The 72089-nt window shown below is 39.2% G+C and overlaps 2 non-coding genes across 2 annotated transcripts; both read right to left on the reverse strand.

The window, feature by feature from the left end:
* Nucleotides 1-16212: 16212 nt before the first annotated feature.
* LOC112726121 (small nucleolar RNA R71) lies at nucleotides 16213-16320 on the reverse strand. The gene has a single exon (XR_003165187.1). It is a non-coding gene; the product is annotated as a small nucleolar RNA R71 (small nucleolar RNA).
* A 19235-nt stretch (nucleotides 16321-35555) lies between these two features.
* Nucleotides 35556-35663, reverse strand: LOC112726015 (small nucleolar RNA R71). The gene has a single exon (XR_003165088.1). It is a non-coding gene; the product is annotated as a small nucleolar RNA R71 (small nucleolar RNA).
* Nucleotides 35664-72089: the final 36426 nt, after the last annotated feature.

A 72089-nucleotide genomic window follows, 5' to 3' on the forward strand; every position in this document is an offset into this window, starting at 1 on the left:
GGCCGACTTCATCATGTCCGTCCCTTCTAAGTTATTTCTAGTAATCCACTTTTTTAGGGCTGGCCAGGCCTCTTTCCAGGGTTTACTTGTTGTAACTTTGGTTATTGTGGTCGACTGGTCTGACTTCTTTACGTTGGCCTGTCTTTAAGTTAATTTTAGCAACCCATTTTTATTGAGACCTCGTCAGGTCCTTTCTATGGATCACTTTTGATAACTTCTTGCATTATTCTGTTTTTGTCACCTTTTCATCTTTGTCGATTTTGTAGAAATTGGGTTTGATCCCCATTTGGTCGACCTTTTTATGAATTTGGTTTTCATCTTCGTTGGTCTTTATCGTGATCGAGCAGTGAATTTGATTTTCACTTTCTGCCAATCTGTAGCTTTATAATCGGGCGATGAATTTTTTGCATTTCAGATTAATGCATCTTGATAAGAGGATTTGTAGAAAATCTAAGAACTTTATTCAGAATAAAGAAAATGCAAATATCTACATGTGGGCATTTTATCCCTCTAAGTCAGGTAGTTCATGGATCTTGGCTCGGTACATCGTTAAAAAACATTTTTCAGGAAAAAGAGTGCACCTCATCCTAAGATCTTTATTACCTTCGAACTGTAATACCTTCTTAATTTGCAGGCATGCCATGACCCTGGAAGCTCTCTCCCTTCTAGTTTGGTCAGCCTGTAGTATCCCTTTTTAAGTACTTCTACGACTCGGTAGGGTCCTTTCCAGTTTGTTGCCAGCTTTCCTTCTCCAGGTCGACTTGGTCTGATATCATTTCGGATTAAGATGAGATCGTTCTCGGCAAAACTTCACTGTACTACTTTTCGGTTGTATCTTGAGGCCATTCGAGGTTTTAACACCTCTTCCTTAATCCAAGCTCTTTCTTGAATTTCTAGAAGTAGGTCGAGTTCCTCCTTTTGAAGTAGGGAATTGGCCTCTGCATTGTAGTGGATTACTCTGGGTGATCCTTCTTCGATCTCCACTGGGATCATTGCCTCCATTCCGTAAGCTAATTGCAAAGGTGATTCCTTTGTGGTGGAGTGTGGAGTTGTCCGATATGCCCATAGGACTTGTGGGAGCTCTTCAGCCCAGGCTCCCTTTGTATCATGTAATCTCCGTTTTAGCCCAGCTAATATAAATTTATTGGCGGCTTCTGAGTGTCCATTGGCCTGGGGATGTTCTACGGACGTAAGTTGGTGCTTTATTTTCAAGTCGGCCACAAATTTTCTAAAGCCTGCTGATGAGCGGATAATTTATACGCTTTTTGGCATTGTTTTTAGGTAGTTTTTAGTATGTTTAGTTAGTTTTCATTATATTTTTATTAGTTTTTAAGCAAAATTCACATTTCTGGACTTTACTATGAGATTGTGTGTTTTTCTATGATTTCAGGTATTTTCTGGCTGAAATTGAGGGACCTAAGCAAAAACCTGATTCAGATGCTGAAAAAGGACTGCAGATGCTGTTGGATTCTGACCTCCCTGCACTCGAAATAGATTTTCTGGAGCTACCGAAATCCAATTGGCGCGCTCTCAATTGCGTTGGAAAGTAGACATCCAGGGCTTTCCAGAAATATATAATAGTCCATACTTTCCCTGAGTTTTGAGGACGCAAACTGGCGTTCAAATGCCAACTTCCTGCCCTATTATGAAGTTAAACGCTAGAAATAGGTTACAAACCATAGTTAAACGCCACAAACAGGCTGAAAGCAGGCGTTTAACTCCAAGAGGAGTCTCTACACATGAAAGCTTCAATGCTCAGCCCAAGCACACACCAAGTGGGCCCTAGAAGTGGATTTCTGTACTATTTGCACTTAGTTACTTCTTGGTAGCACGAATTGCGAATCACACTTTTCACAACGTGTACCACTAACCAGCAAGTGCACTGGGTCGTCCAAGTAATACCTTACGTGAGTAAGGGTCGAATCCCACGGAGATTGTTGGTTTGAAGCAATCTATGGTTATCTTGTAAATCTTCGTCAGGAAGTCAATTATGTTTATCAATTAAATTGTGAGTAACCAGTAGAGCATAAATTAAAAGTTACTTGTTGTGCAGTAATGGGGAATATGTTGGAGTTTTGGAGATGCTTTGTCTTCTGAATCTCTACTTTCCTCTGTCTTCTTGTTCACACACGCACGTCCCCCTATGGCAAGCTGTGTGTTGGTGGATCACCGTTGTCAATGGCTACCTTCCATCCTTCCAGTGAATACTACGCTCACGCGCTCTGTCACAGCACGGCTAATCACCGGTTGGTTCTCGATCCGGTAGGAATAGGATTTACGATCCTTTTGCGTCTGTCACTAACGCCCAGCCTTCAGGAGTTTGAAGCTCGTCACAGTCATTCAATCCTTGAATCCTACTCGGAATACCACAGACAAGGTTTAGACTTTCCGGATTCTCATGAATGCCGCCATCAGTTCTAGCTTATACCACGGAAATTCTGATTAAGGAATCTCAGAGATACTCATTCAATCGGATATAGAACGGAGGTGGTTGTCAGGCACACGTTCATGGGTTGAGGAAGGTGATGAATGTCACGGATCATCACCTTCATCACAGTTAAGCGCGAATGAACATCTTAGATAAGAACAAGCGTGTTTGAATGGAAAACAGAAATACTTGCATTAATTCATCGAGACACAGCAGAGCTCCTCACCCCCAACAATGGGGTTTAGAGACTCATGCCGTCAGAGAATACAAAGTTTAGATCTGAAATGTCATGAGATACAAAATAAGTCTCTAAAAGTTGTTTAAATACTAAACTAGTAGCCTAGGGTTACAAAATATGAGTGGACTATGATGGATGATGCAGAGATCCACTTCTGGGGCCCACTTGGTGTGCTGGGGCCCACTTGGTGAGTGTTGGGGCTGAGACTTTAAGCAATTCACGTGCAGAGGCCATTTGTGGAGTTGAACGCCAGTTTTTGTGCCAGTTTGGGCGTTCAACTCCAGTTTTTTATCCTTTTCTGGCGCTGGACGCCAGAATTGGGCAAAGGACTGGCGTTGAACGCCAGTTTACGTCCTCTATTCTTGTGCAAAGTATGGACTATTATACATTGCTGGAAATCCCTGGATGTCTACTTTCCAACGCAATTGGAAGCGCGCCATTTTGAGTTCTGTAGCTCCAGAAAATCCACTTTGAGTGCAGGGAGGTCAGAATCCAACAGCATCAGCAGTCCTTTTTCAGCCTGAATCAGATTTTTGCTCAGCTCCTTCAATTTCAGCCAGAAAAATACCGGAAATTACAGAAAAACACACAACTCATAGTAAAGTCCAGAAATATGAATTTTTCCTAAAAACTACTAGGAATAGACTAAAAACTAACTAAAACATCCTAAAAACTATATGAAATTAACCCCAAAAAGCGTATAAAATATCCGCTCATCACAACACCAAACTTAAACTGTTGCTTGTCCTCAAGCAACTAGACAAATAAAATAGAAGACTAGTAGGTTGAGAAGCAATAATATCTCAGAGTTTTTGATTGAAGCTCAGATTCTAATTAGATGAGCGGGACTAGTAGCTTTTTGCTTCTGAACAGTTTTGGCATCTCACTTTATCCATTGAAGCTCAGAGTGATTGGCATCTATAGGAACTCAGAATTCAGATAGTGTTATTGATTCTCTTAGTTCAGTGTGATGATTCTTGAACACAGCTTCTTTATGAGTCTTGGCCGTGGCCCTAAGCACTTTGTTTTCCAGTATTACTACCGGATACATAAATGCCACAGACACATAACTGGGTGAACCTTTTCAGATTGTGACTCAGCTTTGCTAAAGTCCCCAATTAGAGGTGTCCAGGGTTCTTAAGCACACTCTTCTTTTTGCTTTGGACCTTGACTTTAACCGCTCAGTCTCAAGTTTTCACTTGACACCTGCACGCCACAAGCACATGGTTAGGGACAGCTTGATTTAGCCGCTTAGGCCAGGATTTTATTCCTTTTTGGCCCTCCTATCCACTGATGCTCAAAGCCTTGGGATCCTTTTTATTACCCTTGCCTTTTGGTTTTAAGGGCTTTGGCTTTTTGCTCTTGCCTTTTGGTTTTAAGAGCTTTGGCTTTTTCTGCTTGCTTTCTCTTTTTTCTTTCTCTTTTTTTTTTTTTTCTGCAAGCTTTGTTCTTTGCTGCTTTTTCTTTCTTCAAGAATCATTTTTATGATTTTTCAGATTCTCAATAACATGTCTCATGTTCATCATTCTTTTAAGAGCCAACACATTTAACAGTCTTAAACAACAAATTCAAAAGATATATGCACTGTTCAAGCATTCATTCAGAAGACAGAAAGCATTGCCACCACCTTTAACTAATTAGAATTTCTCTTATTAAAACTCGAAATTTTATTGCTTCTTATTCAAAAGATCTACTACTTTATTCATATTTGCTGATGATGAGAAAAATAAACTATAGCTTAATTGGAGATAAAATCAAAATAGATACTAATTACTACTATATGACTCCTAAGGTAAAGTTAAAATAAGAACAGTTATCACAGAGTTAAGGCTAAGATTAGAACTCAACAACCTTGAGGTTTGGGAAGTGGATGTTCCTCTAGTCTGTGAGGTGCTTGGTCCTTCAAGAGAGAATTTCTGGCGCTTCAGTTCCTTTAAATCACGGATAAGCACACCAAACTTAGAGCTTTGCTTGTCCTCAAGCAAAAGAAAAAGAAGGAGATGGGTAGAAGGAGAGCTCCTCCCCACCATCCTGGCGTTTGAACGCCCAAACACTGCCTGTTTTGGGCGTTCAACACCCAAATGCTGCTCTCCTGGGCGTTCAACGCCCAGTTGTTGCCCTTTTCTGGCGTTGAACGCCAGATAGCTATCCTTACTGGCGTTCAGCGCCCACTGGATGCCCATTTTGGGCGCTGAACGCCCAAAATGGCCTTCACTGGCGTTTTCTTGCCAGTAAGCTCCCTATCTCTGTTTTATGTGTAGATTCCTTCTGTAACCCTGTAAACTTATGCAAATGATTCTTTACCTTAGTGTCAGTGAACTTTATATAAACAACTAAAAATAAAAATAGGGCAAAATGCTCAGAGGATTATTGCCCCATGGCTGGGTTGCCTCCCAGCAAGCGCTTCTTTATTGTCTTTAGCTGGACCTTGCTGAGCTTTTAATCTAGCTTCAGCCTTGAGCATTCTTGCTCAATGTTGCCTTCAAGATAATGCTTGATTCTTTGTCCATTGACAATGAACTTCTTATCAGAATCAATATCTTGAAGCTCTACGTAACCATATGGTGACACACTTGTAATCACGTATGGTCCCCTCCACCGGGATTTCAGTTTCCCGGGGAATAGCCTGAGTCTAGAGTTAAACAACAGGACCTTCTGTCCTGGTTCAAAGATTCTAGATGACAGCTTTCTGTCATGCCATTTTTTTTATTTTTCTTTATAAAGCTTGGCATTTTCGAAAGCTGTGAATCTGAATTCCTCTAGCTCATTTAGCTGGAGCAATCGTTTTTCTCCTGCTAATTTGGCATCTAAGTTTAGGAATCTGGTTGCCCAGTAGGCCTTATGTTCCAGTTCCACGGGCAAGTGGCATGCCTTACCATACACGAGTTGGTATGGAGAGGTTCCTATAGGGGTCTTGAATGCTGTTCTGTAAGCCCACAGAGCATCATCCAAGCTCCTTGCCCAATCCTTTCTACGGGTATTTACTGTCTGTTCCAGGATTCTCTTTAATTCTCTGTTAGAGACTTCAGCTTGCCCGTTGGTTTGTGGATGATATGGAGTGGCCACTTTGTGGGGAATTCCATACCGAACCATGGCAGAGTAAAGCTGTTTATTGCAGAAGTGAGTGCCCCCATCACTGATTAGTACTCTAGGGACACCAAACATGCTAAAAATATGTTTCTGGAGGAACTTCAGCACCGTTTTAGTATCATTGTTGGGTGTGGCAATAGCCTCAACCCATTTTGATACATAATCCACTGCCACCAGAATATAAGTGTTTGAGTATGATGGTGGGAAAGGTCCCATGAAGTCAATTCCCCATACATCAAACAACTCTATTTCCAAGATTCCTTGTTGAGGCATGGCGTAACCATGAGGCAGATTACCAGCTCTTTGGCAACTGTCACAATTACGTACAAACTCTCGGGAATCTTTATAGAGTGTGGGCCAATAGAAGCCACATTGGAGGACCTTGGTGGCTGTTCGCTCACCTCCGAAATGGCCTCCATATTGAGATCCATGGCAATGCCATAGGATTCTCTGTGCTTCCTCTCTGGGGACACACCTACGGATAATTCCGTCTGCACATCTCTTAAAGAGATAGGGCTCATCCCACAAGTAGTACTTTGCATCAGTAATTAGTTTCTTTTTTTGTATTCTATTGTACTCCTTGGGTATGAACCTTGCAGCTTTATAGTTTGCAATATCGGCAAACCATGGTGCTTCCTGAATGGCAAATAGATGCTCATCAGGGAATGTCTCAGAGATCTCAAGGAAGGGGAGGGACGTCCCTTCCACTGGCTCTATTCGGGACAGATGATCAGCTACTTGGTTCTCTGTCCCTTTTCTGTCTCTTATTTCTATATCAAACTCTTGCAGAAGCAATACCCATCTGATGAGCCTGGGTTTTGAATCCTGCTTTGTGAGTAGATATTTAAGAGCAGCATGGTCAGTATACACAATCACTTTTGATCCTACTAAGTATGATCTGAATTTGTCAATGGCGTAAACCACTGCAAGTAGTTCTTTTTCTGTGGTTGTGTAATTTTTCTGGGCATCATTTAGAACGCGACTGGCATAATAAATGACATGCAGAAGCTTGTCATGCCTCTGTCCCAATACTGCACCAATGGCATGATCACTGGCATCACACATTAACTCAAATGGCAATGTCCAGTCTGGTGCAGAAATAACTGGTGCTGTGACCAGCTTAGCTTTCAGCGTTTCAAACGCCTTCAGGCATGCTGTGTCAAACACAAATGGCGTGTCAGCAGCTAGCAGATTGCTTAGAGGTTTTGCGATTTTTGAAAAATCCTTTATAAACCTCCTATAGAATCCTGCATGCCCCAGAAAGCTTCTGATTGCCTTAACATTGGCAGGTGGTGGTAATTTTTCAATTACCTCTATTTTTGCTTGATCCACCTCTATTCCCTTGTTTGAGATTTTATGCCCAAGAACAATTCCTTCAGTCACCATGAAGTGACACTTTTCCCAGTTTAAAACTAGGTTGGTTTCTTGGCATCTTTTCAGAACAAGTTTCAGGTGATCAAGACAGGAGCTGAATGAGTCTCCATATACTGAGAAGTCATCCATGAAGACTTCCAGAAATTTTTCCACCATATCAGAGAAAATAGAGAGCATGCATCTCTGGAAGGTTGCAGGTGCATTGCATAGCCCAAAGGGCATCCTTCTATAAGCAAACACTCCGGATGGACATGTGAATGCTGTTTTCTCTTGATCCTGGGGATCTACTGCAATCTGGTTATAGCCTGAGTAGCCATCCAAAAAGCAGTAATAATCATGACCTGCTAGTCTCTCTAGCATCTGGTCTATGAATGGTAAAGGAAAATGATCCTTTCTGGTGGCTGTATTGAGCCTTCTGTAGTCAATACACATGCGCCACCCTGTAACTGTTCTTGTAGGAACCAGTTCATTTTTGTCATTATGAATCACTGTCATGCCTCCCTTTTTTGGGACGACTTGAACAGGGCTCACCCAGGGGCTATCAGAAATGGGATAAATAATCCCAGCCTCTAGTAATTTGGTAACCTCTTTCTGCACCACTTCCTTCATGGCTGGATTTAGCCGCCTCTGTGGTTGAACCACTGGTTTGGCATTATCCTCCAGTAGGATTTTGTGCATGCATCTAGCTGGGCTTATGCCCTTAAGGTCACCTATGGACCACCCAAGAGCTGTCTTGTGTGTCCTTAGCACTTGAATAAGTGCTTCCTCTTCCTGTGAATTTAAAGCAGAGCTTATGATCACTGGAAAGGTGTCACCTTCTCCTAGAAATGCATATTTCAAGGATGGTGGCAGTGGCTTGAGCTCTGGTTTAGGAGGTTTTTCCTCTTTTAGAAGAAAGTTCAGAGGCTCTTTCATGTCCCCTGAATCCTCCAAATCAGGCTGAACATCTTTAAAGATGTCTTCCAACTCTGATTCGAGACTCTCAGCCATGTTGATCTCTTCTACCAAAGAGTCAATAAGGTCAACTTTCATGCAGTCTGTTGATGTGTCTGGATGCTGCATGGCTTTGACAGCGTTCAACTTGAACTCGTCATCGTTGACTCTCAGGGTTATTTCCCCCTGTTGGACGTCAATGAGGGATCGTCCAGTTTCTAGGAAGGGTCTTCCTAGAATGAGAGTGGCACTCTTGTGCTCCTCCATTTCTAGCACAACAAAGTCAGTGGGAAAGGCGAATGGCCCAACTCTGACAATCATGTCCTCAATCACGCCTGATGGGTATTTAGTGGAACCATCAGCAAGTTGGAGACATATCCGGGTTGGTTTAACTTCTTCAGTTAAGCCAAGCTTCCTGATAGTGGATGCAGGTATTAGGTTGATGCTTGCCCCAAGATCGCATAAGGCTGTCTTGGTGCAATCACCTTCCAATATGCATGGTATCAGAAAACTCCCAGGGTCTTTAAGCTTTTCAGGAAAGCTTTTCAGAATGACTGCACTGCATTCTTCAGTGAGGAGAACTCTTTCTGTTTCTCTCCACTCCTTTTTATGACTCAAGATCTCTTTCATGAACTTGGCATAAGAAGGTATTTGCTCAAGTGCCTCTGCAAAAGGAATCTTTATTTCAAGAGTCCTTAGATAATCTGCAAAGCGAGCAAATTGCTTATCCTACTCCTCTTTCCGGAGTTTTTGAGGATAAGGTATCTTGGCTTTATATTCCTCATCCTTAGTGGTTAAAGAAGCCTTTTTAGAGGGGTTGTTATCAGCACTTGTGTGTGTCTGATCCCTCACTGGCAATTGAGTACCAGAGTCAGAAGCTGGAGTGACGTTAGACGCCAACTCACTGTCTGTTCCTGGCGCCCGAACGCCAGAAATGTGCCCATTTTGGGCGTTCAACGCTGGATTATGCCCCCTTTGGGCGTTCAACGCCAGATTCTTGCCCAATTCTGGCGTTGAACGCCAATCCTGCCTTGTTTCTGGCGCTGAACGCCAGTTTTGGGCATGGTCTGGGCGTTCAGCGCCAGCCTTCCACCCATTTTCTGGCGTTTTAGTGCCAGAATTATTTTTCCCTGGGCTCTTACTGTCCTCAGGGGAATCTTTGGTGGGTCGCTCATTTCTTGAATTTTTGATGCCTTGAGGTGGGGTATTTAATGTTTTCCCACTTCTTAATTGAACTGCTTGGCATTCTTCTGCTATTTGCTTTGATAGCTGCTGCTTTGTTTGCTTAAACTGTTCGTCCATATGTATATTAGTTATCCTTGTCTCCTGTAACCTGTCTTTGAATTCAGCTAGCTGTTTTGTTAGAAAATCTAATTGCTGATTGAATTCAGCAGCTTGTTTTACAGTACTGAATTCAGCAGTTACTGTTTTAACCTCTTCATTCATGGAAGGGTTGCTGCTTAGATACAGATGCTGATTCCTGGCAACTGTATCGATGAGTTCTTGAGCTTCTTCAATTGTCTTTCTCATATGGATAGATCCACCAGCTGAGTAATCTAAAGACATCTGAGCTCCTTCTGCAAGCCCATAGTAGAAGATGTCTAACTGAACCCACTCTGAAAACATTTCAGAGGGGCATTTTCGTAGCATCTCTCTGTATCTCTCCCAGGCATCATAAAGAGATTCATTATCTCCTTGTTTAAAGCCTTGGATGTCCAGCCTTAGCTGTGTCATCCTTTTTGGAGGGAAATATTGATTCAGGAATTTTTCTGTCAGCTGTTTCCATGTTCTTATGCTGGCCTTAGGTTGGTTATTTAACCACCTCTTAGCTTGATCTTTTACAGCAAATGGAAACAGTAATAGTCTGTAGACATCCTGATCTATTTCCTTATCATGTACTGTGTCAGCAATTTGTAAAAATTGTGCCAGAAACTCTGTAGGTTCTTCCTGTGGAAGACCGGAATACTGGCAACTTTGCTGCACCATGATAATGAGCTGAGGATTCAACTCAAAGCTACTAACTCCAATGGAGGGTATGCATATGCTACTCCCATACGAAGCAGTAGAGGGGTTAGAATATGACCCCAAAGTCCTCCTGGACTGTCCATCTCCACTTATGTCCATGATGGATATATGGATATAACTTGGACTGATTTATCTTTTTATTTATTTTATTTTATAAGAAGTAAATACTTAAATAAAATAAAATAACTAAAAAGAATTTGAATTTTGAAATAATAAATTTTTTTTTTCGTAAAAAAAAATTAAAAATAATTAGTTAAAAAAAAGGAAATTTTTGAAAAAGAGGGAAGATATTTTCGAAAATTAGAGAGAGAGAGTTAGTTAGGTAGTTTTGAAAAAGTTAAGAAACAAACAAAAAGTTAGTTAGTTAGTTGAAACAAATTTTGAAAAGATAAGAAGTTAGGAAGTTAGAAGAGATATTTTGAAAAGATATTTTTGAATTTAGTGAGGAGAGAGAAAAACAATAAGATAGTACAAGATTTAAAATTTTTAGATCTAATGCTCCTTGTTTTTGAAAATTTTGGAGGGAAAACACCAAGGAACACCAAACTTAAAAATTTTAAGATCAAGACACAAGGAAACTCAAGAACACTTTGAAGACTCACAAGAACACAAGAACATGAAGGATGAACACCAAACTTAAAATTTTTAGAAAACCAAACCAAAATTTTCGAAAATCAAAGGGGAATCAACAAGAAAACACCAAACTTAAAGTTTGGCACAAGATTTAATAGAAAAAATATTTTTGAAAAAGAAGGTTTTGAAAAGAGTATAAAAGATTCTAACCCAATCAAATTAATGCTCTAGCCAAATGAGTTATGGGACCTTCAAAAATTTTAAGAAAGATTATTTTTGAAAACACCAAACTTAAAGTTTGGCACAGGATTTAATAGAAAAATTATTTTTGAAAAAGGTTTTTAAAAAAAATATGATAGCCAATTATCATAAACATAAACACCACGTTCTAAATAACTGAGCTATAAGTTTAAAGTATTTTAACAAGGGGTAATTAATAAAAGACTCTAAACCAAAAAAAAAGAAAGATTTTTCCTAATCTAAGCAACAAAATAATCCGTCAGTTGTTCAAACACGAACAATCCCCGGCAACGGCGCCAAAAACTTGGTAGCACGAATTGCGAATCACACTTTTCACAACGCGTACCACTAACCAGCAAGTGCACTGGGTCGTCCAAGTAATACCTTACGTGAGTAAGGGTCGAATCCCACGGAGATTGTTGGTTTGAAGCAATCTATGGTTATCTTGTAAATCTTCGTCAGGAAGTGAATTATGTTTATCAATTGAATTGTGAGTAACCAGTAGAGCATAAATTAAAAGTTACTTGTTGTGCAGTAATGGAGAATATGTTGGAGTTTTGGAGATGCTTTGTCTTCTGAATCTCTGCTTTCCTCTGTCTTCTTGTTCACACACGCACGTCCCCCTATGGCAAGCTGTGTGTTGGTGGATCACCGTTGTCAATGGCTACCTTCCATCCTTCCAGTGAATACTACGCTCACGCGCTCTGTCACAGCACGGCTAATCACCGGTTGGTTCTCGATCCGGTAGGAATAGGATTTACTATCCTTTTGCGTCTGTCACTAACGCCTAGCCTTCAGGAGTTTGAAGCTCGTCACAGTCATTCAATCCTTGAATCCTACTCGGAATACCACAGACAAGGTTTAGACTTTCCGGATTCTCATGAATGCCGCCATCAGTTCTAGCTTATACCACGGAAATTCTGATTAAGGAATCTCAGAGATACTCATTCAATCGGATATAGAACGGAGGTGGTTGTCAGGCACACGTTCATGGGTTGAGGAAGGTGATGAATGTCACGGATCATCACCTTCATCACAGTTAAGCGCGAATGAACATCTTAGATAAGAACAAGCGTGTTTGAATGGAAAACAGAAATACTTGCATTAATTCATCGAGACACAGCAGAGCTCCTCACCCCCAACAATGGGGTTTAGAGACTCATGCCGTCAGAGAATACAAAGTTTAGATCTGAAATGTCATGAGATACAAAATAAGTCTCTAAAAGTTGTTTAAATACTAAACCAGTAGCCTAGGGTTACAAAATATGAGTGGACTATGATGGATGATGCAGAGATCCACTTCTGGGGCCCACTTGGTGTGCTGGGGCCCACTTGGTGTGTGCTAGGGCTGAGACTTTAAGCAATTCACGTGCAGAGGCCATTTGTGGAGTTGAACACCAGTTTTTGTGCCAGTTTGGGCGTTCAACTCCAGTTTTTTATCCTTTTCTGGCGCTGGACGCCAGAATTGGGCAGAGGACTGGCGTTGAACGCCAGTTTACGTCGTCTATTCTTGTGCAAAGTATGGACTATTATACATTTCTGGAAAGCCCTGGATGTCTACTTTCCAAAGCAATTGGAAGCGCGCCATTTCGAGTTCTGTAGCTCCGGAAAATCCACTTTGAGTGCAGGGAGGTCAGAATCCAACAGCATCAGCAGTCCTTTTTCAGCCTAAATCAGATTTTTGCTCAGCTCCTTCAATTTCAGCCAGAAAAATACCTGAAATTACAGAAAAACACACAACTCATAGTAAAGTCCAGAAATATGAATTTTTCCTAAAAACTACTAGGAATAGACTAAAAACTAACTAAAACATCCTAAAAACTATATGAAATTAACCCCAAAAAGCGTATAAAATATCCGCTCATCACTTCTTTTCTGTAACCCTAGCTACTAGTTTAGTATAAAAACTACTTTTAGTGATTTATTTTACATCTCTGGAACACATTATGTAACTTTTATGTTCTGAGACCTCCATGGGAGGCTGGCCACTCAGCCATGTCTACCCTATTTTCACTTATGTATTTTCAACGGTAGAGTTTCTACACCTCATAGATTAAGGTGTGGAGCTCTGCTGTTCCTCATGAATTAATACAAAGTACTATTGTTTTTCTATTCAATTCAAGCTTATTCTTGTTCTAATATATTCATTCGCACCCAAGAACATGATGAATGTGATGATTATGTGACATTCATCACCATTCTCACCTATGAACGCGTGCCTGACAACCACTTCCGTTCCACATGAAAACAAGCTTGAATGGATATCTTTTAGCCTCCATTCCGAAATATCAAAGTCTTCGTGGTATAAGCTAGAATCAATTGGCATCATTCTTGAAATCTGAAAAGTCTAAACCTTGTCTGTGGTGTTCTGAGTAGGAATTGAGATGGGATAACTGTGACGAGCTTCAAACTCGCGAGTGTTGGGCATAGTGACAGACGCAAAAGGATCGTTGGATCCTATTCTAACATGAGTGATAACCGACAGATGATTAGCCTGCGGTGACAGCGCATTTGGACCATTTTTACTGAAAGGACGGACGGTAGCCATTTACAACGGTGATCCCCCAACATACAGCTTGCCATGGAAAGGAGTATGAATGATTGAATGAGGACAGTAGGAAAGCAGAGATTCAGAAGGAGCAAAGCATCTCCATACGCTTATCTGAAATTCTCACCAATGAATTACATAAGTATCTCTATCTTATTTTATATTTTATTTATATTTTAATTATCAAAACCTTATAACCATTTGAATCTTCTTGACTGAGATTTACAAGATGACCACAGCTTGCTTCAAGCCGACAATCTCCGTGGGATCGCCCCTTACTCACGTAAAGTTTATTACTTGGACAACCCAATGCACTTGCTGGTTAGTTGTGCGGAGTTGTGAAAAAGAATTGAGATTATGAGCGTGCGTACCAAGTTTTTGGTGCCGTTGAGATCACAATTTCGTGCACCAAGGTTTTGGCGCCTTTGCCGGGGATTGTTCGAGTTTGGACAACTGACGGTTCATCTTGTTGCTCAGATTAGGTAATTTTATTTTAATTTTAAACTTTTTGTTTTTATTCTTTTTATTTTCGAAAAAAAATTTCAAAAAAAAATATTAATATATAATTTATATTTGTTCTTCAGAATTTTTAAGAATGAATTCTAGAGTTTCAGATGATGCTTTTATCATCACAGAAGCTAATTGATTCCCATCAATTTGGCTGTTGTATGTAATGTCCTGCTGAAGCTTGGCAAGCCGTGTCTAATCTTTTTAGACTGAAGCTTTAGACTAACGTTGCATGATTCCTGGAATTCTTATTAAAAATTTTGAAATCCTTATTTTTCTTTTTCCAAATAATTTTTGAAAAATACAAAAAAATTAATAAAATCATAAAAACCAAAAATTTTATGTTTCTTGTTTGAGTCTAGTGTCAAATTGTAAGTTTGGTGTCAATTGCATCTTTTTAACTTTTCTTAAAACTTTTGAAAACTCATGCATGGTGTTCTTGATGATCTTCAAGTTGTTCTTGATGATCTTCTTTGTTTGATCTTTGCATTTTTATGTTTTGTGTCTTTTCTTGTTTTCCATATGCATTTTTGAATTATTAGTGTTCTTGCATTTTTGGTGTCTTGCACTTTTTTTTTTCTTAAAAATTTTCAAAAATAAGTTCTTGGTGTTCATCTTGACATTCAAAGTGATCTTGGTGTTCATCTTGACATTCAAAGTGTTCTTACATGCATCATGTGTTTTGATCTTGCATTTTCATGTTTTGCATCATTTTTATGTTTTTCTCTCTCCTCATTAAAAATTCAAAAATCAAAAAATATCTTTCCCTTATTTTACTCATAATTTTCGAAAATTTGAATTGATTTAGTCATAAAGTTTTAAAATCTAATTGTTTCTTATTAATCAAGTCAAATTTTCAATTTAAAAATTCTATCTTTTCCAAATCTTTTTCAAAAATCAAAACTTTTTAATTTTTTCTTTCGTATTTTCAAAAATTTCGAATTGATTTTCAAAAATCTTTTTCTTATTTTGTTTCATATTTTCGAATTCTTTGCTAGCATTTAATATTTTGATTTAAAAAATTTCAAGTTGTTACTTGCCTATTAAGAAAGGTTCAATCTTTGAATTTTAAAGTCATATCTTTTTGTTTCTTGTTAGTCAAGTAATCAACTTTAATTTCAAAAATCAAATCTTTTTTATTTCCTTTTCAAATCTTTTTCAAAATAAATTTCAAATCATATCCTTTCAAAATTAATTTCAAAATCTTTTCTAACTTCCTATCTTTTCAAATTTGGTTTTCAAATCTTTTTCAATTAACCACTTAACTTTTTGTTTGATTTTAAAAAGTTTTCTATTTCAATCATATCTTTTTCAAAACTACCTAACTAATTTTCTCTCTCTAATTTTCGAAAACTCCTCCCCACTTTTTCAAAATTCCTTTCAAATTAACTAATTGGTTTAAATTTTAATTTAATTTAATTTTATTTCTCTTTTAAATTTCGAATGATAACTAATATTAAAAATAAAAACAAAAATATTCTTATTTTATTTTGTTTAATTTTCGAATTCTCTTCCCCTCTCATCTCTTTCTATTTATTTATTTATCTACTAACACTCCTCTTCCACTCAAAAAAAAAATTTTGAACCCCTTCTTCTTCTCTGTGTTCGAATTTTTCCTTTTCCTTCTTCTATTCTTCTCTTCTTCTACTCACATAAAGGAATCTCTATACTATGACATAGAGGATTCCTCTTCTTTTCTGTTCTCTTCTTTTTCATATGAGCAGGAATAGGGATAAAAATATTCTTATTGAAGCTGATCCTGAACCTGAAAGAACTCTTAAGAGGAAACTAAGAGAAGCTAAAGCACAACCTACTGGAGAGGACCTGACAGAAATTTTCGAAAAAGAAGGACACATGGCCGAACCCAATAACAATGGTGGAGATGCAAGGAAGATGCTTGGTGACTTTATCGCACCCTCTTCTAACTTCTATGGAAGAAGCATCTCAATTCCTGCCATTGGAGCAAACAACTTTGAGCTTAAGCCTCAATTACTTTCTCTAATACAACAGAATTGCAAGTGTCATGGACTTCCATTGGAAGATTTCCATCAGTTCTTAGCTGAATTCTTACAAATCTGTGACACTGTCAAGACCAATGGAGTTGATCCCGAGGTCTACAGGCTTACACTTTTCCTTTTTACTGTAAGAGACAGAGCTAGAACATGGTTGGATTCACAACCTAAGGAAAGCCTGAACTCTTGGGAAAAGTTGGTCAGTGCTTTCCTGGCCAAATTCTTTCCACCTCAAAAGATGAGCAAGCTTAGAGTGGAAATCCAAACCTTCATACAGAAGGAAGGTGAGTCCCTCTATGAAGCTTGGGAAAGATATAAGCAATTGATCAAAAAGTGTCCTACTGACATGCTTCCAGAATGGAGCATCATATGTATATTCTATGATGGTCTGTCTGAGTTGTCAACGATGTCATTGGACCATTCTGCAGGAGGACCTCTTCATCTGAAAACCCCTGCAGAAGCTCAGGAACTCATTAAAATGGTTGCAAATAACCAGTTCATGTACACCTCTGAGAGGAATCTGGTGAACAATAGGACGCCTCAGAAAAAGGGAGTTCTTGAAATTGATACTCTGAACGCCATATTGGCTCAGAACAAAATATTGACTCAGCAAGTCAATATGATTTCTTAGAGTTTGAATGGATTGCAAGTTGCATCCAACAGTACTAAAGAAGCATCTTCTGAAGAAGAAGCTTATAATCCTGAGAAATCTGTAATGGCCGAGGTGAATTACATGGGAGAACCCTATGGAAACTGATGTGCGGAAAACGATCCGACACAAAACTTACCGGAAAGTGCACCGGGTCGCATCAAGTAATAATAACTCACGGGAGTGAGGTCGATCCCACAGGGATTGAAGGATTGAGCAACTTTAGTTTAGTGGTTGAATTAGTCAAGCAAACAAGTGTTGATTGTGTGAAATTGTGTTGAAAGGAATTAAATTGCATAGAATGTAAAGGGGAGTGGGTGATTTGCATGAAATTAAAGGGAACAAAAAGAAAAAGAGCTGAATCTTAAAGAACAAGAAATTAAATGGCAGAAACTTAGAACGCAAGAAATGTAAATTGAAGAATCTTAAAGTGCAAGAAATGTAAATTGCTTGAATTATAAAGGGAGTTGGGAATTGGGATTGCAGAAATTAAACAAGGAAAAGTAAAATTCAACAAACAGAAATATAAAAGATGGATTCAATTAGACCGGATCCCAAATGACAATAGCAATAAGCTTGGTGTAGCAACGAAACAAGGAAATTGAAATGGAAACCAATAGATCTCACGACCCAAGAGACTAGATAACCAAGTCTAGATCTCAATGCCTTCCTAGATCCAAATTTAGAATTCAATTGCAAGAAAAGTAAAGATTAAGCAGTAGAAGAAAAGAAGTGAAATCGTAAATTCTCAATGATGCAGTAAATCAAAACAGAGAGATCTTAAGGTGAGATTGAAACAGAATTCCTTCAATTTTCAACACTCAAGACTCAGACAAAGTGTGTAGAAAAGAAAACAAAAACAACCCAGAGGAAGAGAATTCAATTCTCCTTCCCAGGAACTCTCAAATTCTAAAAGAAACTACTAAGGTGAGCTCTCTACTGCAAGTATTAAAAATTCTAAAAAGGAAGCTCTCTAAAACTTCAAATCCTAAGCTATTTATACACTTTCTTCAAATAATCATTAAGCCTTGAATTGGGCCTTTAGTCTTGATGGAATTGGGTTGATAGTAGCCTCCGTTGATTGCTCTTGGTGTTGGGAAGAAATCCATTTGTGAACCGGGCCATGAACCATTCACATTTGAGTCAACGTTTGAGGTAAACGTTGACTCAAACGTCCCTTGTGTGACATTATGCAGCTCGGCCAAGTTGCTGTCTTCCACGTTTGAGCCAACGTTTGAGGTCAAACATGAGCTCAAACGTGGTTCCCCCATGCTACTCCTTTGGCCAACGTTTGGCCCAACGTTTGAGGCAAACGTTGGCGCAAACGTGGCTCACTCAATGCATCAAACAGAGGTGCTCTTCTTTGCTTTTATGGCGCCAACGTTTGACCTCACGTTTGAGGCAAACGTTGGCGCAAATGTTGGTTTGCTCCAGGGGTGCTTCTCCTTGCTAATATGTGCCCAACGTTTGACCTCACGTTTGAGGCAAACGTTGGCGCAAACGTTGCCTTCCTTTGCTCCTTCTTCAGCCAACGTTTGCCTCAACGTTTGAGGCAAACGTTGGTGCAAACGTTGGCTCTTCTCCAGGGTGTTCTTCATCTGCTTCTCACGTTTGAGTTAACGTTTGAGGCAAACGTTAGCTCAAATGTGAATCCCTCTTTTCAAGCCCATTCTTGCAACCTTCTTCCAAGCTTTATTCCACCTATCATCAACCAACAATTGCATCAAAGCTATGCTCTAATCATGAGAGTTATTCTTTTTCTTGTCATATAAGCAATTATGGCATAAAACTCATGAAAATGCATCAATTCATCCATAGTTGATTGAATCTAGGGAAACATGATATTCCACCCAATTGGCTTACTTATGGCCCAAGAAAGTTCATAAAACTAAATGAAAACAAAGGAAAAAGACTAGTGAAACTAGGCTAAGATGACTTGTCATCACAACACCAAACTTAAAACTTGCTTGTCCCTAAGCAAGAACAGAATTATTAAGAAGAAAGAATGAAAACAAAAGAGAATGCTCATGTTAGCAGAGTATTATTGGTAGCTCATGGGGTTTTATGCAGATATATAACTACTCACTTCTTATTGACAAGTAAGCCTAGAAAGTTCTCTCTAAGCATCAAGCAAAACACTGCTATGACCTCTCATTATTCCTTTGTCCTTGTTTACTGAATTCTTTTCTTTATAAGTTTTAGTTCAGTGTCATGTGTAACAAGCTCTTTTCTTTATTTATGCTTGACACATTATTCACTTTAGACACTTGGCTCACATCCCTTCTTAGAACATTGATGCCCAGCACCTCTTTGGGTTACTAAATGTCTTGTAGCTAGGTTGCTCTTGAAAGTGGACCTTCAGTTGATAATCCCGGGTTAGTTAACCCAAGTTACCAAGTGTTAATGCACTCCAAAGAACTTAATAATCCAAGCAGATCCTAGTACAAAGACACCACAGGCATATATTCTAAAGTTCAAACTATTGGTGTCTAGCTTTGTTTCTTTTTATTTTTCTTTTGTTCTGTTGCCACTTTTGGCTTTTTCTCTTCTCTTTTTGTTTTTCTTTTCACCCAAGGACTTTTATTTTGTTGAGATTCATAAACAGTGAACTACTTTCTTCTTAAAAAGAGAACAATCTATTCCTTTTATTCACTAATAGTGAGTTGCCACACAATCACAGATACATGCCACCACTTACTATTATTTGACTTCTAGCTAACAATGAACCATCTTACTTCATGCTTCAAACATTTCTTTTATTGAATTGAAAAGATGCAGGGGACAAAGCATGCATTAGTTAAGTGAAAGTAAACACATAAGTACACTTAGACTACCATTCTTATTGATAATAATATTCAAGATGCATAACTACTGAACTAACTGTTACTGCTAAGATAGGCATATTCAAACTTCAAATTTATAAAATTTGCATGTTGATGGAGTTAAGTGTCAATACAACCTTTTGGTGGCTTCTTCTTCTTACTCTCAACTGATGGTGTGAAGTCCTCCCGAGAAAGTGTTTGAATCCCTGCAGAATTAAAGGGAAGTTGCTTGTTTCTCAAGCCCTTAGATAACTAGTTAGTGTGCAGGACCTTCTTATGGGCTTTTGAACTTACTTTGGTGTGTGTGAACACCAAACTTAGTCCCTTGCCACTACCTTTGATGCATCGAGTTGATCATATGTGAATTCCCAGTGTCTTAGCTAAAAATAATAAAACTACAAAGTAGAAACAAACAATGATTAAATGATTCATCTGATTGCTTGGAACTAGCAACCCTTTATGCAGAAGGTGAGAATGTGTTTTTAAACTAGATTTTTGGTGGAACACCAAACTTAAAATCTTTCATTCTCCTTTAAATTATTTTGATGTGTGACACCAAACTTAGCTCGTTGCACTGCAGGTGAATCCACTTAATCTTTTTATTGAACTACCATTGAAAGAAAATGATTACCTCAGGTTGGGTTGCCTCCCAACAAGCGCTCTTTTAATGTCACTAGCTTGACATTCTTCAATTTTTGCTTCAAGGATGTTGTAAGCTCTGGACCTCTTTTTCCTTGACCCAATGTCCTCCTAAGTACAGCTTTGCTCTGTGACCATTTGCTGTGAATTGACTCTTTGTTGCTTCATCTAGCAATTCAATACTTCCATAAGGAAAAACCTTGGTTACCAAATATGGACCAGTCCACTTAGATTTAAGCTTGCCAGGGAATATCTTGAGCCGTGAGTTGTACAAAAGTACTTGCTGCCCTAGTTTGAATTCTTTCTTCATGACCTTCTTGTCATGCCACCTCTTGGCTTTTTCCTTGTATATCTTGGCACTTTCATAGGCTTCTAGCCTAAATTCATCCAGTTCATTTAGCTGCAATAACCTTTTCTCTCCTGCTGCTTCAGAGTCAAGGTTTAGGAGTTTAGTAGCCCAAAAAGCTTTGTGTTCAAGCTCCACAGGGAGGTGACATGATTTGCCATATAATAGCTGAAAGGGTGACTTCCCAATGGGAGTTTTAAAAGCTGTCCTGTATGCCCAGAGTGCATCCTCCAGCTTCCGAGCCCAATCTTTTCTTGAACTTCCTACTATCTTTTCCAGAATCTTCTTCAGTTCCCGATTTGCCAATTCAGCCTGTCCATTGGTCTGGGGGTGATATGGCGTGGCTACTTTATAAATCACTCCATATTTATGGAGGAGCTTCTCTATCTGTTTGTTGCAAAAATGGCTACCACCGTCACTCACAAGACCCTTGGGAACCCCATATCTAGTGAAAATATGCTTCTTAAGGAATTGAAGGACAATTTGTGCATCACAGGTGGTTGTGGCTATGGCTTCCACCCACTTTAAGACGTATTCTACTGCCACCAAAATATATCTAAAAGAATAGGAAGGGGGGAAAGGTCCCATGAAGTCAATACCCCATAAGTCAAATAATTCCACTTCCAGAATGAAGTTTTGAGGCATCTCATTCCTTCTTGTCAGGCCTCCTGTTCTCTGGCATTCGTTGCATTGGTGAACAAATTCTCTAGCATCTTTGAAGATAGTTGGCCAATAGAACCCGCTCTGTAGTATCTTTGCAACTGTTCTTTCTGGCCCAAAATGTCCACCATAGGCTGAGCCATGACAATGCCACAGTATATTTCTTATTTCACTCTCAGGAACACATCTCCTAATTACTCCATCAGAGCATGTCTTGAACAGGAAAGGTTCATCCCACAAGAACTTTCTTGCTTCATTGATTAACTTCTTCACTTGTTGCTTAGATAATTCTTGAGGTATCTTCCTCCCTACTTTGTAGTTTGCTATGTCAGCAAACCAAGGTGCTTGTTGAATCTGCAGGAAATGTTCATCTGGGAAGCTTTCATTCACAGGTTGTGAGGCTTCTTGGATTGTTTCTTGTGGTAGTCTTGATAAATGATCAGCAACTTGGTTTTCAGTGCCCTTCTTGTCCTTTATTTCAATATCAAATTCTTGTAAGAGTAATATCCACCTGATAAGTCTTGGCTTAGCATCCTGTTTTGACATTAAATACTTAATGGCAGCATGATCAGTATAAACCACAATTTTGGATCCTATCAAGTATGATCTGAACTTATCAAATGCATAAACCACAGCTAACAATTCCTTCTCCGTTGTGGTGTAATTTTTTTGAGCTTCATTCAATACTTTACTTGCATAATATATGACGTGATGCAAGTTTCCCTTCTTTTGTCCAAGCACAGCACCAATTGCAATGTCACTTGCATTACACATGAGTTCAAAAGGTAGTTCCCAATTTGCGGAAAACGATCCGACACATAACTTACCGGCAAGTGCACCGGGTCGCATCAAGTAATAATAACTCACGGGAGTGAGGTTGATCCCACAGGGATTGAAGGATTGAGCAACTTTAGTTTAGTGGTTGAATTATTCAAGCAAACAAGTGTTGATTGTGTGAAATTATGTTGACAGGAATTAAATTATATAGAATGTAAAGGGGAGTGGGTGATATGCATGAAATTAAAGGGAACAAAAAGAAAAAGAGCTGAATCTTAAAGAACAAGAAATTAAATGGCAGAAACTTAGAACGCAAGAAATGTAAATTGCAGAATCTTAAAGTGCAACAAATGTAAAATGCTTGAATTATAAAGGGAGTTGGGAATTGGGATTGCAGAAATTAAACAAGGAAAAGTAAAATTCAACAAACAGAAATATAAAAGATGGATTCAATTAGACCGGATCCCAAATGACAATAGCAATAAGCTTTGTGTAGCAACGAAACAAGGAAATTGAAATGGAAACCAATAGATCTCAGGACCCAAGAGACTAGATAACCAAGTCTAGATCTTAATGCCTTCCTAGATCCAAATTTAGAATTCAATTGCAAGAAAAGTAAAGATTAAGCAGTAGAAGAAAAGAAGTGAAATTGCAAATTCTCAATGATGCAGTAAATCAAAATAGAGAGATCTCAAGGGGAGATGAAACAGAATTCCTTCAATTCTCAACACTCAAGACTCAGACAAAGTGTGTAGAAAAGAAAACAAAAACAACCCAGAGGAAGAGAATTCAATTCTCCTTCCCAGGAACTCTCAAATTCTAAAAGCAACTACTAAGGTGAGCTCTCTACTGCAAGTATTAAAAATTCTAAAAAGGAAGCTCTCTAAAACTTCAAATCCTAAGCTATTTATACACTTTCTTCAAATGATCATTAAGCCTTGAATTGGGCCTTTAGTCTTGATGGAATTGGGTTGATAGTAGCCTCCGTTGATTGCTCTTGGTATTGGGAAGAAATTCATTTGTGAACCGGGCCATGAACCATTCATGTTTGAGTCAACGTTTGAGGCAAATGTTGACTCAAACGTCCCTTGTGTGACATTATGCAGCTCGGCCAAGTTGCTGTCTTCCACGTTTGAGCCAACGTTTGAGGTCAAACATGAGCTCAAACGTGGTTCCCCCATGCTACTCCTTTGGCCAACGTTTGGCCCAACGTTTGAGGCAAACATTGGCGCAAACGTGGCTCACTCAATGCATCAAACAGAGGTGCTCTTCTTTGCTTTTATGGCGCCAACGGTTGACCTCATGTTTGAGGCAAACGTTGGCGCAAACGTTGGTTTGCTCCAGGGGTGCTTCTCCTTGCTAATATGTGGCCAACATTTGACCTCACGTTTGAGGCAAACGTTGGCTCAAACGTTGCCATGCCCAGGAGTGCTCTTTCTCTTCTCTTTGGCGTCAATGTTTGACCTCACGTTTGAGGCAAACGTTGGCACAAACGTTGCCTTCCCTTGCTCCTTCTTCAGCCAACGTTTGCCTCAACGTTTGAGGCAAACGTTGGCGCAAATGTTGGCTCTTCTCCAGGGTGTTCTTCATCTGCTTCTCACGTTTGAGTTAACGTTTGAGGCAAACGTTAGCACAAACGTGAATCCCTCTTTTCAAGCCCATTCTTGCAACCTTCTTCCAAGCTTTATTCCAACTATCATCAACCAACAATTGCATCAAAGCTATGCTCTAATCATGAGAGTTATTCTTTTTCTTGTCATATAAGCAATTATGGCATAAAACTCATGAAAATGCATCAATTCATCCATAGTTGATTGAATCTAGGGAAACATGATATTCCACCCAATTGGCTTACTTATGGCCCAAGAAAGTGCATAAAACTAAATGAAAACAAAGGAAAAAGACTAGTGAAACTAGGCTAAGATGACTTGTCATTAGAAACACCTATAATCCTTCATGGAGAAATCATCCAAAGTTCTCATGGAAGGACCAACAGAAGCCTCAACAAGGCTTCAACAATAATGGTGGAAGAAATAGGTTTAGCAATAGCAAACCTTTTCCATCATCTTCTCAGCAACAGACAGAAAATTTTGAACAGAGCCATTCTGGCCTGGCAATCATAGTCTCTGATCTATCCAAGATCACACTAAGTTTCATGAATGAAACAAGGTCCTCCATTAGAAATTTGGAGGCACAGGTGGGTCAGCTGAGTAAGAAGATTACTGAAACTCCTCCCAGTACTCTCCCAAGCAATACAGAAGAAAATCCCAGGAGAGAGTGCAAGGCCATAACATGACCAACATGGCTAAACCTGGAAAGAGTGAGGAGGACGTGAGTCCCAGTGAGAAAGGCCTCATAGGACATCCTCTGGACAGAAAAGAGTTTCCCTTTGAGGAACCAAAGGAATCTGAGGCTCATATAGAGACCATAGAGATTTTATTGAATTTCCTTCTGCCATTCATGAGCTCTGATGAATATTCTTCCTCTGAAGAGGATGAAGACATCATTAAAGAGCAAGTTGCTAAATATCTAGGAGCAATCATGAAGCTGAATGCCAAGTTATTTGGTACTGAGACTTGGGAGGATGAACCCCCTTGTTCACCAATGAACTGAATGCATTAATGAGGTAGACATTACCTCAGAAGAAACTGGATCCCAGAAAATTCTTCATACCTTGTACCATAGGCACCATGACTTTTGAGAAGGCTCTGTGTGATATGGGGTTTGGGATAAACCTCATGCCACTCTCTGTAATGGAGAAACTGAGAATCTTTGAGGTACAAGCTGCAAGAATCTCACTAGAGATGGCAGACAAATCAATGAAACAGGCTTATGGACTAGTAGAGGACGTGCTAGTGAAGGTTGAAGGCCTTTACATCCCTGCTGATTTCATAATCCTAGACACTGGGAAGGATGAGGATGAATCCATCATCCTTGGCAGACCTTTCCTAGCCACAGCAAAAGCTATGATTGATGTTGACAGAGGAGACTTGGTCCTTCAGTTGAATGAGGACTACCTTGTATTTAAGACTCAATGTTCTCCTTCTTTAACCATGGAGAGAAAGCATGAAAAGCTTCTCTCAATACAGAGTCAAACAAAATCTCCACATTCAAACTCTAAGTTTGGTGTTGGAAGGCCACAACCAAACTCTAAGTTTGGTGTTGAGAGGCCCCAACCATGCTCTGATTATCTGTGAGGCTCCATAAGAGCTCACTGTCAAGCTATTGACATTAAAGAAGCGCTTATTAGGAGGCAACCCAATGTTATTTAATTATATCTATTTATTTTCCATTGTTATTTTATGTTTTCTGTAGGTTGATGATCATGTGAAGTCACAAAAATAACTAAAAAATCAAAAATAAAATAAAAAATAGCATTAAAAATAGCACACCCTTGAGGATAAGCTTGCTGGCGTTTAAACGCCAGTAAGAAGCATCAGACTGGCGTTTAACGCTAGAAAGAAGCATCAAGCTGGCGTTAAACGCCAGAAACAGGTTACAGCTTGGCGTTTAACGCCAGAAATAAGCAGTAGTCTGGCGTTAAATGCCAGGATTACACTCTAAGGGCGTTTACATGCCTAAATGGAACAGGGATGCTAAGTCATTGACCCCTCAGGATCTGTGGACCCCATAGGATCCCCACCTACCCCACCTCTTCTTCTCTCCTCTTCACACCTTTCCATAACACTCTTCCCCAAATACCCTTCACCTATCAAATCTTACCCTCTTCCCCAAATACCTTTCACCAATCACCTCCATCACCATTACGCATCACCTCTTCACCAATCACATCCATCCACTCTTTCCCAAAAACCCCACCTACCTCCAAATTCAAAATCCATTCCCTCCAAAACCTAACCCTAATACACGAAACCTAACCCTCCCCCCACCCCTATATAAACCCCTCACCACTCCTTTATTTTCACACATTACAACCACTACTTCTACCCCTTGGCCGAACTATATATCTCCCTCCATCTATTCTATTTTCTTCTTCTTCTACTACTTTCTTTCTTCTCTTGCTCGAGAACGCGCAAACCTTTTAAGTTTGGTGTGGTAAAAGTATTGCTTTTTATTTTTCCATAACCATTAATGGCACCTAAGGCCAGAAAAACCTCAAGAAAGAGGAAAGGGAAGGCAGTTGCTTCCACCTCTGAGTCATGGGAGATGGAAAGATTCATCTCAAAGGTCCATCAAGACCACTTCTATGAAGTTGTGGCCAAGAAAAAGGTGATCCCTGAGGTCCTTTTCAAGCTCAAAAGGAGTGAGTATCCGGAGATCCGACATGAGATTAGAAGAAGAGAATGGGAAGTTCTCTCCAATCCTATAAAACAAGTCGGAATATTAATGGTTCAAGAGTTCTATGCAAATGCATGGATCACTAAGAACCATGATCAAAGTATGAACCCGAATCCAGAGAATTGGCTTACAATGGTTCGGGGGAAATACTTAGATTTCAGTCCGGAAAATGTAAGGTTAGCGCTCAACTTGCCAATGATGCAAGAAAATGCACGCCCCTACACTATAAGGGTCAACTTTGATCAAAGGTTGGACCAAGTTCTCATGGACATATGTGTGGAAGGAGCTCAATGGAAAATTGACTCAAGAGGTAAGCCGGTTCAATTGAGAAGGTATGACCTTAAGCTTGTGGCTAGAGGATGGTTAGAGTTCATCCAACGCTCAATCATTCCCACTAGCAACCGGTCTAAAGTTACTATAGACTAGGCTATCATGACCCATAGTATCATGATTGGGGAGGAAGTGGAAGTTCATGAGATTATACCTCAAGAACTCTACAAGGGGGCTGACAAGTCCTCCACTTAGGCAAGGTTAGCCTTTCCTCACCTCATTTGTCACCTCTTAAATTCGGCTGGGATTATCATAGAGGGAGACATCCTTATTGAAGAGGACAAGCCCATCACTAAAAAGAGGATGGAGCAAACAAGAGAGCCCACTCATGGATCTCAACAAGAGCATGAGGAAATTCCTCATCAAGAAATCCCTGAGATGCCTCAAGGGATGCATTTCCCTCCACAAAACTATTGGGAGCAAATCAACACCTCCTTAGGAGAATTAAGTTCCAACATGGGACAACTAAGGGTGGAGCACGAAGAGCATTCCATCCTCCTCCATGAAATTAGAGAAGATCAAAGAGCTATGAGGGAGGAGCAACAAAGGCAAGGAAGAGACATAGAGGAGCTCAAGCGTTCCATTGGATCTTCAAGAGGAAGAACTAGCCTCCATCACTAAGGTGGACCCGTTCTTTAATCTCCTTGTCCTTATTTTTCTGTTTTTCAAAAATTATGCTTTATGTTTTATTTATGTTTGTGTTTTATTACATGATCATTAGTATCTAGTGTCTATGTCTTAAAGCTATGAATGTCCTATGAATCCATCACCTTTCTTAAATGAAAAATGTTTTTAATTACAAAAGAACAAGAAGTACATGATTTCAAATTCATCCTTGAAATTAGTTTAATTATTTTGATGTGGTGGCAATACTTTTTGTTTTTTGAATGAAATGCTTGAACAGTGCATATTTTTGAATTTGTTGTTTATGAATGTTAAAATTATTGGCTCTTGAAAGAATAATGAAAAAGGAGAAATGTTATTGATAATCTGAAAAATCATAAAATTGATTCTTGAAGTAAGAAAAAGCAGTGAAAAAGCAAAAGCTTGCGAAAAAAAATGGCGAAAATAAAAGAAAGAAAAAAAGAAAGAAAAAGAAAAAGCAAGCAGAAAAAGCCAAGAGCTCTTTAAACCAAAAGGCAAGAGCAAAAAGCCAGTAACCCTTTAAACCAAAAGGCAAGGGTAAAAAGGATCCAAGGCTTTGAGCATTAATGGATAGGAGGGCCCAAAGGAATAAAATCCTGGCCTAAGCGGCTAAACCAAGCTGTCCCTAACCATGTACATGTGGCGTGATGGTGTCAAGTGAAGAGCTTGAGACTGAGCGGTTAAAGTCGTGATCCAAAGCAAAAAGAGTGTGCTTAAGAACCCTGGACACCTCTAATTGGGGACTCTAGCAAAGTTGAGTCACAATCTGAAAAGGTTCACCAAACTATGTGTCTGTGGCATTTATGTATCCGGTGGTAATACTGGAAAACAAAGTGCTCAGGGCCACGGCCAAGACTCATAAAGTAGCTATGTTCAAGAATCAACATACTGAACTAGGAGAATCAACAACACTATCTAAATTCCGAGTTCCTATAAATGCCAATCATTCTGAATTTCAAAGGATAAAGTGAGATGCCAAAACTGTTTAGAGGCAAAAAGCTACTAGTCCTGCTCGTCTAATTGGAGCTAAGTTTCATTGATATTTTGGAATTTATAGTATATTCTCTTCTTTTTATCCTATTTGATTTTCAGTTGCTTGGGGACAAGCAACAATTTGAGTTTGGTGTTGTGATGAGCGGATAATTTATACGCTTTTTGGCATTGTTTTTAGGTAATTTTTAGTATGTTTTAGTTAGTTTTTATTATATTTTTATTAGTTTTTAAGCAAAATTTACATTTCTGGACTTTACTCTAAGCTTGTGTGTTTTTCTATGATTTCAGGTATTTTCTGGCTGATATTGAGGGACCTGAGCAAAAATCTGATTCAGAGGCTGAAAAAGGACTGTAGATGCTGTTGGATTCTGAGCTCCCTGCACTCGAAATAGATTTTCTAGAGCTACAGAAACCCAATTGGCGCTCTCTTAATTGCGTTGGAAAGTAGACATCCAAGGCTTTCCAGAAATATATAATAGTCCATACTTTGCCCGAGTTTTGACGACGCAAACTGGCGTTCAAACGCCAACTTCCTACTCTATTATGAAGTTAAACACCAGAAATAGGTTACAAACCATAGTTAAACGCCACAAACAGGTTGAAAGCTGGAATTTAACTCCAAGAGGAGTCTCTACACATGAAAGCTTCAATACCCAGCCCAAGCACACACCAAGTGGGCCCCGGAAGTGGATATCTGCACTATCTGCACTTAGTTACTTATTTTCTGTAACCCTAGCTACTAGTTTAGTATAAAAACTACTTTTAGTGATTTATTTTACATCTCTGGAACATATTATGTAACTTTTATGTTCTGAGACCTCCATGGGAGGCTAGCCACTCAGCCATGTCTACCCTATTTTCACTTATGTATTTTCAACAGTGGAGTTTCTACACCCTATAGATTAAGGTGTGGAGCTCTGCTGTTCCTCATGAATTAATGCAAAGTACTATTGTTTTTCTATTCAATTCAAGCTTATTCTTATTCTAAGATATTCATTCGCACCCAAGAACATGATGAATGTGATGACTATGTGACACTCATCACCATTCTCACCTATGAACGTGTGCCTAACAACCACTTCCGTTCTACATGAAAATAAGCTTGAATGCATATCTCTTAGCCTCCATTCCGAAAGATCGGAGTCTTTGTGGTATAAGCTAGAATCAATTGGCAGCATTCTGAGATCTGGAAAGTCTAAACCTTGTCTGTGGTATTCCGAGTAGGATTTGGGATGGGATGACTGTGACGAGCTTCAAACTCGCGAGTGTTGGGCATAGTGATAGACGTAAAAGGATCAATAGATCATATTCCAACATGAGTGAGAACCGACAGATGATTAGCCGTGCGGTGACAGCGCATTTGGACCATTTTCACTGAGAGAACGGACGGTAGCCATTGACAACGGTGATCCCCCAATATACAGCTTGCCATGGAAAGGAGTATGAATGATTGAATAAAGACAGTAGGAAAGCAGAGATTCAGAAGGAGCAAAGCATATCCATACGCTTATCTGAAATTCTAACCAATGAATTATGTAAGTATCTATATCTTATTTTATATTTTATTTATATTTTAATTATCAAAACCTTATAAGCATTTGAATCTGCCTGACTGAGATTTACAAGATGACCATAGCTTGCTTCAAGCCGACAATCTCCGTAGGATCGACCCTTACTCACGTAAGGTTTATTACTTGGACGACCCAGTGCACTTGCTGGTTAGTTGTGCGGAGTTGTGAAAAAGAATTGAGATTATGAGCGTGCGTACCAAGTTTTTGGCGCCGTTGAGATCACAATTTCGTGCACCACTTGCTTCTGTGAATCGAGTGCCATTATCTGTGGTGATGGAGTATGGAACCCCAAACCTTGTGACAATGTTTCTATATAGGAATTTTCGACTTCTTTGAGTAGTGGCGTTGGCTAGGGGTTCTGCTCAATCCATTTTGTAAAATAGTCTATCCCAATGATGAGGAACTTGACCTGTCTTGATCCTTGAGGGAAGGGCCCAAGGAGGTCGAGTCCCCATTTTGCAAATGGCCAGGGTGAGGTTACGCTGATGAGCTCCTCTGGTTGGGCGATGTGAAAATTAGCATGTTTCTGACATGGTGGACATGTCTTTACGAATTCCATTGCTTCTTTTTGTAAAGTTGGCCAATAGAATCCGGCCCGGATTACTTTTTTGGCGAGGGCTTATGCTCCGAGATAGTTGCCACATATGCCACTGTGTACTTCTTCTAAAACTTCCTTTGTGTTGGAAGTCGGTACACATTTTAACAGTGGTGTTGAAATTCCTCTCTTGTATAGAGTATTGTTTATGATGGTGTAGTATTGTGCTTCCCACTTTAACCTCTTTGCCTCCTTCTTATCTGTAGGGAGTGTTTCTATTTTGAGGTAGTTAATTATGGGAGTCATCCATCCTTGATCCAGACCTATTATGGCTAAGACATTTTCTTCTTCTGAGATTGACGGGTTCTGCAGCATCTCCTGGATGAGGCTTCTATTGTTGCCCCCTGGTTTGGTGCTGGCTAGTTTTGAGAGTGCATCAGCTCGAGCATTTTGTTCCCGAGGTATATGGCGGACCTCATATTCCCTGAGTTGTCTGAGCTGTTCCCTGGTTTTATCCAAGTACTTTTTCTTGGTGGGATCCTTAGCTTGGTAGCTCCCTACTATTTGTGAGGTGACTACTTGTGAGTCGCTGAAGATGATAAGCTTTTGAGCTCCAACCTCCTTAGCCAGCTTCAAACTAGCTAGTAGTGCCTCATATTCGGCCTGGTTATTTGAAGCAGGGAACCCGAATTTAAGGGAAAGTTTGATTTGGGTTCCCTGATTGCTTTCTATTATCACGCCTGCACCACTTTCGGTTTTGTTTGAGGAACCGTCTATGTAGAGACTCCATTCTGTAGGGATTTCTGAGGTGTCCGTAAACTCTGCAATGAAGTCGGCCAGATACTGTGATTTGATGGCTGTCCGAGCTACATATTGAAGGTTGAATTCGGAGAACTCAACTGCCCATTGTAGGATTCTTCCTGCTAAGTCTGTCTTCTGTAGAATGCCTTTTATAGGCTGGTTGGTCCGAACCCTGATGATATGAGCTTGGAAATATGGGCGAAGTCGTCGGGATGTTAGTATGAGAGCATATGCGAATTTTTCTATTTTTTGGTAGTTTAGTTCGGACCCTTATAGTGCTTTACTGATTAAGTATATAGGTTGTTGTCCACTGTTGTCCTCTCGGACTAGTGCTGAGGCTACTGCCCGATTGCCTACTGCGAGGTAAAATATAAGTGGCTCTCCTTCCCGTGGTCGAGTTAGAATAGGTGGTTGTCCCAAGAACCTTGTGAAATCCTAGAAGGCCTGCTCGCACTCTGCTGTCTGATGAGCAGATAATTTATACGCTTTTTGGCATTGTTTTTACATAGTTTTTAGTGTGATTTAGTTAGTTTTTAGTATATTTTTATTAGTTTTTAAATAAAAATTACATTTCTGGACTTTACTATGAGTTTGTGTGTTTTTCTGTGATTTCAAGTAATTTCTGGCTGAAATTGAGGGACTTGAGCAAAAATCAGATTCAGAGGTTGAAGAAGGACTGCAGATGCTGTTGGATTCTGACCTCCCTGCACTCAAAGTGGAATTTTTGGAGCTACAAAGGTCCAAATGGTGCGCTCTCAAATGCGTTGCAAAGTAGACATCTAGGGATTTCCATCAATATATAATAGTTTATACTTTTCTCGAGTTTAGACGACACAAACTGGCGTTCAACGCCAGCTCTCTGCCCTATTCTAGAGTTAAACGCCAGAAACAGGTTACAAACTGGCGTTCAACTCCAAGGAAGACCTCTGCACGTGAAAGCTTCAATGCTCAGCCCAAGCACACGCCAAGTGGGCCCGGAAGTGATTTTCAGCATCATTTACTCAATTCTGTAACCCTAGTAACTAGTTTAGGGTAAATAGAACTCTTTACAATTGTACTGGGGGTCTTTTTCCAAATTTTCGAATTCATATGCCATTTGGGGAGGCTGGCCATTCGGCCATGCCTGGACCTTGTTCTTATGTATTTTCAAGGGTAGAGTTTCTACACATCATAGATTAAGGTGTGGAGCTCTGCTGTTCCACATGAAGTAATGTAAAGTACTATTATTTTTCTATTCAATTCAAGTCTATTTCTTCTCTAAGATATCCATTCCCACACAAGAACATGATGAATGTGATGATTATGTGATACTCATCATCATTCTCACTTATGAACTCGTGCCTGACAAACACTTCCGTTCTACATGCAAACAAGCTTGAATGTATATCTCTTAGCCTTCTGATAATGAGATCAGAGTCTTCGTGGTATAGGCTAGAACTATTGGTGGCCATTCTTGAGGTCTGAAAAGTCTAAACCTTGTCTGTGGTATTCTGAGTAGGATCCAGGAAGGGATGGCTGTGACGAGCTTCAAACTCGCGAGTGCTGGGCGTAGTGACAGACGCAAAAGGATTACTGAATCCTATTCCAGTATGATCAAGAACCGACAGATGAACAGTCGTGCGGTGACAGCGCATCTTGGACCATTTTCACTGAGAGGATGGGAAGTAGCCATTGACAACGGTGATGCCCTACACAAAGCTTGCCATAGAAAGGAATGGGAATGATTGGATGAAGACAGCAGGAAAGCAGAGCTTCAGGAGGAACAAAAGCATCTCTATACGCTTATCTGAAATTCTCACCAATGACTTACATAAGTATCTCTATCCCATTTTATGTTTTATTTATCTTTTAATTATTAAAACACTATAACTATTTGAATTCGCCTGACTGAGATTTACAAGGTGACCATAGCTTGCTTCAAGCCGACAATCTTCGTGGGATCGATCGTTACTCACGTAAGGTTTATTACTTGGACGACCCAGTGCACTTGCTGGTTAGTTGTGCGAAGTTATGACAAAGTGTGTGAATTACGTTCCGAGCACCAAGTTTTTGGCGCCATTGTTAAGGATCACAACTTCGTGCACCAAGTTTTTGGCGCCGTTGCCGGGGATTGTTCGAGTTTGGACAACTGACGGTTCATCTTGTTGCTCAGATTAGGTAATTTTATTTTAATTTTAAGCTTTTTGTTTTTATTATTTTTATTTTCAAAAAATGTTCAAAAATCAAAAAAATAAAAAAATTTAATTATTCTATGTTCTTCAGAATTTTTAAGAATGAATTCTAGAGTTTCATGATGATCTGTTGAAGTCTGGCTGGCTGTAAAGCCATGGCTAATCCTTTGGACCGAGGTTTTAACTATCATTAGAGAAGAGCTTCTTTGTCTTTCTCAGCAATTTAGCTTTTGTATGTAATGATCTGCTAAAGCTTGGTTGGCCATTGGCCATGTCTAGTGTTTTGGACCAGAGCTTTCACTGAAAGCTTGGCTAGCTAGTAAGCCACGTCTAATTCCTGGACCGGAGCTTTAGACTAACGTTGCATGATTACTGGAATTCTCATTAAAAATTTTGAAATCCTTATTTTTCTTTTTCAAAATAATTTTCGAAAAATACCGAAAAAATTTTACAAAATCATAAAAAACCAAAAATATTTTGATGTTTCTTGTTTGAGTCTTGTGTCAATTTTTAAGTTTGGTGTCAATTGCATGTTTATCTCTTTCTTGCATTTTTCGAAAATCCATGCATTGCATTCTTCATGATCTTCAACTTGTTCTTGGTAAGTCTTCTTGTTTGATTTTTAAAATTTCTTGTTTGGTGTCTTTTCTTGTTTCTCATATGCATTTTTTAATTATTAATGTCTCAACATTGAAAATTTCTAAGTTTAGTGTCTTGCATGTTTTTCTTTTCTTAAAAATTTTCAAAAATAAAGTTTTTGGTGTTCATCTTGACATTCAAAGTGTTCTTGCATGCATTGTGTGTTTTGATTCATAATTTTTATGTCTTGTGTCTTTTTTGTGTTTTTCTCTTTCTTCATTAAAAATTCAAAAATAAAAAAATATCTTTCCCTTATTCTCTCATAAATTTTAAAAAATTTGGTTTGATTTAGTAAAAAAGTTTCTAAATTTAAGTGTTTCTTATGAGTCAAATCAAATTTTCAATTTAAAAATTCTACCTTTTTCAAATCTTTTTCAAAAATTAAATCTTTTTCATTTTTTCTTTCATATTTTCGAAAATTTTAAATTTTAATTTTCAAAATCTTTTTATTATTTTGTTTCATAAATTCAAAATTTTTACTAACAATTAATGTGATTGATTCAAAAAAGTTTGTTACTTGCCTATTAAGAAAGGTTCAATCTTTAAATTTTAAAATCATATCTTTTTATTTCTTGTTAGTCAAGTAATCAACTTTAATTTTCAAAATCAAATCTTTTTTTTATTTCTTTTTCAAATCTTTCTCAAAATAAGTTTCAATCACATCTTTTTCAAAATCAATTTCAAAATCTTTTCTAACTTCTTATCTAAGTTTCTATCTTTTCAAAATTGATTTTCAAATCTTTTTTTTCAATTAATCTTATCTTGTTTGATTCTTATCTTTTTCAAAACTACCTAACTAATTTTCTCTCTCTAATTTTCGAAAATCACCTTCCTCTTTTTCAAAATTCCTTTTTAATTAACTAATTGTTTTGAATTTTAATTTAATTTAATTTCATTTTTCTTTTTTTATTTTCGAATTTTAACTGTGATTTTAAACAAAAATATTTTTATTTTACTTTATTTAATTTTCGAATTCTCTCATCTCTCATCCCCTTCTATTTATTTATTTATCTACTAACACCCCTCTTTCACTCAAGAATTCGAACCCACTCATCTCCCCTGTGTTTGGATTCTTATCTTTTTCTCCTTATATTCTTCTTTTCTTATACATACCTAAGGAATCTCTATACTGTGACATAGAGGATTCTGTATTTTCTTTTGTGTTCTCTTCTTTTTCACATGAGCAGGAGCAAGGACAAGAACATTCTTGTTGAAGCAGATCCGGAACCTGAAAGGACTCTGAAGAGGAAGCTAAGAGAAGCTAAAATACAACACTCTGAAGAAAACTTTTCTAAAATTTTTGAAAAAGAAGGAGACATGGCCGAAAATAATAACAATGTAAGGAAGATGCTTGGTGACTTTACTGCACCAAATTCCAATTTACATGGAAGAAGCATCTCAATCCCTGCCATTGGAGCAAACAATTTTGGGCTAAAGCCTCAATTAGTTTCTCTGATGCAACAGAACTGCAAGTTTCATGGACTTCCATTAGAAGATTTTTTTCAGTTCTTAACTGAATTCTTGCAGATCTGTGATACTGTTAAGACCAATGGGGTTGACTCCGAGGTCTACAGGCTTATGCTTTTCCTGTTTGCTGTAAGAGATAGAGCTAGAATATGGTTGGACTCTCAACCTAAAGATAGCCTAAACTCTTGGGATAAGCTGGTCACGGCTTTCTTAGCCAAATTCTTTCCTTCTCAAAAGCTTAGTAAGCTTAGAGTGGATGTTCAAACCTTCAAACAGAAAGAAGGTGAATCCCTCTATGAAGCTTGGGAGAGATATAAGCAATTGACCAAAAAGTGTCCTTCTGACATGCTTTCAGAATGGACCATCCTGGATATATTCTATTGTGGTCTATCTGAATTATCAAAGATGTCATTGGACCATTCTGCAAGTGGATCTATTCACCTAAAGAAAATGCCTGCAGAAGCTCAGGAACTCATTGACATAGTTGCAAATAACCAGTTCATGTACACTTCTGAAAGGAATCCTGTGAGTAATGGGACGCCTCAGAGGAAGAGAGTTCTTGAAATTGATACTCTGAATGCCATATTGGCTCAGAACAAAATATTAACTCAGTAAGTCAATATGATTTCTCAAAGTCTGAATGGATTGCAAGCTGCATCAAACAGTACTCAAGAGGCATCATCTGAAGAAGAAGCCTATGATCCTGAGAACACTGAAATAGTAGAGGTGAATTACATGGGTGAACCCTATGGAAAAACCTATAATCTCTCATGGAGAAATCATCCAAATTTCTCGTGGAAGGATCAACAAAAGCCTCAACAAGGCTTTAATAATGGTGGAAGAAACAGGTTCAGCAATAGCAAACCTTTTCCATCATCCACTCAGCAACAGACAGAGAATTCTGAGCAAAATCTATCTAGCTGAGCAAATATAGTCTCTGACCTATCTAAGGCCACTTTAAGTTTCATGAATGAAACAAGGTCCTCCATTAGAAATTTGAAGGCACAAGTGGGCCAGCTGAGTAAAAGAGTCACTGAAACCCCTCCTAGTACTCTCCCAAGCAATACAGAAGAGAATCCAAAAAGAGAGTGCAAGGTCATCACTTTACTTGGTGTGGCCGAACCCAAAATGGAGGAGGAGGACATGAATCCTAGTGAGGAAGACCTCCTAGGACGCTCAGTGACCAATAAGGAGTTTCCCTTTGGAGGAACCAAAGGAATCTGAGGCTCATCTAGAGACCATAGAGATTCTATTGAACCTCCTTCTGCCCTTCATGAGCTCTGATGAGTATTCTTCCTTTGAAGAGGATGAAGACATTACTAAACAGCAAGTTGCTAAATACCTTGGTGCAATCATAAAGCTGAATGCCAAGCTATTTGGTAATGAGACTTGGGAAGATGAACCTTCCTTGCTCACCAATAAACTAAATGCATTGGATAGGCAGAAATTACCTCAAAAGATACAGGATCCTGGTAAAATCCTAATTCCCTGTAACATAGGCACCATGACCTTTGAGAAGGCTCTGTGTGACCTGGGGTCAGGAATAAACTTAATGCCACTCTCTGTAATGGAGAAACTTCGGATCTTTGAGGTGCAAGCTGCCAGAATCTCTTTAGAGATGGCAGACAACTCAAGAAAATAGGCTTATGGACAAGTAGAGGGTGTGTTAGTAAAGGTTGAAGGCCTTTACATCCCTGCTGATTTTATAATCCTAGACACTGGGAAGGATGAGGATGAATCCATCATCCTTGGAAGACCCTTCCTAGCCACAGCAAGAGCTGTGATTGATGTGGACAGAGGAGAATTGATCCTTCAACTGAATGAGGACAACCTTGTGTTTAAAACTCAAGGATCTCCTTCTATAACCATGGATAGGAAGCATGAAAAGCTTCTCTCACTGTAGAGTCAACCAAAGCCCCCACAGTCAAACTCTAAGTTTGGTGTTGGGAGGCCACAACCAAACTCTATGTTTGGTGTTGAACCCCCACATTCAAACTCTAAGTTTGGTGTTGGGAGGTTCTAACAATGTTCTGAATATCTGTGAGCCTCCATGAGAGCTCATTGTCAAGCTATTGATATTAAAGAAGTGCTTGTTAGGAGGCAACCCAATGTTATTTAATTATATTTATTTTATTTTATTTTATTTTTTTTAGGTTGATGATCATGTGGAGTCACAAAAACTACTGAAAAATCAAAAACAGAATGAAAAATAGCTTGAAAAATAGCTCACCTTGGAGGAAGAACTTACTGGCGTTTAAACGCCTGTAAGAAGCATCAAACTGGCATTTAACGCCAGAAAAAAGTATCAAGCTAGCGTTAAACGCTAGAAACAAGCACCAGACTGGCGTTTAACGCTAGAACAGAGCATAGAAGTGGCGTTAAACACCAAAAACAGGCTACATTTGGGCATTAAACACCAAAAACAAGCAGCAAGCTGGCGTCTAACGCCAGACATGCGTGCTAAAGGCGTTTTACATGCCTAATTGGAGGAGGGATGTTAAGTCCTTGACCCCACTGAATCTGTGGACCTTACAGGATCCCCTCAGGATCTGTGGACCCCACAGGATCCCCACATTTTCTTCTCTCCTTTTCACACCTTTTCATAACTCTCTTCCACAAATACCCTTCACCAATCACCTCAATCACTCTTCCCCATCACCTCTTCACCACTCACATCCATCCTCTCTTTCCCAAAAACCCCACCTACCTCCAAAATTCAAACTCTTTTCCCTCCCAAACCCAACCCTAATGGCTGAACCCTAAACCTTCCCCCACTCATATATAAATCCCTCTTTCCTTCTTCATTTTCACACAACACAACCCTTTCTTCTTCCCCTTGGCCGAATACACACCTCTCTCTCTCTCCTCCATTTTTCTTCTTCTTCTCCTTCTTTCTTTCTTCTTTTGCTCGGGGACGAGCAAACATTTTAAGTTTGGTGTGGTAAAAGCATAGCTTTTTTTTTTTTCATAACAATTAATGGCAGCTAAGGCCAGAGAAACCTCAAGAAAGAGGAAAGGGAAGGCAATTGCTTCCACCTCTGAGTCATGGGAGATGGAGAGATTCATCTCAAAGGTACATCAAGACCACTTCTATGAAGTTGTGGCCAAGAAAAAAGTGATCCGTGAGGTTCCTTTCAACCTCAAAAAGAATGAGTATCCAGAGATCCGACATGAGATCCGAAGAAGAGGTTGGGAAGTTCTCACCAACCCCATTCAACAAGTCGGGATCTTAATGGTTCAAGATTTCTATGCAAATGCATGGATCACTAGAAACCATGATCAAAGTGTGAACCCGAATCCAAAACATTGGCTTACCATGGTTCGGGGGAAATACTTAGATTTCAGTCCGGAAAATGTAAGGCTGGCGTTCAACTTGCCAATGATGGAAGAAAATGCACGCTCCTACACTAGAAGGGTCAACTTTGATCAAAGGTTGGACCAAGTCCTCATGGACATATGTGTGGAAGGAGCTCAATGGAAAGTTGACTCAAGAGGCAAGCCGGTTCAATTGAGAAGACTGGACCTTAAGCCTGTAGCTAGAGGATGGTTGGATTTTATTCAACGCTCAATCATTCCTACTAGCAACCGGTCTGAAGTTACTATAGACCGGGCCATCATGATCCATAGTATCATGATTGGGGAGGAAATGGAAGTTCATGAGATTATACCTCAAGAACTCTACAAGGTGGCTGACAAGTCCTCTACTTTTGCAAGGTTAGCCTTTCCTCACCTCATCCGCCACCTCTGCAATTCTGCTGGAATTGACATAGAGGGAGACATCCTCATTGAAGAGGACAAGCCCATCACTAAGAAAAGGATGGAGCAAACAAGAGATCATGGACCTCAACAAGAGCATGAGGAAATTCCTCACCATGAAATCCCTGAGATGCCTCAAGGGATGCACTTTCCTCCACAAAACTATTGGGAGCAAATCAACACCTCCCTAGGAGAATTAAGTTCCAACGTGGGACAACTAAGGGTGGAACACCAAGAGCACTCCATCATTCTCTATGAGATTAGAGAAGATCAAAGAGCTATGAGGGAGGAGCAACAAAGACAAGGAAGAGACATAGAGGAGCTCAAGAGCACCATTGGTTCTTCAAGAAGAGGAAGACGCCACCCTCACTAAGGTGGACCCGTTCCTTAATCTCCTTGTTCTTATTTTTCTGTTTTTCGTTTACTATGATTTATGTTTTATTTATGTTTGTGTCTTCAATATATGATCATTAGTGTCTAAGTGTCTATGTCTTAAAGCTATGAATGTCCTATGAATCCATTACCTCTCTTAATTGAAAACTGTTCTAAAAACAAAAGAACAAGAAGTACAGGGTTTCGAATTCATCCTTAAAATTAGTTTAATTATTTTGATGTGGTGACAATACTTTTTGTTTTCTGAATGAATGCTTGAACAGTGCATATGTCTTTTGAATTTGTTGTTTATGAATGTTAAATATGTTGGCTCTTGAAAGAAGGATGAAAAAAGAGAAATGTTATTTGATAATCTGAAAAATCATAAAAATGATTCTTGAAGCAAGAAAAAGCAGTGAATACAAAAGCTTGCAGAAAAAAAAAAGAAAAGAAAAATGGCGAAAAAAAAAGAGAGAAAGAAAAATAAAAAATAAATAGAAAAAGCCAAAAGCTCTTAAAACCAAAAGGCAAGAGCAAAAAGCCAATAACCCTTTAAACCAAAAGGCAAGGGTAATAAAAAGGATCCAAAGCTTTGAGCATCAGTGGATAGGAGGGCCTAAAGGAAGAAAATCCTGGCATAAGCGGCTAAACCAAACTGTCCCTAACCATGTGCTTGTGGCGTGAAGGTGTCAAGTGAAAACTTGAGACTGAGCGGTTAAAGTCGAGGTCCAAAGCAAAAAGAAGAGTGTGCTTAAGAACCCTGGACACCTCTAATTCGGGACTTTAGCAAAGCTGAGTCACAATCTGAAAAGGTTCACCCAGTTATGTGTCTGTGGCATTTATGTATCTGGTGGTAATACTAGAAAATAAAGTGCTTAGGGCCACGGCCAAGACTCATAAAGTAGCTGTGTTCAAGAATCAACATACTGAGCTAGGAGAATCAATAACACTATCTGAATTTTAAGTTCCTATAGATGCCAATCATTCTGAACTTCAAAGGATAAAGTGAGATGCCAAAACTATTCAAGAGGCAAAAAGCTACTAGTCCCGCTCATCTGATTGGAGCTAAGTTTCATTGATATTTTGGAATTTATAGTATATTCTCTACTTTTTATCCTATTTGATTTTCAGTTGCTTGGGGACAAGCAATAATTTAAGTTTGGTGTTGTGATGAGCGGATAATTTATACGCTTTTTGGCATTGTTTTTACATAGTTTTTAGTGTGATTTAGTTAGTTTTTAGTATATTTTTATTAGTTTTTAAATAAAAATTACATTTCTGCACTTTACTATGAGTTTGTGGGTTTTTCTGTAATTTCAGGTAATTTTTGGCTGAAATTGAGAGACTTGAGCAAAAATCAGATTCAGAGGTTGAAGAAGTACTGCAGATGCTGTTGGATTCTGACCTCCCTACACTCAAAGTGGAATTTCTGGAGCTACAAAATTCCAAATGGCGCGCTCTCAATTGCGTTGGAAAGTAGACATCCAGGGCTTTCCAGGCATATATATAATAGTCCATACTTTGCCCGAGTTTAGACGACACAAACTGACGTTCAACGCCAGCTCTCTGCCCTATTCTGGAGTTAAACGCCAGAAACAGGTTGCAAAGCAGAGTTAAATGCTAGAAACAAGTTACAAACTGGCGTTTAACTCCAAGGAAGACCTCTACACGTGAAAGCTTCAATTCTTAGCCCAAGCACACACCAAGTGGGCCCGGAAGTGATTTTCTGCATCATTTACTCAATTCTGTTACCCTAGTAACTAGTTTAGGATAAATAGATCTCTTTACTATTGTACTGGGGGTCTTTTTCCGAATTTTCAGATTCATATGCCATTTGGGGAGGCTGGCCATTCAGCCATGCCTGGACCTTGTTCTTATGTATTTTCAACGGTAGAGTTTCTACACATCATAGATTAAGGTGTGGAGCTCTGCTGTTCCTCATGAAGTAATGCAAAGTACTGTTATTTTTCTATTCAATTCAAGCCTATTTCTTCTGTAAGATATCCATTCACACACAAGAACATGATGAATGTGATGATTATGTGACGCTCATCATCATTCTCACTTATGAACGCGTGCCTGACAAACACTTCTGTTCTACATGCAAACAAGCTTGAATGTATATCTCTTAGCCTTCTGATCGTGAGATCAGAGTCTTCGTGGTATAGGCTAGAACTATTGGCAGCCATTCTTGAGGTCTGGAAACTCTAAACCTTGTCTGTGGTATTCCAAGTAGGATCCGGGAAGGGATGGCTGTGACGAGCTTCAAACTTGCGAGTGCTGGGCGTAGTGACAGACGCAAAAGGATTACTGAATCCTATTCCAGTATGATCAAGAACCGACAGATGAATAGCCGTGCGGTGACAGCGCATCTTGGACCATTTTCACTGAGAGGATGGGAAGTAGCCATTGATAACGGTGATACCCTACAAAAAGCTTGCCATAGAAAGGAGTGGGAATGATTGGATGAAGACAGCAGGAAGCAGAGGTTCAGGAGGAACAAAAGCCTCTCTATACGCTTATCTGAAATTCTCACCAATAACTTACATAAGTATCTCTATCCCATTTTACGTTTTATTTATCTTTTAATTATTAAAACTCTATAACCATTTGAATCTGCCTGACTGAGATTTACAAGGTGACCATAGCTTGCTTCAAGCCGACAATCTCCGTGGGATCGACCCTTACTCACGTAAAGTTTATTACTTGGACGACCCAGTGAACTTGCTTGTTAGTTGTGCAAAGTTGTGACAAAGTGTGTGAATTACGTTTCGAGCACCAAGTTTTTGGCGCCGTTGTTAAGGATCACAACTTCGTGTTGTACCTTTTTGACACAGGTCGGACTCTTCATGTCAATTATAGCCCGGCATTTATCCAGGTTTACCTTGATTCCTCTTTGTGTGAGCATAAAACCCAAGAATTTTCCAGCTTCTACTGCAAAGGTGCATTGTGCAGGGTTAAGTCGCATACCATGCTTTCTTATAATGTCGAATACTTGGGTGAGGTCGGATAGTAATGACTCTTCATTTTGTGTCTTTACTAACATGTCGTCCACGTAGACTTCCATGATTTTCCTGATGTGGTCTGCGAAGACTTTATTCATTAATCTTTGATAAGTGGCTCCTGTATTTTTGAGTCCGAATGGCATGACGATGTAGCAGTAGTTTGCTTTTGGGGTTAAGAATGAGGTTTTTTCTTGATCAGGTGGGTACATTGGTATTTATTATATCCCAAATATGCGTCTATAAACGAGAGGTATTTGTATCCGGAGGAGGCATCTACCAGCGTGTCAATACTTGGGAGTGGATAAGGATCTTTTGGGCAAGCTTTGTTGAGGTCGATGTAGTCGGTGCACATCCGCCACTTCCCATTTAATTTTTTCACCAAGATGACGTTAGCCAGCCATAGTGGGTACTCGACTTCCCTAATGAATCCTGCCTCCATTAGAGCTTGTACCTGCTCTTCCTCAGCTTGGGATCGTTCTGGCCCGAGCTTTCTATGTCTCTGTCGTACTGGCCGAGATCCTGGGTATACTACCAGCTTGTGGCACATCAGCTTGGGGTCTATGCCTGGCATGTCTACGGCCTTCCATGCGAAGAGGTCGACATTATCTCTTAAGAACTGTATGAGTGACTCCTTTACGTCTCCTTTTAGGATTGTGCCGATATTGGTTGTTTTATCTGGGACATCTTCGATCTGGACTTTTCTATTTCGCCTTCGGGTTGTGGACGAAGTTCATCCCGCCCTCGAACTCCCCCGAGTTCGATGGTGTGGAATTCTTCTCCTCTGCCTCTAAGGTTTAGACTTTTGTTGTAATAGCGGCGCGCCGTCTTCTGGTCTGCTTTTATTGTAGCTATCCCTTCTGTGGTTGGGAACTTCATGCATAGATGTGGAGTCGAGACTACTGCGCCGAGCTGATTTAATGTTGTCTGACCTATTAGGGCATTGTAGGCTGAACTCACATTGACCACGATGTAGTCTATGTTGAGTGTCCTTGACCGGTTTCCTTTTCCAAAGGTTGTGTGCAGTGAGATGTATCCAAGTGGTTGGATTGGAGTGTCCCCAGCCCGAATAGGCTGTTCGGATATGCTCTGAGTTCTCTTTCCTCCAGGCCGAGTTTATTGAAGGCGGTTTTGAACAAGATGTCAGCCGAGCTTCCCTGGTCTACCAGTGTGCGGTGGAGATTAGCATTGGCCAATACGATAGTGATGACCCTGGGATCGTCATGTCCAGAGATGATGCCAGCTACGTCCTCTTTAGTAAAAGTAATAGTGGGATGTCGGGTGCTTCTTCTCCACCATTGACGTGATATATTTCTTTAAGATGTCTTTTGTGAGATGATTTGGAGATTCCTCCTCCTACAAATCCTCCGTGTATCATGTGGACATGTCTCTCCGGGCTACGTGGTGGTCGTTCAGTTCGTCTGACATCTTTGTCCCTTCTTCTTTTTCTTGGTTCATCTGCTCTGCTGGCTAAGTACCGATCTAGTTTTCCCTCTGTCACCAGTTTTTCTATGACATTTTTCAAGTCGAAGCATTCGTTGGTGGAATGTCCATAGATTCGATGGTATTCACAGTATTCAGTCCAATTTCCTCCTCCTTTCTTGCTTTTGAGTGGGTGAGGTAGGGGTATCCTTTTAGTATGGCATACTTCTCGATAGACATCTACAAGAGATACCCGAAGAAGGGTGTAATTGTGGTATTTCTTGATCTTTTCTCCTTGCTGATCTTCTTTTTTCTTGGACTCTTTGTCCTTATCTCAGGATGAGTAGGAGAATCCGGACTTTGCGATCTCTCCTAGTCGAGAGTTTTCCTCCATGTTGATGTATTTCTCTGCTCATTCTTGCACTTCATTTAGGGATGTGGGATGTTTTTTCGATATTGAGTGACTAAAAGGTCCCTCTCGTAGGCCATTGATGAAACCCATAATGGCTGCTTCTGTTGGCAGACTTTGTATGTCCAGACATGCTTTGTTGTATCTTTCCATGTAGCTGCAGAGACTTTCCCGATCTTCTTGCTTAATCCCTAATAAACTTGGGGCATGCTTAGTTTTGTCTTTCTGGATGGGGAATCTAGCTAGAAACTTTTTGGCTAAGTTGTCGAAGCTTGAGATGGACCTAGGTAGTCGGGAAGGCTTTGCAGCGGACTGCATCTGAGGCGTCAGTGAGGTGCATTCTGCTACTGAAATTACTAAGATGATGGTTGGGATCTACTGTGCCATCATATAGAGTCATGTCGGGAGTTTTGAAGTCCTTTGGGATTTTGGTCTTCATGATCTCTTTGGTGAATGGGTCTTGATCCTTGGGAGCTATCTTCGTGGTTGGATCGAGTAGTTTTGGCCTTGAGATCGGCTTCGAGCTTTAGGAGCTTGTCCTCTAATTCGCGGCGTCGCCTGGCTTCCCTTCGTAGGTCTCTCTCGGCTTCCCGTTGATACTCGACCTCTTTTTCGAGTTGTTTTAGGCGATCCTGAAGTGCCTCCATGGCTTCTGTGCTCTGTGAATTTTTGTCTTTCTTAGGTTGAGAATTATCATCTATCGTTACCTCGGCGTTCTTGTGTGGTGTTCTATTCTCCAAATCAGAGTTGTAGTCGTTGTCAAGGTTGTCCACCATGATGATGGGATGACTTCTAGGTTCCCCGGCAACTGTAGGTCTATATTGGACGTGATCTTCTATGCTGGTCAGAGATGACGTGTCCTACTTGTTGAACTGGCGAGGCTGCTGATCCTTTGACACCGGAGGGTGGTGGTACCTGCAAGGGACTCCGATGCTTAAGTTAGCAAGGATATTAAGCAGGTTTTTAGTAGAATCAGAGTATGAGTTATACCTGGGTGCTCAAGTGTATTTATAATAGTGTGGAGTGACATTTCTGGAGATAAGATAGTTATCTTATCATATCTTTGAGTGAAGTCATCTTATCTTTAAGGGAACCGCCCTTATCCTTTCTAGGCCTGGGTTGCCTTTGGATTTGGGTCGAGCTCCTTTATTTGGGCCTGCTTTGGGCCTCTATTGTTGATTTGGCTGACCTCTTTAAGAAGAGATCGGGGATTCCAGACTTGGATAGGTCGGTCGCTTTCTCGTTGATCATCCCAAGTCGGGCATCTCGAACTAGGGTGTGAACATAACTTTTGATATTTTATATCTCATATTGTATCTTCTACGGCATGAGTCTCTAAACCCCATAGGTGGGGGTGAGGAACTCTGCTGTGTCTCAATGGATTAATGCAATTACTATTATTTTATTTTCGATCACGCTTGATTCTGTTCTAAGATACTCACTCGTACTTCAATATAAAGAATATGATGATCCGTGAAACTCATCATCATTCTCAAATTTATGAACGCGTGCTTGACAACCACTTCCGTTCTATCTGAGCTCAACGTAGTCATTGGGCGATAGCTTGAGTGCGTATCTCTTGGGTCTCTAATCCACAGATTTGACTTGCCTCTCCTGACAACAGAGCATTCGAATCCGTGAGATTAAAACCTTCGTGGTAGAGGTTAGAACCAATTGGCAGCATTCTTGAGATCTGGAAAGTCTAAACCTTATCTGTGGTATTCTGAGTAGGATCTGGGATGGGATGACTGTGACGAGCTTTAAACTCATGAATGTTGGGCGCAGTGAGAGTGTGCAAAAAGATAGAGAGATCCTATTCCGAACAAGTAATCACCGACAGATGATTAGCCGTACGGTAGCTGTGCCTGGTATTTTTCATCCGAGACGAGAGATCTGACAGTTGATTAGCCGTACAGAAACCGTACCTGGACTATTTTCACTGAGAGGACGGATGGGAGCCATTGACAACGGTGATCCACCAACATACAACTTGCCATGGAAGGAAGCCATGCGTGTTTGGAGAAAAAGACAGTAGGAAAGCAGAGATTCAGACGACAGAGCATCTCCGAAACCTCAACCTGTTCTTCATTACTGAATCACAAGTATCATTCATTTTATGTTATTTACTTTTCATAAACAAAATCATTTTTATCACTAATCTCCTGACTAAGATTTACAAGATAACCATAGCTTGCTTCAAGCCGGCAATCTCCGTGGGATCGACCCTTACTCACGTAAGGTATTACTTGGATGACCCAGTGCACTTGCTGGTTAGTTGCACCGGAGTTGTGAAAAGTGTGATCACAATTCTATGCACCAAGTTTTTAGTGCCGTTGCCGGGGATTGTTCGAGTTTGGACAACTGACGGTTCATCTTGTTGCTTAGATTAGGAAAAATTTATCTTTTTTGGTTTAGAGTCACTAAATTTGTGTCTTTTATTTTCTTTTCAAAAATCTTTTTTTTTTATTAATCTTTAATTTTCCTTTGAGTCTTTTATTATTGTTTTTTGTTAAAATTTTAAAATTCTTGTTTTCTTTTTCTAGAATTTTTTTTGAAAAATTTTAATAAATAGATAAAAAAAACCAATAAACTAATAATTGAGTCTTCTGTTTGAGTTTAGTTTCATGTTTTAAGTTTGGTGTCAATTGCATGTTTTTATTTTCCTTCAATTTTTCGAATTGCAAGTTTTTATTTTTCTTCATATTTTTAATTACATGTTCTTAGTTCTTTCTTGATCTTCAAATTGCTCTTGATAAATTTTCCTTATTTGATCTTTAAATTTTCTTGTTTGGTGTCTTTTGTTGTTTATCTTATACATTTTCGAATTATTAGTGTCCAAAGTATAGAAATTTTTAAGTTTGGTATTTTTTTTGTGTCCTTATTTCCTCAAAAATTTTCAAAAATTTGTTCTTGGTGTTCATCTTGATCCTCAAAGTGTTCTTGATGTTCATCTTGACATTTAAAGTTTTCTTGTTTGTTTCTTTGTTTTGATCTAAAAAATTCTAAATTTGGTGTCATTTTATTGTTTTTCTCTTTCCTCATTAAATTCAAAAAATATCTCTTTAAATTATTTTCAAAACTTCCTAACCACTTTCTCTCTCCTCATTTTTTTCGAAAATCCACACCAAAAATTTTCAAATCTTTTTAATTAATTAATTAATTTAGTTTTCTAATTTCTTTTATTTCTTTTCCTTTTCTTAATTTTCGAAACTTGCATCATTTTTTTATTTACTTTATTTTAATTTCTTTAATTTCAAAAAAAAAAGAAAGAATAAATTTTTATTTACAATCCACATCATCTCCCTTTGTCCATCATGGACCTAAGTGGAAATGAACAGTCCAGAAGGACTCTGGGGTCATATGGTAACCCCATTACTGCTTCATATGGGAGTAGTATCTATATACCCCCATCAGAGCCAGCAATTTTGAGCTAAACCCTTAGCTCATTATCATGGTGCAGCAAAATTGCCAGCATTCTGGTCTTCCACAGGAAGAACCTACTGAGTTTCTGGCACAGTTCTTACAAATTTCTGACACAGTACGTGATAAGGAAGTAGATCAAGATGTCTACAGATTATTACTATTTCCAGTTGCTGTAAAAGATCAAACTAAGAGTGGTTAAATAACCAACCCACAGCAAGCATAAGAACATGGAAACAGTTGTCAGACAAATTCCTGAATCAATATTTTCCTCCAAAAAGGATGACACAGCTAAGGCTGGACATCCAAGGCTTTAAACAAGAGGATAATGAATCTCTTTATAATGCCTGGGGGAGGTACAGAGAGATGCTAAGGAAATGTCCCTTTGAAATATTTTCAGAATGGGTGCTGTTCATACCCTGGGTCGAGCTGTCCGACCCAGGATGTTTAGCGACAAAGCGACCGACCTCTTCAGGTTAGACTATCCGGCCTCTTCTCAAAGAGCTCGGCCAAATTGCCAGGAAAGCCCAATAAAGGGCCCAGATAGAGGAACACGACCCAAGTCGAAAGGCAGCCCAAGCCTATAGAGATAAGGGCGGTTCCCTTGGAGATAAAATGACCTCACTTAAAGATAAGATAAGATAAAGATAACTAACTTATCTTATCTAAAAAGGTCACTCCACACCATTATAAATACACTGGAGCACCCAGGTATAACTCATACACTGATTCTACTAAAAACCTGCTTAATACCCTTGCTAACATAAGCATCGGAGTCCCTTGCAGGTACCACCACCCTCTAGTGACAAAGGATCAGCAGCACTGTCAACCCAACAAGTTGGACGCGGCAGCTCTGGCCATCCCCTACACGTCGGATACGTCATCTCCGGCTAGCACAGAAGATCTCGTCTGAGATCAACCTACAGTTTCAGGTAACCCCCGAAACATTGGCGCCGTTGTTGGGGACCTGGAAGTCATCCCATCACCATGGCAGATGACCATGACAACGACCACAATTTGGATCTAGAAGATAGAACGCCGCACAAAAATGTGGACATTACGCCAAAAGATACTCCTCAACCTAACAAAAACAATGATTCACCAAATGCGGGAGCTGTGGAGGCACTTCAAGATCGCTTAAAGTAACTCGAAAAAGAGGTGGAGCATCAGCGAGAAGCAGAGGGAGACCTACGAAGGGAAGTTAGGCGACACCGCGAGTTAGAGGACAAGCTCCTAAAACTCGAAGCATATCTCACGACCAAGACTAATCGATCAGGTCACGAAGATGACTCCTGTAAAGACCAAGATCCATTCACCAAAGAGATCATGAGGGCCAAAATCCCAAAAGACTTCAAACTTCCTTATATGACTTTGTACGATGGCACTGCAGATCCCGGCCATCATCTCAGTAATTTCAGAAGTAGAATGTACCTCACCGATGCCTCAGATGCAGTTCGTTGCAAAGCCTTCCCGACTACTTTAACAAAGACAGCAATTAGATGGTTCGACAATCTACCTCCTAAGTCCATCTCAAGCTTCGACGACATAGCCAAGAAGTTTTCGGCCAGATTTTCCATCCAAAAAGATAAGGCAAAGCACGCCCCAAGTCTATTAGGAATCAAGCAAGGAGATCGGAAAAGTCTCCGCAGCTACATGGAAAGATTCAACAAAACATGTCTGGACATACAAAGCCTACCAACAGAGGCTGCCATTATGGGCCTCATAAATGGCTTGCGAGAGGGACCTTTTAGCCAATCTATATCAAAAAAACACCCCACATCGCTGAACAAAGTGCAAGAACGAGCAGAGAAGTACATCAACATGGAGGAAAACTCTCGACTAGGAGAGAACTCAAAATCCGGACTCACCTACTCCTCCCGAGATAAGGATAAAGGGTCCAAAAAGAAAGAAGATCAACATGGGGAAAAATCAAAAAATACCACAATTACACCCCTCTTCAGGTGTCCCTTGTGGATGTCTACAGAGAAGTTTGCCATACTGAAAAAATACCCCCAGCTCGACCACTCAAAGGAAAAAAAAGAGAAGGAAATCGGACTGAATATTGTGAATACCATCGAATCTATGGACATTCCACCAACGAATGCTTTGACTTAAAAAATGTCATAGAAAAATTGGTAAGAGAAGGAAAGTTAGACCGGTACCTCGCTATCAGAGTCAATGAGCAAAGAAAAAGAAGAAGGGACGAAGATGTTGGACGAACTGAGCGATCACCTCGTACGCCAGAGAGACACGTCCACATGATACACGGAGGATTTGCAGGAGGAGGAATCTCCAAGTCATCTCGAAAAAGATATCTTAAAGAAGTCACTAAAAGAAAAAAGGCCTATGGCCACGCTTTTTTCTTGCCACGCTTTAAAAGCATGGCCAAAAGTGGTCAATCGCCACGCTTTTATGAGGGTGGCGATTGATTAGAGATTTGGCTACATTCTTTTTTGCTACGCTTAAAAAACATGGCGAAAAGAGTCTATGGCCACGCTTTTATGAGGGTGGCAATTGATTCGAGATTTGGCCACGCTTTTTTTTGCCATGCTTAAAAAACGTAGCCATAGAGAGAAACAGGCACGCTTTTAAAGTGCGGTGACAAAGTTTTATTTTAGTGACATTTTAAAAGCGTGGCTGTTTCCTACAACTCTTTTGGCACGCTTCAAAAGCGTGGCCAAAAGGTCCTTCCAAAAATAAAACGCTGCGTTCCTTTATAAATCAAAACGCTGCGTTCTCTCCTACATTATTCGAAATGAAAGAACCCCCTTTTTCTCTTCAAAGAACCCAGAACCCTAAGTTAGCAATTGACCCATTGTTACATAAATAATTCTCTTCAAATAACAACATATGAAATTAAAGAACCCCCTTTCTCCTTCAAAGAACCCAGAACCCTAAAAGCTTCGAAGAACCGCAGCCCTCCACGAAGAACCCCAGCCCTCGCAATGCCTCCGCCGTCACTTTCACTTCCGGAACTCCCACCATGGCAGTGGATCCGTCAACTGAACCGCCTTGACAATCTTCTTCAGCGCCTTCAAGTCCTCATCACACCATTGTAGCGCTCTGAGAAGCTACCGTCTCTTCTCCACCACCGATTCCGCCGGCGCAGCTTCCGGTGCTTCGTCCAGTCCCATCAACCTCGCCACCAAAGCCGGCGAGCGACTCTCCGCGGTCGGCAATTGAGGCTTTGTCGCACGAGACTGGCGAATCTCCACGGGTAACGTCGGGCTTCTCGGCACCTCGCACGGCGATATCCATTTTCGGCTGGCGGCAACTTCGGAAGTCTTCTCCTCTTTTGATATTTCTCCGGCGGCGATAGAGGAAACGGCGGAAGAAGAATTATTCTTAGGATTCTTCTTGTTACCTGATAATGAGGTGAATTAAAAAAGAAAAAGAAACGATTAGTTATGTGAACGATCGAAAATTTAGCGAAGAATGAAAAGGATTTTGGTGTTTTACAGGAGAATGTGAAACGGACCAAAGGTGAGGAAGTGGCGGCGGCTGTTAGAGCGGGAGATGAGGTGGAGAATGCCAGACATGCAGCCGATGGTCTTGGCGTGAATTTTTTCCGGCGCGTTTTCTCACCGGGATGACGACGGTGACACCGCGCTGGTTTGCCTCTTCATCACCGTCTCTCTACTCGTTTCTCTTCCACTTTTTTGGAATTTTCTGGGCCTCGAAAATTTCAATGCGATATCATATTTGTCACATTTTTCTGATAAAATTGTGTTTTTGTTCATATAAGTGTTGTTGGTTCTGAATGATGAGTGGGTTCTTGGAAAACATGTAAAAAAAGCTTGAACCTTTTACTGTCTCTGGAACCCCTTTGAGTTTTTCTTTCTGCTTGATGAAGTTGTTGAGTTGATTGTGCTTTGTGATGTAAAGTTCCATTTGGAGTGATTTTTCCACTGAATGTGTTATTCTTGAAGATTATGCCATGCTTTCTTTTTGTTTTTTGCTTGTTCAAATTTCATTCCGTGTTTGCATATTAATAATGTCTGTTATTTCAATCAGCATAATCATTGATTTACGTTTTAATGGTGTGCAGGAGATTCTGTAATTAAAGGGCTTTTTGGATGATCAGATATTGATTAATTCACTGAGCTGAGTTGAAATTTCAATTTCAAGCTTTTGTGTTCATAATTTCTTCATGGAGTCACCTGCAAATGGAGTAGTAGAGTCTTTATCAGAGGTTCAGAATTCAGTTTCTGTTGCACAGCAGCATGATCCTCCTTCTACATCCGAGACTCCCCATCCTACGTGGCCTCCCTTAAGACCATCTCGGAATCATGTTCATGGGCCTATACTGGGAAGCTAAACAAAGTTTCACCTATACTGAAATTACTGAGTGTGGTACTAGTGTTGATAAGTCACTAGCAAACTCAATATTAGCTAATTCTGTATTAGATTTATGAACTCAATTGTTCCACAGTTGGGGGTTTTGATGTACCTCTAATCACTCCAGTCCCTATTTGTAGCGAAACATGGTTTGCTAGTTTTATAACTAACCAAGTTGATTTGTTTTCTTATGGCCTTATTGTTGGAAAAACTCATGGATATGTTCATCTTTATTTTACTTATTGCATTTATGGTTAGTTGATTACTCTATCTCTATGCTTTCTGTTTTCCCAGAATTGTTACATTCTAATTCCATTAGAGTTAAGTTTTAATCGATTGTTGCTTTTTGTGAAAGTTTTACAGTTTCCAGATCATGTTATTGTGGCAATACATGAATGGATAATAGTACAAACAAATTCTTTTTGTTGACAATTGATAAAAAATGAAGAACTCATATACCAATTAATTGGCCTCTCTGACAGCTTGCTTGATATGTTAATTTCTCATTATTGAAACATGTATCCAACTTATGACAAGTAGATTAATTTTGCTGGTGTATTGGTTTCTAGTTATATCTTTAATGATCACTCTATTTATAAGTTGATGAATCTTTGAATGCAGGTTTTATGTGGCAGAAGTTCTCCTTGCTTTAGAGTATTTACTTTTGCTTGGGATCACCTACAGAGACCTTAAACCCGAGAATGTGTTGGTGAGGGAAGATGGTCATATAATGCTATCGGATTTCGACCTCTCTCTAAGGTGCACGGTTAGTCCAACTCTTATAAAGTCATCAATCTCTATCCTGGAGACAAAGACCTCAGGATACTGCATTCAACCTTCTTGCGCCGAACCAACTTGTTCAATGCAGCCAGACTGCATCCAACCGGCATGCTTCTCGCCTCGATTTCTTTCCAGCAAATCCAAGAAAGGAAAGAAGTACAAGCCAAAGAATGATATGCATCATCAAGTGACCCCTCTTCCAGAGCTTATCGCCAAGCTTGTTCCCTAAGATTGTATTGGAGTTCTAGCACTTTTAGTATTTCAAATTAGTTCATGATTACTTCAATTTGTACTATTTTGTTCGCTTTAGCATTAATCTTTGATTTGGCTTTATAATATGACTAGTTGAGCTGTTTATGTAGCCTTATATTAAGTTGAAAGTGAGGAAGTTTTGTCTAGTTAGTCTAAACAGAACACAGCAAGGTTTATTCTCTTACCGTGCCTTCATTTTCTTAATCCACTAAGTTATACATAATATTTTACTGATTAATTGTTTTTTTTTCCTGGACGAGTCATATTCATTGTTCTATTATTCTAGATGTTCAAAACTTTGGTGCTTATATTTGTTTATCCTATTTAGTAGAACCAGTGCAGGCCCAGGGGAAGCGAGGCATTACCTGCTGGTATAGTGTCCAGTACTTCCAGCTTTGAAAGGTGACCTCTATGGAATATTCCTGCCATAAGGAAGAAGCATCATCAGCGGAGACAAGTTGTAAGTTTCAGTCAGTCATGAATAACTGAGTGAATATTATAATACAAAATTCTTACAGGACATTAAAATTAAGCTCTTTAATAAATGTGCTCATATACGAGGCCAAGATACTTAAGCAAGTGTCCAGAATTAAAATTGAAATTATTTTGGAGATACCCTGCTCTGTTTGAGTTGGGCAAGATCACCACCATATACTGATATAGGAGCATTTGGATAGATATCTTTTAAAAGTTTGTCCTCTCCTTATAGATGCATTTTTATTCTTTATTGTTTGTGTTTGAAGTTATTGATATAGCTTACATAATCTTTTTAATTGACACTTCAATGGCATGAAACATGTATCATGATATAATAGTCTTAGTTACTTTTCATTTCTTTATACTATGCCTGACTTGCTTATACTTTATCAGAAGGAGGTAAACATGAGTAGAAACTTGGAGTTTAAGAGTTCCATCAGCTTGTTGCAACCTAATTAATTCTGCCCTTAAGTTTGACTATAATCTTTGATGAAAGTGCAGCCTTTTGGTTAATATTGTGTTCTGCTATGGATATTTGTGTTAGTTTCTTAATCTACATCTGCTGAAAAATGAGTAATTGCTTACAATTAGCCTTTCTAGATTGTCTTACAATTCCTGTGCTTTTGGTTGCAGGCATATGTGGAAAAGGTTCACAAGGCCTTTTGAATGCAGTTTAGAAAATTTAGCCACCTAATTTGTGGATTCTATTTTAGGAATTGTTATTTATTGTCTTAGATGTGTATTATGTTTCCTTATACCCAGATTTTTGTTTTAGGATGAGGACATTTTCCTTTGGGATGAGGACCTTGGAGTTTAAGAGTTCCACCCAGATAAGAATGTTGAAAACCGTCTCTGATTTCTGAAAATTAGAAAAAATATAGTTTGATTCTCTTAGATTGTTTAATTAAAAACAAAATTGGTGGAGATTACTTCTGTTTTATTTTTTTTAAATGGGCACTCCTATAATGTTACAAAATCTTAATAATTCTCAAATAATTTTTCAGTTATATATCTATCATTAAAAGTGAAGGGCTGAAGATTTCACAACCAGCACTTGATCCTCAACTTTCTGAAAGGTCTTGCTGTGGAGATTTCACAACCAGCTCTGGCTTAGAATTGGGTTTCGACTTCCTTGGTATCCAAATTGAAAGGTCTTGCTGAGAGAAAAAAGCTAGAGGACTTGACAATTGGTCCAGTTCTCACTGTAAGTACATGTCTTTCATACATTTATGTATTATTCTCCCTAAGATATGATTTATGGAGAGAGAACTACTCTTGAGTGCAGCAAGTGAGAAGATATGTACGAATTCTAGAGTTCATTGAAACAAGTTATACATAACTATTCTAGTGTAAATAGAGAAAATTAAATAGAAGAAAAGCATAGCTTAACGAAAAGCTTTTGAAGATGCATATACTCACAATCATGTTCTTACATACTTTTGGTTGTTGTGCTTGCAGAAGGACATATAAAATTGGAGGTTGTGATTTAAGCAGCACTGCTCCTCCTTGTACCAGGTAAAGTTTCGGTAATAAGTAATTCAATTGGCTTTCTCTTTACTTTCCTAGACTTGAAGGAAGATTATCTATTTTCTTCAGGTTGATTGAAATGATGGCTCCTGTTTTCTCAAGAGCTGCATGGCATTGCGTTTGGTATATGATCTAGGTGGATTGAAATGATGGCTCCTGGATTAGGAATATGTAATTCAAGGATTGTAGCTTGCTTAGAATCTTCGTTAGCTTGGGTACTAGTAGTGTTTTTTTGTTTCAGTAAAAACTAGTGGTCTCTTTTGTAACTTCCTACTGATTCTAAAATTTTTTCTCTTATGTAATAATATGTAAAGGAAGTAGATAATGTAATAGTTGTTGTAATGATTTTGATTTTTGGTATTTTGTTAGAGCATGTCATGTGATCAATCACACTATTTTTGGTGACAAGTTTATAAAGATTGGATTAGTTGATTTAAAATTAATGGTCATTGTATAAATTTTACAATTATCTATGAATTTTAAAAGATTTTATTACAAAGATTAGAAAAAGAACAATAGAACCTGAACAAAGTTATAGCTACGCTTTAAAAGCGTAGCCATATTGTACAACAGTCTAGCCATATCTCTTGCTATTGGCACGCTTTAAAAGCGTAGCCATATCTCTCGCTGTTGGCACGCTTTAAAAGCGTAGCCGTATCTCCAGCTATTGGCACACTTTAAAAGCGTATCGATATCTTTCACATACGGCCACGCTTAAAAGCGTGGAAATAGATAAAAGTGTGGCGACAGAAAAAGCGTGGCCATAGGTCACCAAAAGCGTGGCGATAGAGCAACCGGCACGCTAGCAGTTGTGACCCTTTCAAAAGCGTGCCGGTAGCTCAAAAAGCGTGGCGAAAAGCTATTGCTACGCTTTTTTCAACTTTTCACCATGCTTTAAAAGCGTAGCAAAATCCTGGTTTTCTTGTAGTGAGTATATCATGTCGAGGGAAGAAAAGAAACACCCGACATCCCCACAATTACTTTTACCAAAGAAGAAGTATCAGGCATTATCTCGGGACACGACGATCCTATGGTCATCGTTATCATATTAACAAACGCAAATCTCCACCGCACATTGATAGATCAAGGAAGCTCCGCCGACATCTTATTCAAAACTGCCTTCGACAAACTCGGCCTGAAAAAAAAAGAACTCAGCACATATCCGAATAGCCTGTTCGGACTGGGAGACACCCCAGTTCAACCACTTGGATACATCTCACTACACACGACCTTTGGAAAAGGAAACTAGTCAAGAACACTTAAGATAGACTACATCGTGGTCGACGTGAGTTTAGCCTACAATGCCTTAATAGGTCGGACAACCTTAAATCAGCTCGGCGCAGTAGTCTCGACTCCACATTTATGCATGAAGTTCCCAACTGCAGAAGGGATAGCTACAATAAAAGCAGAACAGAAGACGGCGCGCCGCTGTTACAACGAAAGTCTAAACCTCAGAGGTAGAGGAGAAGAATTCGACACCATCGAACTCGATGGAGTTCAGAGGCGGGAAGAACTCCGCCCACAACCCGAAGGCGAAGTAGAAAAAGTCCAGATCGGAGATATCCCGGACAAAACAACCAATATCGGTACAATCCTAAAAGGAGACACAAAAGAATCACTTGTACAGTTATTACGAGATAACGTCGACCTCTTTGCATGGAAGGCTGCAGACATGCCAGGCATAGACCCCAAGTTAATATGCCACAAACTAGCAGTCTACCCAGGATCTCGGCCAGTATAACAGAGACGTAGAAAGCTTGGACCAGAACGATCCCAAGCTGTGGAAGAGCAGGTACAAGCTCTACTGGAGGCAGGATTCATTAGAGAAGTCAAGTACCCACTATGGCTAGCTAACATCGTCTTGGTGAAAAAATCAAATGGGACGTGGCGAATGTGCACCGACTACACTGATCTCAACAAAGCCTGCCCAAAAGATCCTTATCCACTCCCAAGTATCGACGATTTGGTGGATGCCTCCTCTGGATACAAATACCTCTCATTTATAGATGCATATTCGGGATACAATCAAATCCCGATGTACCCATCCAGCCAAGAAAAATCTTCATTCTTAACCCCAAAAATAAACTACTGCTACATCGTCATGCCTTTCGGACTTAAAAACGTAGGAGTTACTTACCAGAGATTGATGAATAAGGTCTTTACGGATCACATCGGAAAAATCATGAAAGTCTATGTGGACGACATGTTAATAAAGACACAAAGTGAAGAGACGTTATTGTCCGACCTGACCTAAGTATTTGACACTATAAGAAGGCATGGCATGCGACTCAACCCCGCCAAATGCACCTTCACAGTAGAAGCTGGCAAATTCTTGGGTTTTATGCTCACACAAAGAGGAATCGAGGTAAATACGGATAAATGATGGGCTATACTCGACATGAAGAGCCCGACTTGCGTTCAAGAGGTACAACAACTCAACGGAAGGTTGGCAGCCTTGTCCAGATTTCTAGCCTTATCGGTAATAAGATCTCTCCCCTTCTACACCACTCTAAGGAAGGGAAAGAGGTTTGAATGGACAACAGAGTGTGAGCAGGCCTTCCAAGAATTCAAAAGATTCTTGGGACAGCCACCTATCCTAACTCGGCCACGGGAGGGAGAACCACTCATATTGTACCTCGGGGTAGGAAGTCGGGCAGTAGCCTCAGCACTATTTTGAGAAGACGATAGTGGGCAACAACCCGTGTACTTCATCAATAAAGCATTACAAGGATCCGAGCTGAACTACCAAAAATAGAAAAATTTTCCTATGCTCTCATACTAACATCTTGACGACTTCGTCCATACTTCCAAGCTCACACCATTAGGGTTCGGACCAACCAGCTCATAAAAGAAATTTTGCAGAAAACAGACCTAGCAGGCACAATCTTGCAATGGGCAGTCGAGTTGTCCGAATTCGACCTTCAGTACGAAGCTCGGACAGCTATCAAATCGCAATATCTGGCCGAATTCATTGCAGAATTTACAGACACTCCGGAAATCCCTACATAATGGAATCTCTACGTGGACGGTTCGTCAAATAAAACTGGAAGCAGTGCAGGTGTGATAATTAAAAGTGACCAAGGAACCCAAATCGAACTCTCCCTCAAATTCGGGTTCCCTGCCTCAAACAACCAAGCTGAATATGAGGCACTACTAGCTGGTTTGAAGCTGGCTACGGAGTTGGAGCTCAAAAGCTTATCATCTTCAGCGACTCACAAGTAGTCCCTTCACAAATAGTAGGGAGCTACCAAGCCAAAGATCCCACCATGAAAAAGTACATGGACAAAACCAGGGAATAGCTCGGACAACTCGGAGAATATAAGGTCCGTCACATACCCCGAGAACAAAATGCCCGAGCTGATGTACTTTCAAAACTAGCCAGCACCAAACCAGGGGACAACAATAGAAATCTCATCCAAGAAATGCTGCAGAACTTGTCAATCTCAGAAAAAGAAAAAGTCCTGGCCATAACAGGTCAGGATCAAGGAGGACACTACAAGAAAAATACCCATTCAGCCACACTTTTTTTAAGCTACATTTGAAAAGCGTAGCCTATTCATAGAATAGGCTACGCTTTTCTCCGTGTTGCTTTTTCATAAGAGAAAAAGATACACAATTGTGGCATCATTTAAAAAGTGTAGCCGTAGGTATTATAGAAATCACTTTTAAAGCGTAGCTGTATGTTGATATCTATGGGTTCATTTTTTCATATCTAAGAGAGCGCTTTTAAAGGGTAGCCTATTTATTAAGTTTTGGGTGCACTTCAAAAGTGATGCCTAATGTATGCATGGCCAAATCTTAACAACACTTAGTAAATTTTTTATTCCACTTTCAATTCCCTCCAAAAACACACACGAACCCTTTCTCCCACAACAACTAAACCTCACACCTTCAATTCGAAAAGTGAGACCCTCACCTTTGCTAACCTTTCGCGCACAACAACCCTCACCTTCGCCATTCTCACCTTTCAACACTCATCACCTTCCCCTTCTCACCGTCGCCGTTGACTGTAAAGGGAAATTTTTTTTTCACCTTTTCACCAAATCAGAAACGGTGTCATATCCCCCAATCCCTAATCTAATAAACCCCATTCGTCTCTCTTCTCTGTTCTCTCTCGTCACTCTCTTCTCTGTTCTCTCGTCGCTCTCACCTCTCGTCTCCGGTCTCAAGCTCACTTCTCTCTCGGTCTCGCGCGCGCACTCACTATCTCAGACTCAAGCTCATCGTTGCGGTTTGTATCGTCACCATGTCGCACTCAGTCGCCGCCTTCCATGCGCTCACTTCGCCGGTGGTAGAAGAAGACGGAACCAGCATCTTGTCCCTCGGGTGGTGGTGGTCTTCGTCTTCTTGTTTCGGCCATTAATTCAATTGGTCAGTTTTCTTCACCGTCGATCCCAAGTGAGTTTCCTTCGGCCTTGTTCTTTCAATGTTAATTTCGATGTATCTTAGGGTTTCATAGTGAAATTAGAATTTTATGGTGGTGGTGGTTGTTGTTGTATGTGGCTTTTTTTATTAATTGTTGAAGCTGAATACTAGGGATTTGGAAATTGGAATTGTACTTCTTCACAGTTTTATTGTTGCTCTCTGTGTTTGTGAAAATGCATGTGTTGTAGCACCAGTGTTGCTGTAAAGGGAGTAACTGCTGCTCATTTTCTAAGTCAAGTTGCTGTAAATGGAGAAGCATCTTCCGGGTATAATTTTGCTTCCGGTGGTATGTATCAATTTTCAGTTAGTTCTATGAAATTTGAGAGGTTTGGGGTTCTGATTTAGGGTTTTTATTTGGGGGTTTTAGCTACTGGATATGCCACTAGGAATTGGGAATTTTAGCTTCAGAACGATCCACCTGAATCGCATTTTCCTGCAGGATCAATGGCAAGCAATAGGCTTTCATTTTCTCTCGGTGTCATTTAATCGGAAAAGAGGAGAAACTATTAGTAAGTGTAGCTTCTGCTAAATGCATCCATTCATTCATTCATCTTCATCTTTTTCATTCCTATTACTGAATGCATAGTGACTGAACCAAAAAGGAAAAATGAATGTTGCTCTGTGCGTGTCCGTGCTTTAAATGTAATTCCTGCACCTAAGCCAAATTGCAACCTGTTTTGATTACATTTTTGTTAATATGCTTTGTTGTAAGATCATAAATCTAAGGGTGTTTCGAAACTGATTCTAATGGAGACGAGAATATTATCAGCTTATACCAATACAGGCTAACTGTGACTGCTCTGCAACATTGCAACTAATTTTACTATTTTCATTTTATTTGACAAAAGTCTAAACATAATAAAAACTGTTTCTTCTTAATCTTAAAAAATTTATTGCTTTGCTATTGTAAAAAATTTAATGGGGACGTTTTCAAGGTATTATTATTGTCTTGATTTGGTTCCGGTTATCATTGCTTTTGCAATGAAATTTCATTTCACATGTTTTTTAGCATGCCTGAAAATTTGATGGTACAATTTGTTTATTTTATAAAGGATATTGCTTCGAGATTTAAAGCTACTATCAAGTATGCAAAGACTTTGGTTGACCTGTATTACTCAATAGGAAGTTTGGTACTTATAAAGGTAACTATCTGGACTCAACTTAACTATGCTTGGTGAGCTATGTTACATGAGTTTCTATTACATTTCTCTTGGGATAATGGTGTATTGCTGGAAATTTTTTCTTCTCTGTAGTTGTGAATTAGGGCTTTATTTCTTCTGAACCTTCAAATGTTATCCAAATATGCCCAAAGTTTCTTCTGGTATTTCTAAATATTGGATGCATGTCTCAATGGATCAGAATCATAAACAAATAAATAACAAAATAAAAAGTTTTATCTATCTCCCCTCCTTGCTACTTTGCTAGTAATTATACACCAATCAAAATTTTTTGCCTTGTTAAATTAATTTTTGCCCAGTAATTTTGGATCATTATAAATATATATTGGTCTCATGCTTATTTTCAATTGTGTTTTCTATTCTCTTCAGATTGCATGACTATAGTATTATTCAGAAACCTCCTCTCAATATGGTATTTGTACCCAAAGTAAAAAGAAAAAACATTCTTCATATTCCTCAGTAGGACTCACTGCATTTAACTATTTGTTTTTTATTTATGAATAGACTTATGATAAGGCTAGAAATGTTGTGGCTCTTGCACTGAGTCCAGTTGTCAAAGCTCTTATTAATTCATAAATCATAAGCTTTATCCAGAAAATGATGAAATGCTTTCTAAGTGCTTGCTAGATCATTTGGGACTTTCTAACTCTAATGACTTAATGAGCACATAAAAGAAACATGTAGTCTTGTTTGATTATTCAATTAACTTTTGAAGCTGTTATAGGCATATGTGTTATGCTGTTAGCATTTAACAGTTTCTGTACTAATAACAACAATAAATTTTACAAAATTAACCTAATAACCCTCACTAATTGTTATTAAAAAATATTGGTGTCTATTGCTTCTTGAAGTGTTTATCTTAGTGCTGTTCAGCTTCTTTCAGACAGCTAGAACTTACTCGAAAGTTGACGTGAATGAGCACCTATTAAGAGTGAAGCAAAAGGAACATATTTGTTCTTTATCTTACCTTCTGATAAAGAATAGAATAGTGTCCTTATGTTTATCAATTTGCCTGGTTTTTATTTTTGACATTAACTCCACCTTAAACAATTTTGATACTCACACTTATTCACTTACAAAATCCACCAATATCATGGTTTTGCAGATTGACGAAGAGCTTCTTCAGGAAGTGGTTAATATAGGATTTGACAGAAATCAATTGGTTGAATCTTTATGCAACAGGATCCAAAATGAGGTCTGTGCCCTTCATTCTTTCCTTTCATGTCTTCCTAATTGTCTCTTATTATTATCTATATATTTCTGGTACTGTGGCAAATTACTTGTTATTGGATAACTGGTTCCATGTTTCTAGTGGCTATTTTGGAGCTGAGTTTCAAGAGACTATGGTTGACTCTTTACCTTAGATAGTTGACTCTTTTAAGTCTTAATGGATCTAATAATATCTCTTCCTCTGCTCAATATCTCTCACTTATTTATTTATTTTCATGTGGTTTTGTTGTTACCATGTTTGGTTAATGTGAGTGTTGAGCTGAAAAAGAGTAATGTCTGTGTTCTTTTAGCAATTGACTAATGTTGTTGGGACCCTTCATTTTTAATGTTTTCCTTTAATTTTTCAATATGAAGTGAATGACCCTTTTGCCTTGTGAACATGGAGGTTACTAAGGAAGATCTTAATGCAAAAATGAGAGAAAAAAGTTTCCAACTTTGGTCTGAAAAAAACCATGCAAAGTTTCTAACATGTTTGTGTTTTGTTTTGTGGCAGATGGAGCTGGTGATGATTTGTTTAAAGAGCTATGGAGGCTGTGTGCAGGGCCATTAATGGATGTTCCTTACGTTCAAGACAGAGTTTTCTATTTCCCTCAGGGAATTGGTATGATATACACTTCTTTACTTTGTTTCTGATTTTGTTTGTGAATTTCATTTTTTTCCATTTTTGTGCTATGTATGCTTTCAAATTTAAGCCTTAAGGGGTTTAGTAAGTAATATAATTTTGATTTTTTTCTTTTGTAGTTGGCAGAACCTACAGAACAAGATTTGAGGCAGATGAAGAACCAGAAATCTCCCAAATACGATCTTCCGTCGAACAAGATATTTAAAGAACAAGATTTTTTCTCTTCTATCAGAAGGTTAATAACTTTTATTAGAAGATACTTATATAGGATACAATATTTTGGTTTTTTATAGTTTATTAGTAGTAAATTCTAAGTGGTCTAATGTATATTTTGATATGGGTATGTTTAATTTAGTGTGACATGTATGAATACTCATTTATGATCATCCCAATATTTTTAGTTCATTATAAATATATTTAGTTAAAGGATAATTTTTATTATTTAAAGAATATTGTATGGTATTATTATGTATTTATTTTTATTTTATAATTTTTGACTAATTTAATTAAAAAAAATAGGAATATATATAATCATATTACTAAATATTAGGTTTTAGAAAAAAAATTATTAGAATATATATATATATATATATATATATATATATATATATATATATAGATATAAACAATGAGGGACCTAAGGCTACACTTATATACAGTAGCTATAGTATACAAAAAAAAAAAGAGGGATCTAAGGCTACATTTATAAAAAGTAGCTATGGTATACAATGTGGCTACGCTTTACAAGTGATGCAGTAGCGCTGAAAAGCGTAGCCTATTCTGGAAAAATGAAAGCTGAAAAGCGTAGCCTTTGGTCCTGGACAGCATCACTTGAAAAGCGTAGCCTATTCCCAAACACCAAAAGCGTAGCCCTTGGTGCAGAAAAGCGTAGCCTTTGAGAATAGGCAACGGCTGAATAGGAATCACCCCAAAAGGCGTAGCCGTAGCCCAAAAAGCGTAGCCGTAGCCTAAGGCATCATTTTTTTTCATTTTTGGCTACACTTTTCAAGGATACCTGAATGGATGTTTTTCTTGCAGTGGGATGACTCCCATAATTAACAACCTCAAAACAGAAACACTCCCCACAGATGAAAAGGAGGCAAAGAGGTTCAAACGGGAGGCACAATACTACACCATCATAAACAACACTCTATACAAAAGAGGGATTTCAATACCATTATTAAAATGCGTACCGACTTCCAACCCAAAGGAAGTTTTAGAAGTACACAGCGGTATCTGTGGCAATCATCTCGGAGCACAGGCACTTACCAAAAAGGTACTCCGGGCAGGATTTTATTAGCCAACTCTACAAAAGGAAGCCATAGAATTCGTAAAGACATGTCCACCATGTCAAAAACACGCCAACTTTCACATCACCCCCCCAGAGGAGCTCATCAGCGTAACCCCACCTTGGCCATTCGCAAAGTAGGGACTCGACCTTCTCGGACCTTTTCCTCAGGGATCGGGACAAGTCAAATTCCTCATAGTAAGGGTAGACTATTTCACAAAGTGGATCGAGGCAGAACCCCTAGCTAACGCCACTGCTCAAAGAAGTCAAAAATTCCTATATAGAAATATTGTCACAAGGTTTGGGGTTCCATACTCCATCACCACGGACAATGGCACTCAATTTACAGATACAGGCTTCAGAAAATTGGTGGCCGACCTAAACATAAAATACCAATTTACATCCGTAGAACACCCCCAGGCCAACAGACAAGTGGAAGCTGCTAACAAAGTCATATTGGCCGGGCTAAAACGGAGACTACAGGACGCAAAGAGAACCTGGGCTAAAGAGCTCCCACAAGTCCTATGGGCATACCGAACAATGCCACATTCCACCACAAAGGAATCAACCTTCCGATTAGCTTATGGAATGGAGGCAATGATCCCAGTAGAGATTGAAGAAAGGTTGCCCAGAGTGATCCACTATAATGAAGAAGCCAACTCCCAACTTCAAAGGGAAGAACTCGACCTACTTCCAAAAATCCAAGAAAGAGCTCGGATCAGGGAAGAGGCATTGAAACGTCGAATGGCTTCGAGATACAATCAAAAGGTAGTGCGACGAAGTTTTTCCGAGAACGACCTCATTCTCATCCGAAATGATATCGGAACAACTCGACCTGGAGAAGGAAAGCTGGCAGCAAACTGGAAAGGACCCTACCGAGTCATAGAAGTACTTGGAAAAGGCTACAACAGACTGTCTGAACTCGAAGGGCGAGAGCTTCCTAGGTCATGGCACACCTGCAACCTAAGAAGGTACTATAGCTAGGGGTAATAAAGGATCTTAGGATAAGGCGCACTCTTTTTTCTGAAAAGGTTTTTTTTATGAGGTGCCAAGCCAAGACCTACAAATTACCCGACTTAAAGGGATAAAACTCCCACATGTATATATCTGTATTTTCTTTTTCATAAAAATTGTTTAGATCTTCTACAAATTCTCAAGACACATTAATCTAAAATGCTCATCGCCCAATTATAAAGCTACAAATCGACAGAAAGTGAAAATCAAATTCACTGCACGATCACGATAAGGACCAACGAAGATGATTTGTTTAAAGAGCTATGGAGGCTGTGTGCAGGGCCATTAATGGATGTTCCTTACGTTCAAGACAGAGTTTTCTATTTCCCTCAGGGAATTGGTATGATATACACTTCTTTACTTTGTTTCTGATTTTGTTTGTGAATTTCATTTTTTTCCATTTTTGTGCTATGTATGCTTTCAAATTTAAGCCTTAAGGGGTTTAGTAAGTAATATAATTTTGATTTTTTTCTTTTGTAGTTGGCAGAACCTACAGAACAAGATTTGAGGCAGATGAAGAACCAGAAATCTCCCAAATACGATCTTCCGTCGAACAAGATATTTTTCTCTTCTATCAGAAGGTTAATAACTTTTATTAGAAGATACTTATATAGGATACAATATTTTGGTTTTTTATAGTTTATTAGTAGTAAATTCTAAGTGGTCTAATGTATATTTTGATATGGGTATGTTTAATTTAGTGTGACATGTATGAATACTCATTTATGATCATCCCAATATTTTTAGTTCATTATAAATATATTTAGTTAAAGGATAATTTTTATTATTTAAAGAATATTGTATGGTATTATTATGTATTTATTTTTATTTTATAATTTTTGACTAATTTAATTAAAAAAATAGGAATATATATAATCATATTACTAAATATTAGGTTTTAGAAAAAAAATTATTAGAATATATATATATATATATATATATATATATATATATATAGATATAAACAATGAGGGACCTAAGGCTACACTTATATACAGTAGCTATAGTATACAAAAAAAAAAGAGGGATCTAAGGCTACGTTTATAAAAAGTAGCTATGGTATACAATGTGGCTACGCTTTACAAGTGATGCAGTAGCGTTGAAAAGCGTAGCCTATTCTGGAAAAATGAAAGCTGAAAAGCGTAGCCTTTGGTCCTGGACAGCATCACTTGAAAAGCGTAGCCTATTCCCAAACGCCAAAAGCGTATCCCTTGGTGCAGAAAAGCGTAGCATTTGAGAATAGGCAACGGCTGAATAGGAATCACCCCAAAAGGCGTAGCCGTAGCCCAAAAAGCGTAGCCGTAGCCTAAGGCATCATTTTTTTTTTCATTTTTGGCTACACTTTTCAAGTATACCTGAATGGGTGTTTTTCTTGTAGTGGGATGACTCCCATAATTAACAACCTCAAAACAGAAACACTCCCCACAGATGAAAAGGAGGCAAAGAGGTTAAAACGGGAGGCACAATACTACACCATCATAAACAACACTCTATACAAAAGAGGGATTTCGATACCATTATTAAAATGCGTACCGACTTCCAACCCAAAGGAAGTTTTAGAAGTACACAGCGGTATCTGTGGCAATCATCTCGGAGCACAGGCACTTACCAAAAAGGTACTCCGGGCAGGATTTTATTAGCCAACTCTACAAAAGGAAGCCATAGAATTCGTAAAGACATGTCCACCATGTCAAAAACACGCCAACTTTCACATCACCCCCCCAGAGGAGCTCATCAGCGTAACCCCACCTTGGCCATTCGCAAAGTAGGGACTCGACCTTCTCGGACCTTTTCCTCAGGGATCGGGACAAGTCAAATTCCTCATAATAAGGGTAGACTATTTCACAAAGTGGATCGAGGCAGAACCCCTAGCTAACGCCACTGCTCAAAGAAGTCAAAAATTCCTATATAGAAATATTGTCACAAGGTTTGGGGTTCCATACTCCATCACCACGGACAATGGCACTCAATTTACAGATACAGGCTTCAGAAAATTGGTGGCCGACCTAAACATAAAATACCAATTTACATCCGTAGAACACCCCCAGGCCAACAGACAAGTGGAAGCTGCTAACAAAGTCATATTGGCCGGGCTAAAACGGAGACTACAGGACGCAAAGAGAACCTGGGCTAAAGAGCTCCCACAAGTCCTATGGGCATACCGAACAACGCCACATTCCACCACAAAGGAATCAACCTTCCGATTAGCTTATGGAATGGAGGCAATGATCCCAGTAGAGATTGAAGAAAGGTTGCCCAGAGTGATCCACTATAATGAAGAAGCCAACTCCCAACTTCAAAGGGAAGAACTCGACCTACTTCCGAAAATCCAAGAAAGAGCTCGGATCAGGGAAGAGGCATTGAAACGTCGAATGGCTTCGAGATACAATCAAAAGGTAGTGCGACGAAGTTTTTCCGAGAACGACCTCATCCTCATCCGAAATGATATCGGAACAACTCGACCTGGAGAAGGAAAGCTGGCAGCAAACTGGAAAGGACCCTACCGAGTCATAGAAGTACTTGGAAAAGGCTACAACAGACTGTCTGAACTCGAAGGGCGAGAGCTTCCTAGGTCATGGCACACCTGCAACCTAAGAAGGTACTATAGCTAGGGGTAATAAAGGATCTTAGGATAAGGCGCACTCTTTTTTCTGAAAAGGTTTTTTTTATGAGGTGCCAAGCCAAGACCTACAAATTACCCGACTTAAAGGGATAAAACTCCCACATGTATATATCTGTATTTTCTTTTTCATAAAAATTGTTTAGATCTTCTACAAATTCTCAAGATACATTAATCTAAAATGCTCATCGCCCAATTATAAAGCTACAGATCGACAGAAAGTGAAAATCAAATTCACTGCACGATCACGATAAGGACCAACGAAGATGAAAATCAAATTCATCAAAAGGTCGACCGGACGGGGATTAAACACAATTACTACAAAATCGGTAAAGATGAAAACAGAATAATGCAAGAAGTTATCGAAAGTGATCCATAGAAAGGACCTGACGAGGTCTTAATAAAATGGATTGCTAAAAAATAACTTAAAGACTGGCCGACGTAAAGAAGTTGGATCAGTCACAAAACCAAAGTTATAAAAAGTAAATCCCTGGAAAGAGGTCTGGCCAGCCCTATAAAAGAGGATTACTAAAATAACTTAGAAGGGCCCGACATGATGAAGTCGGCCCAAAACAAAAAGTTATAAAAGTAATCCCTGAAAGAGACCTGAACAAGGTCCAAGAAAGAGGATTACTAAAATAACTTAGAAGGGCCCGACATGATGAAGTCGGCCCGAAACATAAAGTTATAAAATTAATCCCTGAAAGAGACCTGAACAAGGTCCAAGAAAGAGGATTACTAAAATAACTTAGAAGAGCCCTACATGATGAAGTCGGCCCAAAACATAAAGTTATAAAGGTAATCCCTCTTTATGTTATAAAGGTAATCCCTGAAAGAGACCTGAATAAGGTCCAAGAAAGAGGATTACTAAAATAACTTTGAAGGGCCCGACATGATAAAGTTGGCCCGAAACATAAAGTTATAAAAGTAATGCCTGAAAGAAGCCTGAATAAGGTCCAAGAAAGAGGATTACTAAAATAACTTAGAAGGGCCCGACATGATGAAGTTGGCCCGAAACATAAAGTTATAAAAGTAATCCTTGAAAGAGACCTGAACAAGGTCCAAGAAAGAGGATTACTAAAATAACTTAGAAGGGCCCGACATGATGAAGTCGGCCCGAAACATAAAGTTATAAAATTAATCCCTGAAAGAGACCTGAACAAGGTCCAAGAAAGAGGATTACTAAAATAACTTAGAAGAGCCCTACATGATGAAGTCGGCCCAAAACATAAAGTTATAAAGGTAATCCCTGAAAGAGACCTGAATAAGGTCCAAGAAAGAGGATTACTAAAATAACTTTGAAGGGCCCGACATGATAAAGTTGGCCCAAAACATAAAGTTATAAAAGTAATCCCTGAAAGAGGCCTGAATAAGGTCCAAGAAAGAGGATTACTAAAATAACTTAGAAGGGCCCGACATGATGAAGTCGGCCCGAAACATAAAGTTATAAAAGTAATCCTTGAAAGAGACCTGAACAAGGTCCAAGAAAAAGGATTACTAAAATAACTTAGAAGGGCCCTACATGATGAAGTCGGCCCAAAACATAAAGTTATAAAAATAATCCCTGAAAGAGACCTAATAAAGGTCAAAGAAAGAGGATTACTAAAATAACTTAGAAGAAACCGACATGACGAAGTCGGCCTCCCAAAAACATTAACGTTGTAAAAGGAAATTCCTAACAGAGACCTGAACAAGGTCCAAACAAATCGGATTACTAGAAATAACTTCAGACAAAAGTGAGGAAGCCAACATACAAGGTGGATCCAAACATCCACAACCTCAAAGGAATCAAGCCACAAGTATGAAATACAAAGGCAATCCAAAGAGGTCGGAAAACAAAGTTCCAACACTCCCAAAAAACCTAAAAAGGTACCAAGAACAGATGCAGACAGATATGTTACGAAAAACACAAGTTATAATAATAACAAACTCAAGAGGCTACCAAAATCAGCCCCAAGAGCTTGCAAACTACTTTGTTTTTCAAAATAAAGTTGCTAAACAAGCAACTCAGGAAGTAGCAAAAAGTCAAAACCACCATTTACAAAACATAAAGTTCAAAAGCCCACAAGCCGGGCTATCTACACAAAAATCCAGAATAAATTATTGAGGATCCGAAGACTTCTCAGCAGCATCAACACGGGGTGAAGGAGAGTGGTGCACGAAATTGTGATCCTTAACAACGGCGCCAAAAACTTGGTGCTCGGAACGTAATTCACACACTTTGTCACAACTCCGCACAACTAACCAGCAAGTGCACTGGGTCACCCAAGTAATAAACCTTACGTGAGTAAGGGTCGATCCCACGGCGATTGTCGGCTTAAAGCAAGCTATGGTCACCTTGTAAATCTCAGTCAGGCAGATTCTATTGGTTATGGGGATCTAATAATTAAAATATAAATAAAACGTAAAATAGGGATAAAGATACTTATGTAATTCATTAGTGAGAATTTCAGATAAGCGTATAGAGTTGCTTAATTCCTCCTGAATCTCTGCTTTCCCACTGCTTTCATCCAATCCTTCATACTCCTTTCCATGGCAAGCTGTATGTTGGGCATCACCGTTGTCAATGGCTACATCCCGTCCTCTCTGTGAAAATGGTCCAATGCGCTGTCACTGCATGGCTAATCATCTGTCGGTTCTCGATCATACTGGAATAGGATTTACTATTCTTTTGCGTCTATCACTACGCCCAGCACTCGTGAGTTTGAAGCTCGTCACAGCCATCCCTTCCCAGATCCTACTCGTAATACCACAGACAAGGTTTAGACTTTCTGGATCTCAGAAATGGCCATCCATGGGTTCTAACTTATACCATGAAGACTCTAATATCTTGGACTCGGTCCCCTGTATTAGATATCTAAGAGATACTCATTCTGTCTCGTCTTCATGTAAAACGGAAGTGGTTGTCAGGCACGCGTTCATAGGTGAGAATGGTGATGAGCGTCACATAATCATCACATTCATCATGTTCTTGGGTGCAAAAGAATATCTTAGAATAGGAATAAGCTTGAATTGAATAGAAAAACAATAGTACTTTGCATTAATACTCAAGGAACAGCAGAGCTCCACACCTTAATCTATGGTGTGTAGAAACTCTACCGTTGAAAATATATAAGAACAAGGTCTAGACATGGCCGAATGGCCAGCCCTCAGAATGTGATCAAAGGATCAAAAGATAATCCAAAGATATAAATACAATAGTAAAAAGTCCTATTTATACTAAACTAGTTACTAGGATTTACATAAATGAGTAAATGATACAGAAATCCACTTCTGGGGCCCACTTGGTGTGTGCTTGGGCAGAGCATTGAGCTTTACACGTGTAGAGTCTTCTCTTGGAGTTGAACGCCAGTTTGTAACCTGTTTCTGGTGTTTAACTCCAGAATAGGGCAGGAAGCTGGCGTTGAACGCCAGTTTGCATCGTCTAAACTCGGGAAAAGTATGGAGTATTATATATTGCTGGAAAGCCCTGGATGTCTACTTTCCATTGCAATTGAGAGAGCACCATTTGGAGTTTTGTAGCTCCAGAAAGTCCACTTTGAGTGCAGGGAAGTCAGAATCCAATAACATCTGCAGTCCTTCTTCAGCCTCTGAATCTGATTTTTGCTCAAGTCCCTCAATTTCAGCCAGAAAATACCTGAAATCACAGAAAAACACACAAACTCATAGTAAAGTCTAGAAATGTTATTTTTATTTAAAAACTAATAAAAATATATTAAAAACTAACTAAATCATACTGAAAACTATGTAAAAACAATGCCAAAAAGCGTATAAATTATCCGCTCATCACAACACCAAACTTAAATTGTTGCTTGTCCCCAAGCAACTGAAAATCAAATAGGATAAAAAGAAGAGAATATACTATAAATTCCAAAATATCAATGAAACTTAGCTCCAATCAGATGAGCGGGACTAGTAGCTTTTTGCCTCTTGAATAGTTTTGGCATCTCACTTTATCCATTGATGTTCAGAATGATTGGCATCTATAGAAACTTAGAATTCAGATAGTGTTATTGATTCTCCTAGTTCAGTATATTGATTCTTGAACACAGCTACTTTATGAGTCTTGGCCGTGGCCCTAAGCACATTGTTTTCCAGTATTACCACAAGAAACATAAATGCCACAGACACATAACTGGGTGAACCTTTTCAGATTGTGACTCAGCTTTGCTAAAGTCCCCAATTAGAGGTGTCCAGGGTTCTTAAGCACACTCTTTTTTTTTTGCTTTGGACCTTGACTTTAACCGCTCAGTCTCAAATTTTCACTTGACACCTTCACGCCACAAGCACATGGTTAGGGACAACTTGGTTTAGCCGCTTAGGCCAGGATTTTATTCCTTTAGGCCCTCCTATCCACTGATGCTCAAAGCCTTGGATCCTTTTTATTACCCTTGCCTTTTGGTTTTAAGGGCTATTGGCTTTTTTCTCTTGCCTTTTGGTTTAAAGAGCTTTTTGCTTTTTCTGCTTGCTTTTTCTTTTTCTTTTTTTTTCGCATTTTTTTCTGCAAGCTTTGTTCTTCACTGCTTTTTCTTGCTTTAAGAATCATTTTTATGATTTTTCAGATTATCAGATAACATGTCTCCTTTTTCATCATTCTTCAATAGCCAACATATTTAACATTCATAAATACCAATTTCAAAAGACA

This window comes from Arachis hypogaea, chromosome 11 (genome assembly GCF_003086295.3).
Source record: "Arachis hypogaea cultivar Tifrunner chromosome 11, arahy.Tifrunner.gnm2.J5K5, whole genome shotgun sequence".
Taxonomy (NCBI): Eukaryota; Viridiplantae; Streptophyta; class Magnoliopsida; order Fabales; family Fabaceae; genus Arachis; species Arachis hypogaea.